Raw genomic sequence first — 72089 nt, 5'->3', positions numbered from 1 at the left:
TAATAGTTCATCAGATGTCTATTTTGATCCATTTTTATTCCAGTTAACCCTTAGTTAAGTTGATTATTTCGTTTCTTTTTTATCAATTGATTGAGATAATCCTTTTCACCTGTACAGGCTGTGAAAATCAAAATTAGCAATAGTTTGCTGTGATGTCATTCATGATAAATACGTGATTTATAAACTATAAATTACAACAATCTGTATTAGCACATCAAATTGTATTAGCACTGTAGAATTTTCTGCCTTGCACTTATTCCTATTGAGCACTGTTTGCCAACAAGTACCTTAAAACATTAGCATCAAATTGATGACACATTGTGAAAAAAAAGATATAACACAGCTTCATTTTCCAATTTGCTATCTGTTAGCTTTTTTTTATTATTATTTTGTAATAAAAAATTTATTGAGAAATTTTGTACATAAGACCTATTACCTATCTTAATCCGCTGCTGTCTAATTTCAAATTTTAGTACGTGTAAAATCTAATACCTATCTCTATACATTACTGTTGAAAATCAAATCTTAATACATGTAAAATTTATTACCTATCTTTATACGTTGCTACCATAACTCTAATGTTAATACATATAAAATCTATTACCTATCTTTATACATTGATGGGATAACTCAATGAGGACCGAAATGATTGGAGACCGCTATAGCAAATCTTAAAACATGTGGGTCTTCACCCCCCCCCCCCCCCCGCCCCCCCCCCCCCGGGCACCTCGGTCCCTCTATATACTACTAATGTTTTTTCAAGTTTCACTTCTGACTTGATTGTTGTGCACGACAATGTAATTTACCAAAAAAAGATAGAAATCGTTGAATACTTTAGTAAAAATTACCACAGAAATCAAGACGGTCTATAAGAGCGTTTAATTGAAGCGGCTGAAAACGACAGAAAAAAAGGTTTTTGAAAATTGAGTTAAAAATGAGAAAACGATCAACCAAAAATAGTTAGTACAAAAAATCTTTTTGTAGACTTTTCTACTCTTCCTAATAATCTGCATTGAAAACTGTTGTTAGAAAAACCCTATGAGACTAAAATGACTACTGTTTCACTAAAGACACAATCAGTGTCCATCATTTATTTTTTTTTCAATTTTATTGCTTTGTACTGGACTACTATTGTATTGGAGAGCCTACTTTTTCTCCTGAGCTAAGACAGGCAAAGGTTATACCAATGTGCAAAAAACGACTATAGGGACCCCAACAAAACAACAAGCATGCAGAAAAATCGCACCAGGCCTCCAAACATTATCAAAAAGACTGGTTTTTTACGTACAAACGTGGAGATTTTTTAAGATAATAGGTGAAGCAATAAAAGTCTAATCGACCGCTCACTAAACTACAATCTTCGAGGCTTAATTTTACTGCTCATAGTTAATCAGAAATAACTTTTCTATAGAATTTATTTTTCCACTGAAACCAAAATTAGTCTAGATAAAGCAAAAAAAAGATTGATGCCAAATTAGAAAAAATTATTTTTAAAAAACGAAATGAAACAGTGAGAACTTCAGTTTATCGAATTTGGACACCAAAGAGTTCAACGAAAAACTCAATGAAGCTTTTGCAAACATCAACTGTGCTGCAAAAATTAACATAGCTTTGGGGTTTCTGTTGCAAAATATAGAGACAAACTATTACCGATATGTTTATCCGCATGAAAATAATTTACAGCTGGATCGAGCTTTTCTGCTCAGCAATAGAAACGATTTATTAAACATCCAGAACGAAATTGAGAAACTTGACTTGATTGAAGCATGTACACAGGAACGCCAAAACTCAAAATGGCGATTCACAGTAATTACAAATGTTACTGTCTTTGCAGCGCTTCTTACGAATATACCTATGGGTTGCACTGATTCGCCTCTTCCAGAGCCATTATTAAGGAACCCTGAAGTAAATTGTCTGCATTCAAATAGACACGATGAACCGTATAACGATAATTTGTGTTTGTTCCGTGCAATTGCTATTCATTTATTTGGATCAGTAGATGTTGAACTACAGGCAATAAAAATTATTCACAATTTTGTGGTTGCGACCCTGAAAACTTCACAGGTGTTTCCTTTGATCAAATTCCAATAATTGAAGAACAAATCAAACAAAACAATTTCATCTATTATTTTGGCATTGAAGATGGTGAAATTATCGGTGAACTTGTACGACTCAGCGTTGAACGATATGATGAAAACATTAAACTGCTTCGATATAACAATCATATCTGTTAGGTTAATGATATCAACAAAGTCTTCAAGAAGTTTCGTTGTCCCAGCTGTGATGTGTTTTTCAACCATTCAGGTCATTTGAAAAATCTAAATCCTTTGGAGAAGAACTTCTGTCAGTTCAAGAAAATGATGGAATCTGGAAATAAGAAATTAGATGTTCTCCGAGAACTGGGTTTGAAAGAGAAACCTTTATCTGGAAAAGAGAATTATGCTCTCCTTGAAAAGTTGTGGAAGATGGAGAAAATGAAAACTTTTCGCGATTTCCTTCGCTGGTATAACAACAAAGATGTTGTACCAACTTTGCAAGCAATGAAGAAAATGATGAAATTTTATCACGATCAAAAAATTGGTATGTTAAAGCTTGGGTGTACACTACACAATTTGGCGAATATCTGTCTTCATAAATCAACTGATAGAAAGTTTTACCCTTTCATCGAAGCTGACAAAGACTTGCATGAGAAAATACGAAGTGAAATGACTGGTGGTCCATCAATAGTGTTTACGAGTAAAACTGTTGTAGACAAAACATTCATCCGGAGGTCAAACAATATCTGTAAAGCAATAGTTGGAATAGATGCTAGCCAATTGTACCCCTTCTCCGTGTGCCAAGCGATGCCAGCTGGACTCTACACTAGATGGGAGTTTGATAGCGATCTTCAAAAGTTCAAAGCTCGTCAAAACAAAATCAGGAAGTTTAAAAACATGGTAACGTCTTTCTATCAAGCAACCAGATCCGAATGCACTATTGAGAGCTTCTATACGACTGGAAAACAGAAAAAACTTGATTCTTTTACTGTGGATGGCTTTTGTGGTCACTGCCAAACAATTTTTGAAGCCCTTGGATTTTACTACCATTTCTGTCCCTGTAGGGAAACTCAACCAAATCTTAGTGAGGGTGAATTTGAATTTGGTATCCGGAAACGTGAATCCGATAAGTTACGAAAGCTTTACCTAGAAAAGAAAGGATATAAAGTTATGGAGATGAGAGGTTGTGAATGGTGGGATCTCGTTCAGGCGAACTCCATGTTGAAGAACCATGTTAGAAAAAATTTCCCCTACAAATTACCCTTGAGTAGTGAAAAACTGTTGGTGAGGATAGAGGAAGATAATTCATTCGGATATGTACAATGTGATTTAGAAGTTACTGAAGAGCTTCGTGAACGATTTGCAAACATTCCTCCAATTTTCAAAAACTTTGATGTTGGAAGAGAGAATATAGGAAAATTCATGCTGGAATATGCTGAAGAAAACGCGTTATTGCTTAAACCACAACGAATGTTAATTTCGAGTTACAAATTAAACAATGGAATTGTTATAACACTATCATTAAAGTTTTATTTGAAGCTGGGTCTACGTTGTATCAAAATCCACAGATTCATTGAGTATACCCCACAAAAATGTTTCAACGGTTTCGTACAATCTGTTGTTGATGCAAGACGAGAAGGTGATGAGAATCCGGACTCTAGCGTTGTTGCTGAAACTATGAAATTACTTGGGAACAACTCGTATGGTTATCAGATTATGGATCGAAGTCGACACACAGAAACTCTTCATCTTAACGATGAAAAGACGCATAAAGCTTAATAACCGTCTTTTTAGAAGATTGAACAACGTTTCGACAGATATATATGAGGTTGAGCTTGTGAAAAGCACTGTTGAGCATCGTGAACCAATAATTGTTGGATTCTTTATCTTACAGTATGCAAAACTTAGAATGTTGGAGCTCTACTACACCTTCTTTGACAAGTTCTGTGATGTTCAGAAATTCGAGGAGCTTGAAATGGACACTGATTCTTTGTATCTGGCGCCGGCTCATAAAAATCTCTATCAATGCATTAAACCAGAAATGAGGAGTATTTGGAATGAGATGAGAAGTAATGACTGTACAGATTTTTTTCATGCTAATAGTACAAGTAATTTTTTTCCAAGAACTTGTTGCGATAAACATATAAAACATGACAAGCGTGAGCCTGGAATATTCAAAGAGGAATTCCGATGTACTGAAATGCTATGTTTATGTAGCAAAACGTACTGTTGCTATAATTCAGTAACGAACAAAACTAAGTTCAGCAGCAAAGGACTCAACAAGAGTGTTCTGGAAGAAAACAGTGATGGACCTTTACAGAAATACAGACGAGTCCTGGACGATGCAGTGAATATAGCCTCAACTAACAGAGGATTCAGAACTATAAATCATCAAATTCTAACCTATGAGCAAACAAAAAAAGGACTCTATCGAAAACAAATTGTGGATGCAGATGAAATTCATACGACACCTTTGATGATCTAAACTTTCTGATTCTTTTTCTTTCATTTTATACATTTAAATCAATTGTACGCTCGTGAACATGTGATGTGATCGTAATAAAATTTTTTCAAGTTGATGAGTCCACTGTTTAAAGTAATCATTCTTGTTGGGAAACCAGAACCGGGTTTTTAAAGTTCAAGCTGAGCATGTAAAAGTTTTCTGACTCATTTCGCAAGGTGTTGACCAGATCTGAGACAACCCTGGATGAAAAAATCGAGCAAGACTTACTCTTCTGAAATAAACAAACATCTGGAAATTCTTAAAGTTCCTTTTGTTCTAGCACCTCTGATGTGTATCAATGTAGACATCCATAAAAGGAGACCAATACAATGTTAGTAGTTCATAAGATGTCTATTTTGATCCATTTTTATTCCAGTAAACCCTTAGTTAAGTTGATTATTTCGTTTCTTTTTTATCAGTTGATTGAGATAATCCTTTTCACCTGTTCAGTCTGTGAAAATCAAAATTAGCAATAGTTTGCTGTGATGTCATTCATGATAAATACGTGATTTATAAACTATAAATTACAACAATCTGTATTAGCACATCAAATTGTATTAGCACTGTAGAATTTTCTGCCTTGCACTTATTCCTACTGAGCACTGTTTGCTACCAAGGACCTTAAAACATTAGCATCAAACTGATGACTCATTGTGAAAGAAAAGATATAACACAGCTTCATTTTCCAATTTGCTATCTGTTAGCTTTTTTTTATTATTATTTTGTAATAAAAAATTTATTGAGAAATTTTGTACATAAGACCTATTACCTATCTTAATCCGCTGCTGTCTAATTTCAAATTTTAGTACGTGTAAAATCTAATACCTATCTTTAAACATTACTGTTGAAAATCAAATCTTAATACATGTAAAATTTATTACCTATCTTTACACGTTGCTACCATAACTCTAATGTTAATACATGTAAAATCTATTACCTATCTTTATACATTGATGGGATAACTCAATGATGACCGAAATGATTGGAAACCGCTATAGCAAATCTTAAAACATGTGGGTCTTCACCCCCCCCCCCCCCCGGGCACCTCGGTCCCTCTATATACTACTAATGTTTTTTCAAGTTTCACTTCTGACTTGATTGTTGCACGACAATGTAATTTACCGAAAAAAGATAGAAATCGTTGAATTATTAGTAAAAATTACCACAGAAATCGAGACGGTCTATAAGAGCGTTTAATTGAAGCGGCTGAAAACGACAGAAAAAAAAGGTTTTTGAAAATTGAGTTAAAAATGAGAAAACGATCAACCAAAAATAGTTAGTACAAAAAATCTCTTCCTTATAATCTGCATTAAAAACTGTTGTTAGAAAAAACCTATGAGACCAAAATGACTATTGTTTCACTAAAGACACAATCAGTGTCCATCATTTATTTTTTTTTTCAATTTTATTGCTTTGTACTGGACTACTATTGTATTGGAGAGCCTACTTTTTCTCATGAGCTAAGACAGGCAAAGGTTATACCAATGTGCAAAAAACGACCATAGGGACCCCAACAAAACAACAAGCATCCACATAAATCGCACCAGGCCTCCAAACATTATCAAAAAGACTGGTTTTTTACGTACAAACGTGGAGATTTTTTAAGATAATAGGTGAAGCAATAAAAGTCTAATCGACCGCTCACTAAACTACAATCTTCGAGGCTTAATTTTACTGCTCATAGTTAATCAGAAATAACTTTTCTATAGATTTTATTTTTCCACTGAAACCAAAATTAGTCTAGATAAAGCAAAAAAAAAGATTGATGCCAAATTAGAAAAAATTATTTTTAAAAAACGAAATGAAACAGTGAGAACTGAAAATAGAAACTTCAGAAATTTTCATCCAGATTTCTGTTCAGAATATGACTCTGAGTTGCGTTAGCAGGATACGTTTTCCCCGACTCACATATTCTTTCTTGTGCTTATTTAGTCCCCGGAAGGCAAAGAAGGCGAAAATTGGGCAGTTTGTCAGTGACATAGTGGTCTCCGAGAGTGGGTGTCAAATGAAGCTACCCTTGAACACTATGTGTTTCATGGACACTTTTCCACAGCCATGCACAGCATCAATGACGCAAGAAGTGAAACTTTTCTTATCACAACGCAAATCAATTATTTTCTTCGATACGCCGCCAAAAATAAACAAGGAGGCTCGGTAATGTGCGTTCGCACAATGTTCCGAAACGGCTCATCCACATTCTTGACTTAACTAATTGGCTGCTAAAAGAGGAAGAGATAGGAAACGTTCAAAAACACACATATCGTTCCACAAACCACTAATGGAAAAATATTGCCACGATAGAGGGCCGATGAAAATTGTTGTTAACAGGACTACTAGATAAGAGGATCGTAAAAATGAAATAACAAACATTAGTTACGACCAAAACTCGATGTCTGTATTTGAAAACTATTAATAACAAAATCAAACCCGTATTAGATAAAGCCTAAACAAAACAACAAATCAACCTACATTTCATCAGAAAATATATGGGACATGTTCTGAATGGCAAGAAAGGGTCGAAGTTCAAAAAAGTTTCTATTATTGAAAACAAATAACTTCAAAGTAAATAAAATCATTAGATATTACCTGAAGTTACCAAAAGGTTCATCTAGATCTCCATAGAAAGCAATTGAGACCTGTCATTACCCAGTGTACTCATACGACTACAAAAAGAAGGACATATACCGGAAAAACAAAGTTCAATTAAACTTTGGGCGAAAATGGCATAGAAGACGTTACACTCCTAACTTTGTCAAAAAAACATTAAAAATGTTCAATTAACAATCTTTCGAAGCCGATGGGACCTGCCATTAATGTTAACAGGTTAAAAGAAAACAACAATCTTTTAAAATAAACAAGTTTACAAAAATTACAAAAACTTTTTGAAATCTCGTAGTAACAAAGCGGAGAAACAAATTGTTGAAACTAAAAATGTTATGAAGATTAAATTATAGCTCACTGGAGACAAAATATTTCAACAAAAAATGATGAATTATCTTGCAGCACCTCAAAAAGCTCCGCCTGCTATTAATGAGACTTACTCACAAGAACACAAAACAACAGCAAATTCAGGGAGAACCCAAAACTTCACAAATAATTTTACACAAATGTTGAATGCACTATAATTTTAGATGTTATCTGCAAGAAATGTAAATCATCGTTTTCTCTTCGTCTGAGCTGAACCTCAAGGGGGCTTCCTGATAAAAACGATTACATAGAAATGACAGCAAAAAACCCAAAAATTGAACAAAATCGAAAAATCGAAAATTTCTTCTGAAATTAAAATACCGAAACAACTTACAACCAACAGAGAAAGTATTTGCTTGAATCAGCAAAATTATTTGTGAAGTCTTATTACTGATGTTCAGCTACATGATGACATAAATGAGAGCAAACAGAAGACTGTTGTGAAAGTTTTTTTCTTTTTTTTTGAAAAGAAGTTCATTTGAAATTGATAAAAACAATTAGCTAAAAACTGAAGCCTTCAATTAGGGTCAATAAAACATTCTGGGGAGTATGGGAGACCTATCATTATTAGTTTTATGCGTACAAAAACAAAAAGAAAGATAAAAATATCCACTAAATTTAGAGAGAAAATGGTCTCGGCCCATTAAAGCATAAACTAATCGACTAAAACGATTAATATTTTCAGTTGCGCCAACTCCAACACTTTGCATTTTTGAGCAATGCATTCTGTAATTGGGACCTATCAGTAATGTAATCATTCGACAAGGAGACAAAATGACCTCTAGCATATGCAGTTATGCTAAAAAAAACATTTCTTTTTGAAAACTCCTTTTATCAAAACCAAGAAATTATTACTTTAAAAATTTCTTACAACTAATAAATTGCAGCTCAGAAGAAATTGGTTGTGACCTGTCTGCAATTAGACTACGCCAGAATTTGAGAGAAAAAAGATAAAATACTGGCAAATTTCAAAACTTCTTCGACATTTTCTTACAACAAATTTGATCAAAGTCAAGAGAGACCTATATAACAACTGAAAGCATTGTTTAGGTTCACAGGTAACGCATATTTGGCCCCATTTTTGACGAATCTTAAGTTTAGCCTTAATTTAGCCAATAAACTTGGATCGAACATTTCAGCAACCCTCCTTTTTTTAATAAAATAAAATCAGCAAAACTACCCCTAACAATGTTATAAATTTTTTTAGCAAAACTGACGAAAATTGGGACGAAAATTAAGGACAATTTGACCGAACGCAAGGTATTTCGACCGAATGTTCACAAATCTCGATAATTTCCTGTAGAAAAACAAAGATAGAAAAACTATTTAATTCTACAATCTACAGTGGCCAGACTTTTTAGTGGTACCACTCACAGCTCTCAACGATGATTACACCGATCGGCCTAAATTGGCTGAACAGAAAAACCCATTTGAATATATAGTCCCCACACTAAAGCGTGTCGGAACAACAAGATAGCAAAGTGACGCTTTTCTCTTGTCCCGAAAACCTTATCATCATACGGCAGTATTTTGAAGAGAGGGTACGCGAGTGATTAAAATTGTCATTCGATACGTTCACACAAAACGATTGAATATATACATATTGTAAAGTTGGTTGACTGGCTTACTTGAGAAATTGGTCTCGGACCATAAAAGCATAAATCAATCGGCTAAAACGATTAAAATTTTCAGTTGCGCCAACTCCAACGCTTTGCATTTTTCAGCTATGCATTCTGTAATTGGGACCTGTTAGTAATGTGATCATTCGACAAGGAGACAAAATGACCTCTAACATATGCAGTTATGCTAAAAAATAAACATTCCTTTTGAAAACTCCTTTTATCAAAACCAAGAAATTATTACTTTAAAAATTTCTTACAACTATTAAATTGCAGCTCAGAGGAAATTGGTTGTGAACTATCTGCAATTAGACTACGCCAGAATTTGAGAGAAAAAAGATAAAATACTGGCAAATTTCAAAACTTCTTTGACATTTTCTTAAAACAAAGTTGTTCAAAGTCAAGAGAGACTTATATAACAACTGAAAGCATTGTTTAGGTTCACATACACATCTAGAAGCCAAATAAATCTCTGGTTCGAGAAACTAAGTCATTCAACCACAAAAAGTGTAACCAACGAAAGCAAAACATAAGAAGTCCGTAAAATTTTACGAAAGCATTTGTTCAAAACCATTAAAACCACGAGCTTACCTCTGAAATATTAATATATGTTTGTTTGTCTTCATTTTGTTGTAGGCAGTATCTGTGAATAGTTGAGCCGTGATTTGAATTTCTTGTCTTTAATTAACATAAAACTATAAATGCAGAAATATTTTGAAAAAAACGCCGCGCCCCAAAAAACCTTAAAAATTGATTGTAATTTCTATTCTGAGAATCCATAGTGAATCAAGATCAGCCCTGATAATTCTAAGCTTCTATGAAAACACTTAATTGTTCAAATGATTTCGAAATAGATCATTTTTTGAACGAAATTTTTCACTGTATATCATAAGGCATTTTAGATAAACAACGATTTTAAATTTGCAAAAAACGGGCAAAATTATATTTCCAGAGGGCTTTTAAAGCCAGCGAGAATACAACTAGCTCTTGGTGAGCTTATAAAGAATATTTCGGCTGATTTTTGGTGCCGGCGTCCATCAAATTGAAAGAAAGTGGGCTAAAACGGCATATTTGGCCCCATTTTTGACGAATCTTAAGTTTAGCCTTAATTCTAGCCAATAAACTTGGAAACGAACATTTCAGCAACCCTCCTTTTTCTTTAAACATAAAACCAGCAAAACTACCCCTAACAATGCTATATATTTTATAGCAAAATTGACGAAAATTGGGACGAAAATTACGGACAATTTGACCAAACGCAACGTAATTCAACCGAATGTTCACAAATCTCGATAATTCCCTGTAGAAAAACAAAAATAAAAAACAAATCAATTCTGCAATCTTCGCTGGCCAGACTTTCTAGTGATACCACTCACAACTCTTAACGATGAGTACACCGATCGGCCAAAATTGACTGAACAGAAAAACCCATTTGAATATATAGTCCCCACACTAAAGTGTGTCCGAACAAAAAGATAGCAAAGTGACGCTTTTCTCTTGTCTCACAAACTATATCATCATACGGCAGTATTTTGAAGAGAGGGTACGCGAGTGATTAAAAAGGTCATTCGACACGTTCACACAAAACGATTGAATATATACATATTGTAATGGTGGTTGACTGGCTGACTTGGAATAATAAGCAAACTTACAATGCTATTAAAAAAAAGGAAACAAACTGAAGACCTATCTGACTTGAACTTTAGCATGGCGCTATTAATGTAAACTTTTTGGTAATTAAGACTTTAATACACAATAAGGTTTAAGAGTTTTGAGTTTATAAATAGACGTTCAGACAAAAGAATGCTTGTTAAATTTGAATATTCCATCTCATCGTCCAAAAATGCTTTCTTTACCTCAGGAGTAATCAGCCATTTCAAGGACCATGTAAAAATTCTACTGGATTTTGCCTCATTTTAATTTTCAAAACAAACGACTGAGACTCCTTTGGAGATTCATCTTTTTCTCTGATGATACTACGATAATTTGAAGCTATTATTTGAAGATAAAATCAATTTAAACCAGTTGTTTGCTTAATGCGTGAGTTGTCATTTCTTTGCTTAAATTTCTTTCAAACTGCTTAGCAATTGAAGGGAAATTTCTGACGGACGAACTTTAGGTACTTCTTTCTGCCGTAGTTTGACGGCTGTTTTCGCTATTTTCTCTTGATTTTTTTTGAGTGAATTTAAAGCTGACAGGCGTGTTCCAATGGCACATTAATGATATAGAATTGATCGATAAACAGCGATAGCTCTTGAAGATTATGATTTCAATGTCGGTTTTTTTTTAAGTTTTACGCGTATATGTTTTCACTTTTAGTTTCTAGTTACTTAGTACAATTAAAAAAGCTTTAATACCGATTTGAAGAAGCATTAATTAACCTGTATATTGTTTTTTGCTTATCCCCTTATTTGTATTTCTTTGAGGTAATGGTTGTAAAAATTTGGCGATTTTTTCTTTTTGTCTGTATTTTTTGTTCTTTTTGAGGTCTGTATCCTAATGCTGATTAATGAGAGGACAATTGTGCAATTTAAGAACGCCTGCAAAAAGTAAAGACTTCAAAAAAAAAACAGATAAAAAACCGTCATACTCGACAGATAAATGGATTACTTTCCGTACAACGGCTACGAGTTTCCAACACGTTCATAATTTGCTTTAAAAACAGATTAGCAAAACTTAGATTACAGAATCAATTCAATTTACTCCACTTGTAGTCAGCTCCCCGATACATTTAAGATCTTAGAATTTAAAAAACTGTAGATGGCATGTCGAGAGTTAGAATCTGCATGTGGACACTTTATGGGCTAACTGGTTACCAATCTAAAAGCTACAGTAAACTTCGAAATGAAGTTAACAAAAATATCAAGAAAAATAGGCAATAGACGCACTAAAACAGTGCAGCTTTTTAATCTCCAAACGCCTAAAGGACGAATATGACAACATAGCCGTCAGATTGCTGGAAAATAGCCGCCGTTGATGCGTTTGATGCACATCGGGATTGAAACAGAAAAAGAAAAAAAGCAGACAAAATGACTGATTTTTGTTTTCTTTTTCAGTGTCAAAAAGTGTTCTAATTTGGCGTGCAGTTTCAGTTAGATTCTAAAACAGTAAGCAATTCAGCTTCTAAACTGAAAGCTAATAAACTTAATACCGATATCAGCTAGCAAACACTCTAATGAACTTTGATAACCTAATTCTCAATGACTTAATGACCGAGTTTTATCGGTTTATCCCCTATTTTGATTTTGCTCTTTTGACTTTGACTGTATTCACTATATTGCGAAATTCAATTCATGAAAGAATTTAAAATCCACTCAGTTGAAACAGCGAGTGAAGTAAGTCAGAAGTCAAACGTGAATATCATGACTTATGTAAAACGAAAAACGTGACCAAAAAGTAAAGCGAATTAAAAAAAACAGCAGGACAAGTCCTGACGTTCAATTCAAAGAAGTTTCAATGACTTAAGAAAAAACTAGACCTAAAACGGACTATGCGTGAATTGGAAAACCATTTCTAAAAAAAATCAAGTAAAAAACAGAAAATTATTTTTGAAATGCCGCATGTGAACAGAAAACCACAAGCGAGAAATAGAAATTTGATTTAAAAAAACTAGGCCCAGAAAGAACTATGAATGAATTGGGAAAACCAGTTAGAAAATATCCATCCAAAAAATTAAAAAACAGTAAAAATCAAACTGAAATTGCCGCACGTGAACAAAAAACAACTAGCGAGAAAGCGAATTTTTCAAACACCGTTTTCACGCCGCAAAACCACTCGCTTTTGCGCGCCACTTCCTGTTTCGGGATTCGTAGATCGGCAGTCTAAAAAAACAGTAAAAAAGACAGACCAAAAAAATTCGTCTTTTCATTGAAGGCTGATATGTTATATTTTGATTAAAAAACTGTATGAAGTTATTGCTGCCTCTACTAGCTGATCTCAAATAACCTTCCTTTAGAGTGACACACACCCATTTGACCTTATCTCTTTGAATTAAAGTAAATAAAAGTCAATTTCAAAGTGAGTAAGTCAAGTGTGACCAAAAATTTAATCACACGCCTGAACAAAAAAACTCGCTCCACTAAGAGCGAAAAATGACGTCACACATGCAATTCAGTTAAAATTGCATGAACGAATGAACAAAAAGTGGCTGTGACGTCATATGGTCGGAACAAAAAGATAGCAAAGTGACGCTTTTCTCTTGTCTCACAAACTATATCATCGTACGGCAGTATTTTGAAGAGAGGGTACGCGAGTGATTAAAAAGGTCATTCGACACGTTCACACAAAACGATTGAATATATACATATTGTAAAGGTGGTTGTCTGGCTGACTTGGAATAATAAGCAAACTTACAATGCTATTAAAAATAGGAAAAAAACTGAAGACCTATCTGACTTGAACTTTAGCATGGCGCTATTTATGTAAACTTTTTGGTAATAAAGACTTTAATACACAATAAGGTTTAAGAGTTTTGAGTTTACAAATAGACGTTCAGACAAAAGAATGCTTGTTAAATTTGAATATTCCATCTCATCGTCCAAAAATGCTTTCTTTACCTCAGGAGTAGTCAGCCATTTCAAGGACCATGTAAAAATTCTACTGGATTTTGCCTCATTTTAGTTTTCAAAACAAACGACTGAGACTCCTTTGGAGATTCATCTTTTTCTCTGATGATACTACGATAATTTGAAGCTATTATTTGAAGATAAAATCAATTTAAACCAGTTGTTTGCTTAATGCGTGAGTTGTCATTTCTTTGCTTAAACTTCTTTCAAACTGCTTAGCAATTGAAGGGAAATTTTTGACTGACGAACTTCTCGAACTTTAGGTACTTCTTTCTGCCGTAGTTTGACGGCTGTTTTCACTATTTTCTCTTGATTTTTTTGAGTGAATTTAAAGCTGACAGGCGTGTTCCAATGGCACATTGATGATATAGAATTGATCGATAAACAGCGATAGCTCTTCAAGATTATGATTTCAATGTCGGTTTTTTTTAAGTTTTACTATATGTATATGTTTTCACTTTTAGTTTCTAGTTACTTAGTACAATTAAAAAAGCTTTAATACCGACTTGAAGAAGCATTAATTAACCTGTATATTGTTTTTTGCTTATCCCCTTATTTGTATTTTTTTGAGGTAATGGTTGTAAAAATTTGGCGATTTTTTCTTTTTGTCTGTATTTTTTGTTCTTTTTGAGGTCTGTTTCCTAATGCTGATTAATGAGAGGACAATTGTGCAATTTAAGAATGCCTGCAAAAAGTAAAGACTTCAAAAAAAACACAGATAAAAAACCGTCATACTCGACCTAAATGGATTACTTTCCGTACAACGGCTACGCGTTTCCAACACGTTCATATTTTGTTTTAAAAACAGATTAGCAAAACTTAGATTACAGAATCAATTCATTTTACTCCACTTGTAGTCAGCTCCCCGATACATTTAAGATCTTGGAATATAAAAAAACTGTAGGTGGCATGTCGAGAGTGAGAATCTGCATGTGGACACTTTATGGGCTAACTGGTTAATAATCTAAAAGCTACAGTAAACTTCGAAATGAAGTTAACAAAAATATCAAGAAAAATAGGTAATAGACGCACTAAAACAGTGCAGCTTTTTAATCTCCAAACGCCTAAAGGACGAATATGACAACATAGCCGTCAGATTGCTGGAAAATAGCCGCCGTTGATGCGTTTGATGCACATCGGGATTGAAACAGAAAAAGATAAAAAGCAGACAAAATGACTGATTTTTGTTTTCTTTTTCAGTGTCAAAAAGTGTTCAAATTTGGCGTGCAGTTTCAGTTAGATTCTAAAATAGTAAGTAATTCAGCTTCTGAACTGAAAGCTAATAAACTTAATACCGATATCAGCTAGCAAACACTCTTATGAACTTTGATAACCTAATTCTCAATGACTTAATGACCGAGTTTTATCGGTTTATCCCCTATTTTGATTTTGCTCTTTTGACTTTGACTGTATTCACTATATTGCGAAATTCAATTCATGAAAAAATTTAAAATCCACTCAGTTGAAACAGCGAGTGAAGTAAGTCACAAGTCAAACGTGAATATCATGACTTATGTGAAACGAAAAACGTGACCAAAAAGTAAAGCGAATTAAAAAAACAGCAGGACAAGTCCTGACGTTCAATTCAAAGAAGTTTCAATGACTTAAGAAAAAACTAGACCTAAAACGGACTATGCGTGAATTGGAAAACCATTTCTAAAAAAAATCAAGTAAAAAACAGCAAATTATTTTTGAAATGCCGCGTGTGAACAGAAAACCACAAGCGAGAAATAGAAATTTGATTTAAAAAAACTAGGCCCAGAAAGAACTATGAATGAATTGGGAAAACCAGTTAGAAAATATCCATCCAAAAAATTAAAAAACAGTTAAAATAAAAGTGAAATTGCCGCACGTGAACAAAAAACCACTAGCGAGAAAGCGAATTTTTCAAACACCGTTTTCACGCCGCAAAACCACTCGCTTTTGCGCGCCACTTCCTGTTTCGGCCTGACCAAACTCCAATTTGACTTCAAAAATCATGACAATGAGTGAACAGATCTTAAACATAGCTGGCAGATTGCCAGAAAATAGCCGCAATAGATTCGTAGATCGGCAGTCTAAAAAAACAGTAAAAAAGACAGACCAAAAAATTCGTCTTTTCATTGAAGGCTGATATGTTATATTTTGATTAAAAATCTGTATGAAGTTATTGCTGCCTCTATTAGCTGATCTCAAATAACCTTCCTTTGGAGTGACACACACCCATTTGACCTTATCTCTTTGAATTAAAGTAAATAAAAGTCAATTTCAAAGTGAGGAAGTCATTTTTGAGAGTGAGTAAGTAAAGTGTGACCAAAAATTTTAATAACACGCCTGAACAAAAAAACTCGCTCCACTAAGAGCGAAAAATGACGTCACACATGCAATTCAGTTAAAATTGCATGAACGAATGAACAAAAAGTGGCTGTGACGTCATATGGTCGTAACAAAAATCATGACGACGAAATAAAAAAACATAGCAGGACAAGTCCTGACGTACAATTCAAAGAATTTTCATTGACTAAACAAAAAACTAGACCTAGAACCGACTAAGCATGAATTGGGAAAACCATTTCTAAAAAAATCAGATAAAAAAACTAAAAAAACAGAAAATCAAAGTAAAAATGCCGCATGTGAACAAAAAAACCATTAGCGAGAAATGGAAATTTAGTTCAAAAAATTAGACCTAGAACGGACTATAAATGGATTTGAAAAATCATTTAGAAAAAAATCCTATCCAAAAAATCGAAAAAACAGTGAAAATCAAAGTGAAATTGCCGCATGTGAACAAAAAATCACTACCGATAAAGCGAATTTTTGTTCAAACACCCTATTCTCACTCTACTTTAAAATTAGAGCGAAAAAATTTCACGCCGCAAAACCGCTCGCTTTTTCGCTCCATTTCCTGTTTCGGCGTGACCAAAATCACTACTCCAATTTGACTTCAAAAATCATGAAAATGTGTGAACAGATCTTAAAAAAAAACATAGCCGGAAGAATTCCGGAAACGACTCGAAGTGAAAATCCATTTAAACGCCATCCAACTACTCATCAAACAAAACGTGCCTTCACTAATTTATGCTTATCTGAAACAAAGTCATGAAACAAAAAAGTAAAAACAAAAAATCAAATCTGTTAAAATATGATAAAAAATCTGATCAAATTTTGTTATAAATTGAGATCCCGAAAAAACTATCTCTGCCAAAATAACTTCATCAAAACAACTAATACTTACAAAAACCACTTATGTGAGTTTTGAAAAAATACTTTCGGCTAAAATTATGAAAAAAAGCTCTTAAAAAACAACTTCCACTGAAGAACTAGAAAAAGTTACTAAATTTTATAATATTTCAAAAACATATAAATCCAAAGAAAAATTCCCTTCAGCCAATAGGGTATCCAGATGCTCGCAAAACAATAGGCAAGTCATAATAGGCAATGAAACTTAGCTAAAAACAGAAAAAAACTAAAAACTGCAAAAAATTAAGAAAAATAGTTCCAATTTTCGCCATTTTTTTGTCATATTTCTCAACAAAAAAATGATTCTTGCCCACAAAACTCTAACCAATTGTCATCATAATAATGCCCAAATAGAAGGGGTTTCTTCAATACCCATTTGAGCCAGTAAAACAAAATAATCGTCAAAAAACGCAAAAATTGGCCCGAAAATCAACAAAATACATTAAAAACATCCGAATTATCATAAAATTCATATGAATTTCCAGAAACCTTCAAACCACTACTGAAACCAGCGTAAAATTAAAACAAAATCATAACCAAACCTCTTAACCAAAATAAATGAAGAAAAACTGCTTTAAAATGCCGCACGTGAACAAAAAAATTTCGCTCGCTTAGAGAAAATTTTTTCAAACATCAATTTCTCGCTCTCTTAAAAACAGCTGTATGAACAAACACCACTCTTTTCGCTCCGCTCTTCACTTTTGTTCAGCACCAAAATCACTCCAAATTTTTTCACGCGTTTCATTTCCCGCTTCAAAAATCACTCCAATAAAATTGATTTAAAAAAAAAGGACTTCTCCAATACTCCTCTTCGAGTCGTAAAAAGACAGCGCCCCAATACAATTCAAATTCTTTGAATTGTAAAAACCAAGAGAAGGCCAATAATAGCCCCAGCTATCGCTGTGCGGCTATTAAAAAAGACAGCGCCCGAATACAATTCAAATTCTTTGAATTGTAAAAAGGAGAGCGCCTAAATAATGGCCGTTTGAGAAGCTGACGGTGGTTATTAATAATTCGAAAACAAATTTATGATGAAAGACCTATCAATTATCCTTTACACCTTGAAATTCCCCATTGGTACGCACAAGTCCAATTGTTGAAAGTAGGGCCTTACCCATCTCGACGTCCCTGTTTTTTTTATCGGTTCATGGTTTCTGAATTGTGACGAGCTCAATAGATCAAGCAAACTAAAGACAATTCAATTAAAATCCTTTGGCCTTTAAAAAAAGCTGTCTCCTAAAAAATAGCCACTTGATTAAATGACTTGGCTAATAGTGATAGATGATATATTACAGTCGGGATAAAACAAAACTTAATTCGTTGATTTTGCCGGCTTTAAATTTTTCGGATTCCAAAACTTATACCCAGATACGTTTCAATATTGGGTAAAAAACAATTTTTAATATTAACAGGATTATAAATATCAGAATACCACAATCACTCACTAAATAGAACGATATACGCATTAATTGGACAAAACAGTCAATGAAGTTGGCTTGAACAAGTTTTCTTGTTCAGTATAATTAATTCTGACAGTACTATTCTGAGAGTCTAAACTGATTCTACCCGCGTGCAGGATTGCAGTCACTTGCAATGTGCTGACTGCACTCGGTAGGAGATTGTTGTAGTCAGAGGCTAGTTTCGTTCCTTCGTTCACCTGAAACAATCTTTTTTGAACAATCTCTTGAAACAACCAGAAACTAGTTATCAAGATTTAAGCCAATCGAAATAATCAACGTTGATTACCACTCGAAATACTAAATAGGTGGGAAAGCTCACAGAGGAGCAGATATCGGCCGATGACCGATGCAATTCAAAGAGCTTTCGTAGAGCCCCTCATTGCAGATCGTACAAAAAATAATAATTTGAGCTGCGACTACATATGCTTATAATGCGACGTAATTATGTAGATAAATGCTAACCGAAATCAAATGCGGTCTGGCCGTGCCGATGGAACTATTTACTTTCGGAACTGTGTTACTTTTCCCCAAAATAGATTCTGGTTATCTGCAGTTAGTTTTTGACATCCCTCTGTCTAACATTCATATATTAATAGCGATTGCTTACTAGTACTTGTAAAGCATGCATAGTGCATTGCTTTATTCAGTCAAGTTTGAGAGGAACAAAAGCATCCATGAGGGGGGGGGGGGTAACCTGATGTGCGGCGAGTACAAATTTCTCGAAGCTCTGATAGCCATAGCCTGACTGTCCATTGTAGTATCCCTCTGCATCTGTGGTATACTTCATGTACAGGGGATTCACTGACTTGTATCCATCTTGGTCTGTACTCACATAGTAGCCTCTGTGCGCCTATACAGCGAGGGACGAGGATAGACAATCAAACAAAGACAACAGAGGTATGGGGGTTTAAGGGCCGATTTTGGTACAATACTACAAAAATGGTACTTTACACCATGGAACGAGCTATTGACAACACCCTAGCAGTTTAGGTGGACCACACACACGTACACACTAGTAGTAAATCTCTCAAACGTAGAAATTGTAGAAAGATGGGGCTGGGGCACGAGGAGTTAGAAACTCGAGGTGGCTATGGGTAGATAAATGGGTCAGGGGCAGTTGACTAGATGCATAGGAGTAGGTGACGTAGGGAGGAAGACTGTCAGTGGTCAACTCTACTCGAGGTTGCAAAACACATTGAAATATAAACATAGCCGGCCGATTGTCGGTTAATCGCCCTCATTAACCCATGACCGATGTTTCTATTGCAGCAATCACGAACATAAGAAAAACTATGAGCCTAAAATTTTTCGAAGTGTCAAAAGAATTTTCCAATGTGAACTGCAATTTCCTTGCAGTTGATAAATATGGAGAAATCAGCCTCAAAATTGAAAAAAAAATCAGACGTGCAAAACAAGTCTATTTTTAGATAGTAAAACTAAAATGAATGCTGTTTTCCTTTAGCAGCCTACAACTTAATAAACTAAGTAGATCATGAAAGGGCGTAAGCTACAGGGCGTAAGCTGCTGCTGAATCAATCCTAAATTTCATACAGTGGAAACAGTTAGTGATATAAGTCATCCGTCAAAGGTGATAATCGTGACTTCTTTAAAGCAAAAAAAGGTACAGCGATTTTTTTTTTAAAAAAAACGGGAAACTAAAATCCGGAGAATTTTCAATCTCTAATCAAAAAATTAGAAACTATCAGCAAACTAAACGTCCCCAAGTTTTAAAGCTCAACATTCTCGAAATGAAGTCAATGATCAAAAAGTCAAAATCCAGTTCACCCAATGCACAGATAGACTGTAGATGAAAAAATAGCCCGAGGACTCCAAACACGAAACAAAGCTTCTTAACAAAGAAACGTGGAAAAGAAAAAAATACGATTTTAGTTTAAAATGATTATTTGTGGAAGCCAAAACAATTAAATTTAACCGACTAACGTCCGGCAATTTCTTTCAAACGACCGGGCGAGCAGTTCGCGTCCGTATCACCCGGCTGGAACTTAGAGATGCTAGCATGGGGGGTGAGAACGGGGGACTGAAGGGTCAAACTTTTAATATTAAGAGCCGCCCTACACACCATCAATTTATTTCCGCAAAATAGAATTGCATTCTTAGAGACTAGTAAGGTTTAAGGCTCCTAGTGGACTTAATACCCTCCGGGCGTTACCTGTTTATTCCATTTTTGAGGAAAAAAATCAGACGGATCAGACAAAAATCGGTCAATCGATAAATCGCATAAAAAGAACACAGCAATAACAATTGCTACAAACTTCGTTTGAGAGCAAGTAAAAACATTCATAGCCAAAAAACCGAATAAAAAGCAATAGGAAATGAAAAACAACGAGAATCAAATCAGTGAAAAATTTGCTCGAAAACTTTTCTGAACGATTGTTCGCGAACACTTGTGCATATATTTTTGATTGATCCGTGATTACCCATAAAACAAAGGCCATACTAACCAACAGCAATAAAACCAGAAAGGCAAAGAGCTGAAACCAAAAAAAACACTATATTTAGCTTATTACCAAAAATATCATCTGGAATACACAAAACGGTTATAAATGACGGAGTTTAATCATTCTTATAAAAACACAAACAACTAAAAACTGATATCGATGAAAACAAATGTCAGCAAAACAGCTAAAAAGAACAACTGCTACCAAAATACACCTCAACCTGTAAAAAATCGAATGTCGAGAAAACCGCAAAAAAGCCTGCAATGGTAAACAAAAAATGCATCATAAAGTCAAATAAAGGCTTAAAATGGTCAAAAGTGATCTGGTCCCAAAATTACTTCTAATTGCGAAAAAAGTGAAAATATCTGGGCCAAAAACTTTGGAATTCAAAACATAGCCGGCAGATTGCCAGAAAATAGCCGCGATAGACAATTGTGGCCTTCCATGAAATAAAACAACTAAAGAAATAAGATAAACAGATTGACCACCAGTCCTTTAATAGACCACTAGACTATTTGATTAGATTCGGACTTTCAATCTTACGAGACACATACGCTCTATAATGAAAAAGCCCTAATGGAGCTTTTTCAAAATTAATATTCGAAACCAAAAACTCAAGACTCTAATAACCAAGAATTAGGTCATATACGTTTGGCACTACTTAGATGTACACTATTGACCTTTAATTAGTAAATGTTCATAAAATTAAAAGTTCACTAAGCGAGTTCAGAAGTCATTTTTTGAGTGAGGTAAGTCACGCAATTGACCTAAAAGCAGAACAAATGACTTCACGCACGCAAATTTTAACAGCAAAGCAGTAGAAATCACTGAAATCGAAAAAGTCAGTTCCAGGAAGTCAGGTCGCAAGACTCATCGATGGAGACGACGAATTAAAAAAACCCCACCATGTCCCCAATAATAGCCGCTATCGCTTCGCGGCTATTAACTAGAAAATAATTTTGAAAAAACGCAACACGAACGTTTTCTTCACTTACATTTTTCCTGCTCTCTTCAAAAATCGAGTTTTTTTTCTTCTCTTGACTTTACTTGGTAGATTGATAGCGTGTCATTGACTTTTTTCTGTTTCACTGACACTCCACATATTAGAAATCTAAGATCAAAAACCGACTAACGTCGGATGAATTCCTCTCGAACGACAGACGGGGGTAATTTAATTTAGATGGGGTGTAGCTAAGAAATGTTTTATGGGTGCAAAAAATGACCCCACAGGGGATCGATCCCAGCATCTTAACAACTCAGCTACAATTACTTTGATTTCCTTAAGCTTACAACCGCTTTTACCAAGAAACTATCGCAAAACGACAGCAAGATCACTCAAAAATGAAGAGCTAAAGTGTAAAAAAGTCACTTCAGAAATCGAAGAATGTTCTAGAACAAAAACGCATAAACGGTCAAGCAAAAATTTTGAATTAAATAGAACATACATGTTTACAATAATTGCTTCAAACTTCGTTCGAGAGCAATTAATCAGCATAACTCCTCTTTGAAAAACCGATAGCAAACCAATAGTAATCTTTGGTTCGTAAAAACTAGCAGAAAGCCAATACTCCTCTTTGAGCCCTGAAAATACCAACAGAGCCCAAATAAAAGCTGCAAATTTTATTTGGCATCAATTGAAAGTAAATTTGCTTGCCATGCCTGATCGGCCTTGAGGAATCCATGATGTGCCTGGCAGTAGAAATGCTGTTGACTGTGCACATCTGAGACAGGGTCAGTCCAGGAAGAGGTGTACACTGCATGGCCCTTCATGCCACTGTTGCAACCATCATCGCCACTGCCAGACTCTAAACAATGCTTTTACGAATGCACACTCCGTCAAAAACGGCAGTATTCCTGTTGCTGTATTATCCTAATTGCGCAGCATATTTTAGTAGGTCGCAATAGAAGACAATTTTTTTCAACTTAGGAATATCTTTTGCATCAATTTGCCTCAAGCAATAATTTTTCAGCTGAGATTATTGTTCCGATACCATTTAGGAACTATAGGCTTCACTGGGTTTTTTGTTCAGTCAGTTTTGGCCGGTCCATAAGTGGTATCAATTGGATGCCCATCCGTAGATTATCGTGGTCTAAACTTTTGTAAATATTCGCATACTTTTTGATATAGTAAAGTTTCATCTAAATTTTTTACAAGTACGATACAATCTTCAGTCCTATTGCATTTCAATGCATTTTGAGCACGTTTCGCTCAAATTTTGTTTATTTTGCTAATAGTAAGTAATAAAATTATGAGCATAAAGATTTTGGTATCATTTATTCAGATGACAGGTGTTCCCAATGACCTTGGGACCTCAAGAAAAGCATGACATTTGCTGATGATTAAAATACCGCCAAAAACCTGAGAGTTACTTTTTCCCAAAACATCTGACAAGAAGTCGCAACCAAATATGAGCAACCAAAAGTCTAGAATATTTGTTTCACTACATAAAATGGAGACCTACCTCCGTGATTAAGAAACATAGTCCACCTTCTGAAACGGATTTTTTTTTTAAGCAAAGAGGGTAACATCACCCCCCCCCAACCAACCAAAGACAAAGAAACCGTACCAAGTGTCCGAACAAAAGGGGCCGCCGAACAAAAGTGTCCGAACAAAAGGTGTCCGAACAAAAGGAGCCGAACAAAAGGGGCCCTTCATCAACAATTAAGACAATCAGCATCAAGAGAAGCCCCCCCCAAGACGATTTTTTGGTCTCAGACGTCACCAAAGACGAGGAGATTTTTTTTTTCAAGGGTTCCAGACGTCACCCAATCAAGAAGGCCTGACTTTTTTTTGGTTGCAGCCGTCGCCAAGAGATGATAGCCCGAGATCCCAGACGTCACCTCAGAAGTCCCTTTCCCGGTTAGACGTATCCAAAAAAAACTTGAATTTTTTTTGCAACAAAAATCTCAAAAACATGAAAATTGCCCCCCCAGCGAGCTTTTGTCGATGCTTTATGAAAGAAATAGCCATGAAAAACCACATGTCAGCATTTAGCAGCAAAAAAAACACATAGATTGTACGAAAAAATGATATAGCTTTTTTTGGATCAGAAAAATTCAAAAACATTTTTCTGAATTTGTCGCAAAAAATCTACATAACAGTAAAATTAGTAGTTGAATAGAACACCTCAGTTGGACCTTATATTGACTTTTTTAAAGTCTAGTTGTTTATGTAAAATTTTTGCACAAAAAACGAAAAAGTCGCTAAAGTGCTTTTTTGAGGGTCAAAAATCAAAAAACGTTATCCCAACATTTTAATGGAAAATTTTTAATAAATCCAAGAAAACCTATTGATTGGGCCCCCTCAGTTTGCTATAATACAAGTTTTAAAGTTAGTTTATGGACTTTGCTTTTTAGCAAAGAGACAACGAGAATTTGGCAAAAATTGCTTCTTTGACTTTAAAAATTCAAAAAACGTTTTCTTGACGTTATGATATAAACTATTAGTAGATCCTAGAAAACCTATTGTTCGGGCCCCCTCAGTTTGCTATAATACAAGTTTTAAAGTTAGTTTATGGACTTTGCTTTTTAGCAAAGCGACAACTAGAATTTGGCAAAAATTGCATCTTTGACTTTAAAAATTCAAAAAACGTTTTCTTGACGTTATGATATAAACTATTAGTAGATCTAAGAAAACCTATTGATTGGGCTCCCTCAGTTTGTTATAATACAAGTTTTAAAGTTAGTTTATGGACTTTGCCTTTTAGCAAAGCGACAACTAGAATTTGGCAAAAATTGCATCTTTGACTTTAAAAATTCAAAAAACGTTTTCTTGACGTTATGATATAAACTATTAGTAGATCTAAGAAAACCTATTGATTGGGCCCCCTCAGTTTGCTATAATTTGAGATTTAAAGTTAGTTTATCAATTTAACATTTTAGAAAAGAAGCAACTTGAATTTAGCAAAATTTCATCTTTGACTTTAAAAATTCAAAAAACGTTTTCTTGACGTTATGATATAAACTATTAGTAGATCTCAGAAAACCTATTGATTGGGCTCCCTCAGTTTGTTATAATACAAGTTTTAAAGTTAGTTTATGGACTTTGCCTTTTAGCAAAGAGACAACGAGAATTTGGCAAAAATTGCTTTTTTGACCTTAAAAATTCAAAAAATGTTTTCTTGACGTTATGATATAAACTATTAGTAGATCCTAGAAAACCTATTGTTCGGGCCCCCTCAGTTTGCTATAATACAAGTTTTAAAGTTAGTTTATGGACTTTGCTTTTTAGCAAAGAGACAACGAGAATTTGGCAAAAATTGCATCTTTGACTTTAAAAATTCAAAAAACGTTTTCTTGACGCTATGATATAAACTATTAGTAGATCCAAGAAAACCTATTGATTGGGCCCCCTCAGTTTGCTATAATACAAGTTTCAAAGTTAGTTTATGGACTTTGCTTTTTAGCAAAGAGACAACGAGAATTTGGCAAAAATTGCTTCTTTAACTTTAAAAATTCAAAAAACGTTTTCTTGACGTTATGATATAAACTATTAGTAGATCCAAGAAAACCTATTGATTGGGCCCCTCAGTTTGCTATAATACAAGTTTTGAAGTTAGTTTATGGACTTTGCCTTTTAGCAAAGAGACAACGAGAATTTGGCAAAAATTTCTTCTTTGACCTTAAAAATTCAAAAAATGTTTTCTTGACGTTATGATATAAACTATTAGTAGATCCAAGAAAATCTATTGATTGGGCCCCCTCAGTTTGCTATAATTTGAGATTTAAAGTTAGTTTATCAATTTAACATTTTAGAAAAGAAGCAACTTGAAATTAGCAAAATTTCATCTTTGACTTTAAAAATTCAAAAAAAAGTTTTCTTGACGTTATGATATAAACTATTAGAAGATCCAAGAAAACCTATTGATTGGGCTCCCTCAGTTTGTTATAATACAAGTTTTAAAGTTAGTTTATGGACTTTGCCTTTTAGCAAAGAGACAACGAGAATTTGGCAAAAATTGCTTTTTTGACCTTAAAAATTCAAAAAATGTTTTCTTGACGTTATGATATAAACTATTAGTAGATCCTAGAAAACCTATTGTTCGGGCCCCCTCAGTTTGCTATAATACAAGTTTTAAAGTTAGTTTATGGACTTTGCTTTTTAGCAAAGAGACAACGAGAATTTGGCAAAAATTGCATCTTTGACTTTAAAAATTCAAAAAACGTTTTCTTGACGCTATGATATAAACTATTAGTAGATCCAAGAAAACCTATTGATTGGGCCCCCTCAGTTTGCTATAATACAAGTTTCAAAGTTAGTTTATGGACTTTGCTTTTTAGCAAAGAGACAACGAGAATTTGGCAAAAATTGCTTCTTTAACTTTAAAAATTCAAAAAACGTTTTCTTGACGTTATGATATAAACTATTAGTAGATCCAAGAAAACCTATTGATTGGGCCCCTCAGTTTGCTATAATACAAGTTTTGAAGTTAGTTTATGGACTTTGCCTTTTAGCAAAGAGACAACGAGAATTTGGCAAAAATTTCTTCTTTGACCTTAAAAATTCAAAAAATGTTTTCTTGACGTTATGATATAAACTATTAGTAGATCCAAGAAAATCTATTGATTGGGCCCCCTCAGTTTGCTATAATTTGAGATTTAAAGTTAGTTTATCAATTTAACATTTTAGAAAAGAAGCAACTTGAAATTAGCAAAATTTCATCTTTGACTTTAAAAATTCAAAAAAAAGTTTTCTTGACGTTATGATATAAACTATTAGAAGATCCAAGAAAACCTATTGATTGGGCCCCCTCAGTTTGCTATGATTCGAGCATTAAAGTTAGTTTATCAATTTAACATTTTAGAAAAGAGGCAACTTGAATTTAGCAAAATTTCGTCTTTGACTTTAAAAATTCAAAAAAAGTTTTCTTGACAGTATGATATAAACAATTAGTAGATCCAAGAAAATCTATTGATTGGGCCCCCTCAGTTTGTAACTTGAATTTAGCAAAATTTCATCTTTGACGTTAAAAAAGTCAAAAAAAACGTTTTCTTGAAATTTTGTTATAAACAATTAGTAGATCCAAGAAAACCTATTCATTGAGCCCCCTCAGTGTGTTACAAAACAAGCTTCAAAGTTAGTTTATCCATTTTGCATTTCAAAAAAGAGGCAACATAAAATTGGCAAATTTGCTTCTTAGACTCAAAAAACTCAAAAAAAAAACTTTTCTTGACGTTTTGATAGATACAATTAGTAGACCTAAGAAAACCTTTTCATTGAACCCCCTCAGTTTGTTATAACACAAGCTTCAAAATTATTATTTCGATTTTACGTTTAGAAAAGGGGCAACATAAAATTGAAAAAATTGCTTCTTTCACTCAAAAAAAATTAAAAACGTTTTCCCAAAGTTTTGGTTAAAACATTTATTAGTCCCAGAAAACCTGTTGATCGCACCCCCTCAGTTTATTTCAAAACAAGCTGATAAATAAATTTTATCACTTTTGCAAAACTTTATTCTTAAGAAAACCAGACAATCACATTTTTGCTTTCAGTTTGTGCATACTACTAGCCGCGCGCTTAGTTAATGGGGTAGTATGCACTGAAAACAACTTCAAGAAAAAAAAACAAAAAAGAGGAAAAATTAAGAACATTTTTCTCATTAGATCAAAAGCAAGAAAATCAAAAGCTCGAAATATTTCCCCACTTAAATTTGCTCACACAAATACTTCCTTGAGGATAACTCAAACGTCTCTTCCTTTTTTGTCCGCGGTCTCAGAAGTTGCCGAAAGAAGTCCCTTTGCCCCTCTTTTTGGTCTCAGTATTCACCAGATAGGAGAGAGTATTTTTGGTGTCAGTAGTTACCATAGTAGATTATCTTCAAAACTTAGTGTCAGCAGTCACAAGGGTGGAAGGAATTCTCAAAGTAAAAATTTCAAAAGTTTTGAAAAGAAAACAAGAAGCAAGCAGTTCAATTTAAAAGGAAAGAATTTCAAACGAGCCCCAGTACAAGTCGAGTTGTCTTGTCTGCTTGTCTGTAGCTCACGTTGCCTATTCTCACCGCAGTAGCAGCCTCTAAGCATTTTATTGTTCCTTTTTCAAAAAAAGGTTTTGTACTTGTAAAAGATTGTAACAAAAAACTATTCAAGAGCCATACACTTATTATACTCATAAGGAAATCTTAATTTCCCCAAGTTTTAGCAATTATTTGGTCGTGTTTATTGAAATAACGAAACAAGCGCGCGCACACGTTTATTTTTCTTTTTTTAGATAAAATTAGCTAGATTTAGCACAAAAAAACAATAGGATTCTATTTTTCAGAAAATTTGCGTCGTATTTTTAACAACAAAAACTGGGGCTGATTAGCCTCACAGTGTCATAATTATTGTTTTTCGACTTTGAAATTTGCGTCGCTCCGGTTTCGAAGCCGTTTTTTACCTGTTAGTACGAAAAAGACCAACAAAAGCAAGATGACAAAGAAGAACAGTCAAAGTTGTCAGTACGCCTTAAACAAATTCAAAATTGCAGAGCTGAGTTTGAAAAGCAAGCTGGACCTCTTACAATCTGCAATTGATCAGCGAAAGAGTTTCAGATCACTCACCCTGCTCATCAATGAAGCAAAATCAAATGTTGACGAGCTGAAAACAACACTTGATGCCGTGTTAAAAGAAAGTCCGAACTCCAGCAGTACTTCATCTGTCATAGAACGATATTCAAACCTTCTGTCACGGCTAGAGAAATTTGAACACGAAATTGACAGTTTAGATGACGATGGACTACTCAGCCAATCTTCAACTAGGATACGCGATGATGTCAGTGTAACAACTCATACGACTGCCTGATATCCAACCTCACGGAGATGCTCACCATCAATGAACGAGATTCCAGAAGCAAGCAACCCAGAACGTTCATCATTCTCCAACAAAACACCACCTCTCCCACCAAGACCGGAGAAACCATCCCTGTTTTTGTCTGAATGCCACAGGACCAAACCAATGTTGTCAAAGTTTTTAAATGGCAACAACGAGAATCCCCCTACTATTGCAATGAGTACAAGTTTATTCAGACCAATTAACATCGATAACACAGTTGATTCCAAAACAGAAGTAAAACACTCGGATAAAAATTTTGCAAAACCTGAGACGACCGTCGCAAAAACTCCCGATCGTTTTGCTCTCAGTGATACAACGTTATCTGCTGTTGATAATTTTACAGTCAACCAGCAGCAGTTTAAAGCAGACAATGATTCAATCCAGCCACTCAGTTTTGTAAGCACGCAAAATAACTTTCAAAACCGTTTTCCTCAGGAAAACCTTAAAAATCAATTACAGTCAAAAAATATGTTATCTGAATTTTCTCGAGATATCGCCGAGGAACGGTTTCAGACGCAAACATTTGAACCAAAGAGCATGGGTTGTTCCCAATTCCAAGGAACACATAATCCCCGCTTGATGAATCCCAGTTCTATCAAATAATACAGTCAAGAAAAAGCACAGAATCTAGATTTTGATCCGCAACAGACAAAACAACCAATTGAACTGAGTAACACAATGACAAACTTTAATCAGTTCTCCGAAAATTCCTGCCAAAACGCAAACAATTTTCAAACATCTAACAAATTTTCTTTACCATTGCATAATAGACAGGAATCGAAAAACACAGAGAATAAAAATTTACCTGGAAACTTCACTCAATTCCAGCCACAGTCACAAGTCAATACCGTAGGCATTGAGCCTGTCAACCCATTCGGTGTTCAACAAACCGCCTGTTCAAAAACAATAACTGAAAGTGTTCCAATTGCTCCTTCAATCTCAACGTTTCCCCCACAAGCACTGCCTTCAGTAGAGAAAAATCCCCAGCCACAATTACCACATTCACATCAATTTTCCAGCGTATTGAATCCAATAGCAAATGAAAGGTTCAAAAACCCTTCATTTGAAATCAATTCTTTACCGTGGACCTCAAACACAGCTCCATATTGCCAGAATTCAACAAGTAAACACTCAAAAAATTACCACCTCTTACAAATCAAAACTTTAATGGCAACCCATTGAAGTACCACGAATGGATAAATAACTTTTTTTGCCTCGTACATAACAACACCAGTATCACCGACACACATCGTATCACCTATTTGCAAAATGCAGTTACTGGCAAAGCAAAAGTTGTAATCCAAGCTTATTCGTGTGATCCTGCTTATTATAGCACAGCTTTAAACGAACTAATGTCATATTTTGGTGATCCTACAATAGTGGTGAACGCCTTCATAAATCAATTGGAAAACTGGAAATCAACTAATGACTATAACAAGCAAAATTTTGTGGCCTTTGCTTTGTTCTTGAAACGTTTAGTGCAAGCTTTCCAATACCTGGGATACACAGCGGACCTACAGAGCTCAACACTTATGAAGAAAGCTAAAGAAAAAGTCCCGCATAACATCCTCCTCAAATGGACAGAGCACACCGTTACATCAATCCAAACACCAGCTACTTTAGTTGAATTTCAGAAATGGTTAGAAGTTCAAGCACATGTGTACGATAAGATAAACCGCGAAAACTTGCAGCAAAATAACCTTCGTAGAAACAACTTTAGTATCTCTGGAAATTTGAACAGCGTTAATCACTCAAGAAATTTAAGTACCCAAAATTTAGGTTTTCCAGCACAGCCGACTAGCCTAAATCAGTCAACAGCAATAAGCAGTAGCGGTAATGTGAAACCACCTAGCGCTCCACCATTTCCACCCCTAAACAACTCAAATCAACCAAAGCGTTCTTGCGAAAAATGTCGAGGAAATCATATACTAGCGACCTGTCCCGATTACCAACAATGCAGCCCAAACCAGCGATTTGACATTGTAAGCAAGAGCAATCTTTGCTCGAACTGTTTGAGCAATAAACACAAGAAGCAAAACTGCCCATCAACAAAACGCTGCCGAACATGCAGCGGATACCACCACACAACACTGCATGACCCTGCTAAAATTATCAAGCGTCCACCAGCTGCTTTTGCCACCAGCAATTCCACGGGTACAAGTGTTACCAACCAAGCAAATCAGCTTGTCAAACAGCAATGTGAACCAGGAAGTAACAACAACGCAAGCGCCTCATCCAAATCACAAAAGAGCCGCTACGGACAGTCTTTTGCAAACAAAAATCAGAATCAATTTCAGCGCGCTAATTTGAACAATGCCAACCAAAGTTTTAGCGTGAATCATCTACAGTCTACACCAAAAGAATGGTTCGAACAACTTCAACTTATCCCAGTATCTTTTCTAAACGGCAAAAAAGCTTTCGATACGTACGCTCTGATCGATCCAGGAAGCCAATTTACTTTCATACTTGACAAAATCACAGAGTTCCTTGCTCTTCCATGCGACGATCAAGAAGCAACTACGCTTCAGTATCTTAACACGGAGCATGATATGCCACTTTCAAAAATTTCTGAACAAGTGACAGTTGCATCCTACGAAAATTTGGATCAAAAGTTTCAAATTACAACCACTTATAGCACTCCTTGTTTAAATGTAGCACCAGCTAATACATTTGAACTCAACCAACTTTGCGATGCATTCAAAGAACTCCGTCACATTCACTTCCCAGAAATAGCTGAAGGCAAAATCGGTGCCCTTTTGGGAATAAACACTTTTGCTTTCACACCTCCAGTTGAAGTCATCCCGGCAACTAAAAACCAGCCTTTCGGCGTAAAGACGAGGCTTGGATGGACCCTAGCTGGAGAGTATGAAAGAGTGCAAAAGCAACCCAAACAACGATCTCACCAGCAGAAACAGTACGTGTACCACGTATCACGAAGAAGCTCCGACGATCAGCCTCTTGATGAATTGCTTGAGCAATTCTGGAAAATTGAAGCTGAAGGAACTCAACCCGAGCCTGAATCTAAAAATCCCGTTGACAAGGAAGCCCTTGATTTATTGAACAAAACAATCAGCTACAATGGTGAGAGGTACGAAATTGAACTGCCTTGGAAAAAACCATTGAGAATTGAAAATAATAATTTTGCAGCTCTCAGCCAGCTGAAAAGTCTTCAGAAGCGACTCAGTAATGACCTCCAATTGAAAGAGTTGTATGAACAAACTCTCACAACAGATCTTCAAAAATTTTATGTCAAGCCAGTTGAAATGCAGCAGCCAGAACCCGAGAAAATTTGGTATTTGCCTCATCACCCAGTGGTTAATCCAAACAAGCCCGGAAAAGTGCGCAGAGTAGCAAATGCTGCGGCCAAGTTTAGAGGACAATCTTTGAACTCCAATTTGATCACAGGACCAGATTTGCTGAACAACTTGGTAGGAATTCTTCTGAGATTTCGTGAAAACCCAGGTGCCATTCTCTCTGATATCGAAGGCATGTTCATGCAGATAGCAATAAGGCATGAGGACCAATCTGCATTACGCTTTCTCTGGCCCAATGAAGAGATGGTTAACCAATACCAGTTCACCAGATTAATTTTTGGAGCAACCTGCTCCCCATTTTGTGCAATTTTCGTTCTGAACCGTTGCGCAGAAGATAATGCAATTGAATTTCCAAAAGCAGTTAATGCAATAAAGAACCATTTTTATATGGACGACTATATCCATTCTTTGCCGTCTATAGAAGAAGCAATTGACACCATTAACCAGACTAAAGATAGCCTTCATAAAGGTGGCTTTCGCTTGACAAAATTTGTGTCAAACAAACATGAAGCCCTAAGGTTAATTGAGCAAGAAGATCGAGATGAACTGAAAGAGATCAATAGAGTCCTCGGTCAGAAATGGAATATCAGAACTGACTGTTTTCTAATGAAGACATTAGAACATTGTCCCCGAAATGCAAGTGAGTATACACAAAGGAAAATGTTCAGCTTAGTATCAACAATTTTCGATCCCCTAGGAATTTTGTCCCCGCTCACAATTAGAATCAAAATGCTTTTACAACAAGTCTGGAAGCTAGGTAAGAAGTGGGATGAACCACTTCCCACAGAACTTCATTCCAACCTACAAAAAGTGCTCGATAGTTACTTTGCAATGCCTGATATCGAAATCCCCAGATGGTTGAACTCCTCAACGAATCAGGAAAATAATCACCAGCTCCATGTCTTTGTTGACGCCTCAACCGTTGCATTGTCAGCAGTTGCTTACATTCGCACCCAAAAACAGGATGAAATCTTTCAAACATATTTTCTGCTTGGAAAATGCAAAGTTGCACCAATAAAACAAATTAGTGTGCCAAAATTAGAACTCGAAGCAGCCGTTTTAGGTACACGCCTCCGCACACTGATACAAACTGAAATGACATTAAAATTTGAAAAAGTCTACTTGTGGACTGATAGTCGTGTTGTCTTAGATTGGATCAGTTCAACTAAGAAACAAAACGATTCCGTCTCAAATCGACTCGAAGAAATTAAGAAAACAACTCAAACTGATGAGTGGAATCATGTCCCAACTAATTTTAATCCAGCCGACCATGGAACGCGTGGCCTTGAGCCATCAGAAATCCCCCCGAAATGGCTTACAGCACCACAATTTTTGCAAAACACTGAAAGTTCTTGGAAAGATATGAAAAAGATTTCAACCGTAGGTGCCGTAACCAGAAAAACAAAAACCCCAATCAAACCTGTTCTAGACCCAAACCGCTTTTCAACATAAGCTACTTTTAACCCTCGCAACTGTCTTCAATTTAATTTACAGAGCTAAGACGAATCGTTCCGACAAAAGCCAATACACAAAAGATGATGTTTGATTATCTCAAAATTTTCTGCTAAAGTTGTCTCAAAACAATGCTTTCTCCTCAACAATCAACGCATTAAAAAGAACACAAAAGTTAGACGCCCAGAGCAAATTGAGAAACTTAAATCCAATAATTGACCAAAACGGACTCCTACGATCTAGTGGCCGTCTCCTATTTGCTCCAACAGAATTGGAGATCGACAAATGTCCAATAATCTTGGACGCAAAGGAAAAGATTGCTAGACTATGCCTTGAACATGCGCACAGAATTTGTGCTCATCAAGCAACAGAACCGGTCAAAGCTTTCGTACAACAACGCTACTACGTCATTGGACTTCGAAAAACTACTTTCAATAAAATACCGATGTTTTCTGTGTCGCCGTTTTCACACACAAAATATACAACCAATAATGGCCCCACTTCCTGCATTCCGCTTCCCCACAGAAGAAACCAAATTTCCGTTTGCCAACACAGGACTGAACTTTTTTGGCCCGTTTTATATTGAGGACAAACAAAGCAAAATCGAGAAACATTATGGACATATTTTTACATGCCTCGCTACGCGAGCAGTCCATTTAGAAACATGTCCAGATTTAAATACAGACACCTTCCTCAATGCATATCGACGATTCACTTGCCGAAGATGCCAACCTATTTTATTGTACAGCGATAACGGAAAAACATTTGTCGGCGCCTCCGAAGAGCTGAAGAAGTCGGTTAAGGCTTTAGACAAAGACAAGATTTATAAAGCCCTAGCTGCAGTCAAAACCACATGGAAATTTAACCCACCATACGGCCCTCATTTCGGTGGCGTGTGGGAGCGATTGATTCAGAGCGCCAAGAGGACACTCTTAATCATTCTAGGATCTAAGCGTCTCTCCTTCGACATCTTTGAGACAATAATGGTTGAAGTCGAAGCAATCCTGAATTCCAGACCCTTGACAAACGTTGCTGATCAGCCTGAAAACGAAGAACCACTCACTCCTAACCATTTTCTCATCCAACGCCCTTACAGTTCCCTGCCACCCGGAAACTTTGGAGATCAACAGCCAGCTAGTTTCAAGAACTGGAAGCACGTGCAGCAGTTGATGAACCACGTGTGGCGGCGTTTGATTAAGGAGTACCTGCCGACGTTACTCAAGAGACGTAAATGGACAGACAACAACCAGCCTCCTGTGAAAGTTGGAGATGTTGTGTGGGTACTCAAGGACTTGACGCCGAGAGGAATCTGGCCCCTCGGAAGAGTTGTGGAAACATCCCCTGGGCGAGACGGTGAAGTACGAGTTGCCAAAGTAAAAACGGCTTACGGCTGTTTCGTGCGTCCGGTCGCCGGCCTCGCACGGGTTTTTTCCCCGTAGTTTTTTAATTCAAATTTTTTGCTTCGGTCTTAGGCAACATGAGCTACATCCACCCCCTTTGATGTTATTGCCCTTACAGTATTTTCATTCCAATTATATAGGTTCAAGGATATCGGATCAAACGACAATCAGGATGATCTCCAACCCCTGCCCTCCTTCTTGGAGCATGTTCCCAATGACCTTGGGAACTCAAGAAAAGCATGACATTTGCTGATGATTAAAATACCGCCAAAAACCTGAGAGTTACTCTTTCCCAAAAACATCTGACAAGAAGTCGCAACCAAATATGAGCAACCAAAAGTCTAGAATATATGTTTCATTACAACAGGGGCTTGGCCTGACTCTGCCAAAATGTCTGCTGATTTTTGGATTATTTATTATTTTACATATTTTTTATAAGAAAGTCTACTAAAAGAGTGCCCAGAGCGCCCCTCCCTTATAGATCGTCGGTCAACTCGGGGGCGGCAAGTCAACTCCTATATACATTTACAAATTCTGACAGTAATCAACATCCAATTAGCATCAAATACAAACTATATAGAGCAGCATGTAGAAAACTGGTAAATACATTCGAGATTTATGAAGGGGTTGATTGAATCGAAAGCACGATAGGCGAGAAGCACTGCGCTCCTAGAGTAACAATCTGCCCACCTCAACATAAATTCCAATCTATGCGTCGACGGTCTCGTGTCGCCTGAGCGTGCGAGATCCACGGATGCATATGATTGAGCTTCACAATAGAGCGAGACTTATCTTGGTTCTTATTTATGTAATGATGTCAGCGTACGAGCCCTCCTTTTTCTCGCTCAGCTTGCCTGCAATGCTTTTTATGCCGTTGGAAGCAGAGGGGCCTGCTCCTCCAGTGCAGTAGAAAATAAGGGATTAAAGGTGGCCTTCGCGACATCTAATTCGCTGTTCATATTTTAGTTTGATTTGCTTGTGATATTTGTAGGCTTCCTCTATCGATTTTGAACAAATTTTTCAATGAGGGTTAAACATCTTAACATTTAAAAAAGTCTGAAAACTTTTTCCCATAGGCCGTTTGCTCTGATGTTTAGTCTTGCATCGTTTTCAGTTGTTGTGCTTTGAATTGCGAGGGATTTGCCTTGCAAAGTCTGAAGACAGGGTTCGAACTCTACATCATCACATACTTCGTCGAGCAGATTGGCCGGGGAACAAGGAATGTCGTTGTGTCTAAAGTGAGTATATCCAGCCTTTTGGCAAAGTAAAGAAAGGGCAACTGTAAACGCCTCTCCACATGCATAGTTTGAAGGAATTTTAGTGGGTTTAGAGAGAGAGAGAGAGAGAAAGAGAGATAGAGAAGAGAGAGAGAGAGAGAGAGAGAGAGAGAGAGAGAGAGAGACAGACAGAAGAGAGAGAGAGAGAGAGAGAGAGAGAGAGAGAGAGCGAGAGAGAGAGAGAGAGAGAGAGAGAGAGAGAGAGGAAATTAAACCAGCATGAAAATCTTTTCTGCGGCAAAATCTATTGCATATGCCTCCAGTTCCGAGATAATTCCTTAGACCTGCGACTTCATGGTTTTTAGTAATTGATTATTTTGGCACAATATGGCACTGAGTAAACAGTCCTGTTCTTCGCTTGCTTCCTTTCAGTTCTATCCAATAGGCGTAGTACACATGATGGATCGTTCGTACTCATCGACTCGATCACTCGGAAAAAAGATGTTGAGATTGCCTTCGCGAACCGGCAGCGAAAAAGGTCTCTGTACTTACTGCTGTATGAAGGATGATTAATCATGGATGGCATTAACTTTTTGCTGAAAATTTTGTCTGTTCTGGGTGTTAATGTCTGCGAAATTGGTGTAGCTCTTGTTATGAAGGTCAGCTTTTGTTGGACCGCATTAGTGAAGGCTTTGTACACGTTTGGTGGCGAGATTTTTGTATGTTTATTCAGTGTTGTCAGCATTTGGTTGAATTTTCCCTCTTTTGTGTTTCACTCACGATTAAGTTGAGCCAATGGCGGAGCCGAGATATTTCTGCCCTTACACTAAAACTTCGTCCTTTTCAAAAAAGTTTCAGGCTCTGTCTATATGCTTTGTTTTTGTGATGAGGAGGCGCTTGAAAACATTGTACGCAAAGTCTCGTCCTATGGCGTGGAGTTTATCAAGGAGACCTTTCAGGGAGTCGATCGAGTCAGCTGCATTTCCATCATGTGCATACCACTTGTTTGTAATGTCCGCTCTGCATACCATCTTTGTGTAATGAGGACAATAGGAGATGCAATTAGAGCCAATTTTACAGCAATGGAATCCCAAAGTAAAGGTAATTGTAGCAACGATTGTTGCCAGAATTTATAGAAGCATTTTTAACATCAATATTTTGTGGAAAATTTTTACTGATTGCTGTCATCAGAATTTTCATGAAGCAGTGTATTAAATTCATCGATTAACTTATTTTTTTCCACGCATTGGTGAACATTCTTCAAAGGGGGATATCTTCACATAGCACAAAGGAATCTGGCTTCAATTGTTGAATATATATGTCAATGAACTGCATGTATTCTCCAAAATTTGCTGGAGTTAGCTACGAATTAGCTACGTTTTAATACATTGTTGGTACCGTCTTGTAAAATTAAAGTTTTTAGTTTCTTTGGCTCGTACACTTGCACTTATTTCAATTTTTCGTTTGTAGTTGGGCCTCTGTATTAATGTATGCCAATATCGATTGAGGTACTGTGCTCTAATTTTCCTATTATGCTGCTTCCAATTACCAATTTTTGGTTTGTCTCATCCAGTTCCATTTTGTGAACAATCTTACTTGTTCTGTGTAGTCAGTTTGGGTTTATGCGTCCCTCATCTGAACTTTGTTCTGTTGTACTGCACTTATCAGACCGCTCTTAAGCACTTTGTTCGCCAGTTTAGTAACAATATTTTGAATAAAATTAATTTTTCTTGTAATTTTGTTGAAATTTCAACAAAAATTTTGTACATTTCTCGCTTATTTTGCGTCAAGGAAGTGCGTTCCCCGAAAATCGCCATGGTTCTGATTTGAGTACTATAGCTGGATGTAATGATGTAGAACTTTTTGGATTAGAATTGTTTTTTAATGAGAACTCTTAAGAAAAAATTGCGTAAGATTAAATTACTTGATGATAAGAGGTCAAAGTTTCAAGGTTTGTTTACGTTGAGATTGAAGTTTTGCGCTAGATGACGTAAGAAAAAAGAAGCGACTGTTTTGAACGAAAGTTTATCTGTCTTCTGAAAGTTTATCTGTTTTTAGCAATTAGGAGGAGTACCTTTATTTTCCCAGTCCACCATAAGTGTAATTGTGTCTTCGCATTTCCTGCCGTCTCCAAACCTTAAACATAAATCACCCAGTGTTTCATTACGTTTCTCCAGACTTCTTCAAAAAATATTCTCACAAACCAGCACTGCTTAAACTTCTTATTCAATATTCAATTTACCGCAATCTAGCAATATACTGACTGAACTACGATAATTTGCAGTGCGTGTGTATTGCCAATCACTGAACAGTTTTGACCAAACAATTATTAATCATCTGCTACGCATCATATCCATGCACAACAGACCCTTATTTTACGTTCATTACATTTAAATATCCCCTTGAATGTCACAGGATGATTAGTTAAACAATACATTTTATTCTGAGTGACGGTCTGTTCACACAGAACAGAATATTGAAGTTACAAATTAACCCAGTATTTTTCGTGAAACGACAAATTTGATCAACTTGCAAATTTCTATAAGTAGCGACTGGTTAATCTTATCAAATCTTACAAGACAAGAGTTTGTACGAGGTGACTATCGACTATCATACCTAATTAGTTCAGGGAACATTTTTCTCCAAAACTTAAGTAGGTGGAATATCTTTCTGTTTAAAATGTAGCAAGTTTTATTACTATGTAAAAAAGAATCTTGCTAAATTCCTGCGTTAGAGTGATTCTTACAAGATATCTACTCTGAAAATTAACCTGAAATTGATAAGCAAATGTGTGATACAACCTCTTTTCAGCCTGGCCAGATGAGCTGGTGGCTCGGACTGAGACTGGCCTGCCTCTTCCAGCCATAGCCCAAACATGCCAGTCCACGTGGTGTGAATTGAGGTAATAGCTGATGTCACTTGAAATGCCTGCCCACGCCTTAACACATAAGAGGACTTCGGATTAGACGCAAAAAAGACTGCATTAGGATTTCTAAAACGCAAGTTAATTTTGTTTCACTATTGCAACGAATCCCGTAAATCTTAGCAAAATCCCGGACCTTATCCCCAAAAACAAGGAAAGAGTTATTCTATAAGGGTTCAAAATCAGCAACAATTTGACAAATTTTTCCGACGCGAATTTTACACGGATTATCTGCTGCATCAGCGAAACTTCGTTTGGTTTGGGATAAAATTTAGATTCCCAGTTTTTGAAATATTAGTTCAACACAGGTCGAACTTTTGACTACATCAACTCGTCATCTATATCGAAAACAGGGAACACTGTTTATAAACAATAAATGAAAAGTTGCAAAAATGAGAGCGCAATTTTCTAAATTAAAAAATTAAGTGGTCTGATTCGTGCTATTAATTTTTTGCTGATAAATAATGTGAAAGAAACTTCTTGGCAGCAGTTGAATGGTCAAAACAAAAATATCTAAATTGTCAGAAAAAAAGAGGAGTCGTCAGAAACTGTTGCACAAAATCACGCGCAAGATTTCAATTGATAATACAATCAATAATCCAATATTTAAAACTCAAAAACATCTTTCCGCATACAATGCAGGGAAGTGATGGTACCCTTTAGGGGTTTTGGTTACCTGGAAAGTGTCAAGCTGGAATTTGGGCTGACTCATATAGGAATAGAAGTATCCAAATGGACCCATCTGTCCACTGTTCAGTCTCTGCCTAGCATCAGAGTAGATCGGGTCAAATCTCTTGTGTACCTAAACTACAATCGATTTACGGCATCCTGATTGGCACAAATACGATTGCAACAATCAAAAGAAGGATAACACTCTGAATTATATCGCAAGACATCTCACGAGTTGCCCATCAAACAATTTTCCTTGATTAACGTCATATATGATTTCCGGGTAATCATAAAAAGCTCATACAAATTATAAAGCGACAAATGAGCTCTTTTTGTAAGTTATTCACAATAATCTCTGAAACATAGACATAGACTGCGCAATCACTGTTTGGATCTTGTTTTCCCCTGTAATCATACAAGGAGGCTCGGTAATGTGCGTTCACAATAATGTTCTGACTCCGCTCATCCACATTTTTGGCTTCATTGTCTACCAAAGGAAGAAAGAAAACTTTTAAAATTTCAAATATTGTTCAAAAATGATTGGCGTATGAATAAAAAAATTGCTTCCAATTCAAATCACATAGAAAGTTAAATAATGTCACATTAGTGGGCCGATGAGAACAGCCATTATTAAGACTACGAGACAAGACAAACAAATCAAATAACAACAAAAATACACATCATCCAAAACTCAAATGTCTATTTTCTTTTTTAAAAAAAAATTACTTACTAACGAAGTAAAAATTATTCAAAACGACCTAAACTCAAAAATTTAATTTGTAAATCACTATAAAAATATGAAACCAGTCAATTATGAGACTCGGTAACAAGTAGACAAAAAAGAACAAAAAGGGGGCAAAGTTTAAAAAAATACGTTTTTGATAACAATTAGTTTTAATTAAAGAAAGCCTTTAGATATCAATTGAAATCTTTAACAGGTTAAAGTTCATTCAAACTTCTAATCACGAACACATTGAGAACTGCCACCATCCAGAATCTGTCGGACGTCTACGAAAACAAACGACAAGTTCAGATGAAAAACAAGGATTCCATTAAATTTTGCAAGAAAACGGCGTCAAAACCGTAATATATTCCGTAAAAATATAATTAATTACACCTAACTTGAACACCAATAATGAGATATGTGGCCTCTGAAAAATGGGACTAGGTAAAAAGTAGTATAGAAAAGAACAAAAATGGAAAAGTAAAGAAAAACATTTTGTTTTTCGAGAACAATTTATTTCAAAGTCATTAAAAAATAATAGCTATCAACTGAACTGATATCAATAAAAAGACACTTTTGTTTTTAAAAAATCGGTTGCAATCGGTCATTGTTCACTCAATAGACAAAAACCTGAAAATAAAATAAAAATTTTAATTAAAATTTTGCGAATAACCGGCATCAAAGCCGTTAGAACAATAAGCAATTCACTAAAAACCTCGTCAATCTTGCTTTTCTTTAACACCAACACTTTTATATGCCACCTGTAATTATTGCAACCAGGTAACAAGTAGACAAGAAAGAACAACAAAGTGAAAAATTAAAAAACACTTCTAAATAACTTTTAAAAACAATTGAATTCAAAGTCATGAGAACTTTAGCTATCAACTGAAATCAGTACATAGATTCCAATTTTCATCTTTAGCCGCTAAGACCTGCATTAATTCAGAAGTCATCATTCTAGTGCAATAAGAACGTCAAATGAGGATAAAAACAAAGTTCAATTTAATTCCGATAGAAGACGGTGTCGAAGCAGCTAAAACGATAATCTATTCAGTAAAAAACTGATATTTTCAAAATTTGCTTATTTTTCAGCTCCCGTGTGGTATCTGACTGGTCAATGTCGTGACAAGACAAGAAAAAGAATAGCAACGATTGAAAACGTCAAAAAACCAAAAAATTTTTGTGAAACTGGTAGAAGCTAAGCAGAAAAACCATTACTTAAAACATAAAACAGCCAAAAATATTAAATTCAGTTCCATTAGAAACATGATGTGATCTATCTTTGTGGACCGTAATAAACATATTGACCAAAAGAAAAGAGTTGCAAAGCTTAGTAAGCCCTTGTTTATTTTGAAAAATACTTTTTTAGAAAATAAAACGACCAAAAACTTTCGGCTAAATGAAACTTCTTTAGAAACCAATAGGATCTCTCATCAGTAAGCCTTGGTTTTTTTTTCAGTAATTATCTATAAAATAATGCAAAACATTTTCAAAAAAAGATTGACTGATTATAATCCGAATATTTTTGAACTTTAAAAAACAATGACTAGACCCAATCTAGCCTTGCGATTGCCGTCCGTCCAGTAGGAACACGTAATTGTTCCCAATATTATGTTCATGTACCATTTGACAAAAAAGTCAATATAACAAGAACAAATGATGCACTTTGCATCATTGTACAGATAAATTAGCAAAAAAAACCGGCAAATTTTTTTAGTTCAAGAACAGTCTCAAAGGAAGCACAAGTTAAACTAGGCTTGTTTGGAATCAACAGAGATTGTATCGTTAGTTTTTAGGTGCGTTTATCCGGCAATATTACACAAAGTGGGCTAAAGAAGCTTTTTTCATGCCATTTTTGATGAAAAACTGCTGAATTTTGAAAACATTAGCAAAAATTCTAGTAAAAAAAATTGGATCAAAAAGATCAGCAACACTTCTAAAATTATAAATAAAACCGACATTAACCTTATCAACTTTTGTTACCAATTTTGACATAATTTCAAGAAAATTGGCAAAAATTGCGTAAATATACGGAAAAAGTGCATAATAATAACACAAATTGTAAACAAACTTTCACAAAACCTTAAACCTACATAACACCGTGGAAAAAACAAAACTCGAGAAATTTTTTTAGTTATATATTCTACGCTGGACTGGTTTTCTAATGATACCACTCAAAACCCTCTACGATGAATATATCGGTCGGCGAAAATGGACTACACCAAAAAAATAAAACAGTTTGAATAGATAGTTCCTCCACCCACTGAAGTGGGTCGGAACAACAAGGCCATATATGATTTGTATGATTTCCCGGTAATCAAACCAGAAACATACATTTTTTTCACGACTCCAAAAATAACCGGAAATGACTATATAGGATATTTTTAAACCACGTGAGATATTACACACCTTTTAAAGAAAGTTTGTAAATTATTATACAGATATCCCGTAATCATACAAGTTCAGATCAAAGCACACGGAGAAGACCGAGAAACAAAAAACAAAACAAAATTTATGGTTCACAAAATTCCCTACAAAATGTTAAATATTGCTTCCCAACCTACAAAAAGCTAAATGCTGATTCACAACAATTATTCTGAGACAAATTTTTTCCTGCTCAATCCGTGACCCAACCAATGCCTCTTAGACACCCGGTAACCAACAATTAAAGAAACAAACAAAAAAACATGAAAAATTACAAAATCGTTTGCTTTATTAAATTATATGAACCGCACTATATAACCTTGACCTGTCAAATCTTAGTATCAGCACCTACATAACAGCTCTCAATTAACAAAGGAAAAACTGCAAAAAGCTCAAAATCAGAGGAGATAGGCAAAATTGCTCAAAAAACAGACGAAAATGAAACAAAATTTGATAAAAAAATTCCCACTTCTTTTTAACAAACACAACTAAAAAGCAATATCAATGAAAAAAATAGATTACCAAATACCCTAAAACAAATAATCGCAACCAAAGAAAGACCCCAATTGCTATGAAACTTGAAGATTGCGAAAAGTGCAAAAATTTCATCTTAAAGTCTAATATTTGCCTCAGATGGTAAACGATGCTTCCAAACTGACTATTGCTAGCCAAAATTATTGAGAAACAATTTTGGCTGGTAAAACTAAAATGAAACTAAAAACCAGTTTGAAAAAGCCGTACGATCAAAAAATATCGCTGTTAGTTAAACAGTATTCCTATATTACTTGAGATTATGTTCATTTAGGTTATGACTTCTAGAAGACTGTGTCGAAGCAGCTAAAACCGTAATCTAATCAATGAAAAACTGGTTCCATGATGGCAGATTTTTAGGCGCCAACAATGTGATATCTGACCTGTCAATATAGTGACAAGACAAGAAAAAGAATCTCAAAGTTTGAAAACTTCCAAAAATCAAAATTTTTAGTGAAAGCTGGTAGCATCTAAGCAGAAAAACCATTAACTAAAAAAAACAGCCATAAAAATTAAATTCTGTTCCATTAGAAAGATGATGTGACCTGTCGTTGTTGACCGTAATAAACATATTGACCAAAAGAAAAGAGTTGCAAAGCTTAGTAAGCCCTTGTTTATTTTGAAAAAAAAATATGTATTTTTAGAAGTTAAAACGACCAAAAGCTTTCGGCTAAATGGAACCCCTTCAAAAACCAATAGGACCTCTTATTAGTAAGCTTTGGTTTGATTCGTTTTCTTCTGTAATTAACGTAAAAAAGAAAAAAAATGCAATTTTTTTCAAATCATTGATTGATTACACTCCGAATTTCTTTGAACTTTAAGTAACAATGATTAGACCTAATTTTCCCAGGGATCAAGACATCAAAACGAAAAAATAATGAAAGTCACCAAGAATTATTATAACGACACCGAAGCTGTTACGAATTGTTTTTTGAAATGTGCGTCATTATCGTTAGATACAGGTTGTATAATTGTGTTCATTTCCCAAAACTTATTCTTTTCTAAAAGAAAAATTGTTCCATATTGTGCTTTCCCATTTTTTCTTTCCACTAAAAACCTCAGGTATGTTCAAACTTGCTTTTCGTTAACACCGATACTTTTATATGCTACCTTTAATTATTGAGACTAGGTAACAAGTAGACAAGAAAGAACAGCAAAATGGAAGTTTAAAAAACACTTCTATATAATTTTTAAAAACATTTGAAATCTTTATATCCCAAACTGAATAGAAATTCAACTTTAGATGACTGCAGAATTTAGTTAAACAGATCATAAAAAAAGTTTCTTTGTGATCTGTGTAACTAAATTCTGCAGTCATCAAGTTGAATTTCTATTCAGTTTGGGATATAAAGAATGTCAATTCAAAAAATTGTTTAAAACAATGTTCCGATTTTACTCATGGTTATGTTTGGTTCTCGTCCGCCTCTTCTTTAAGTCAACAGTTCCCTTTACTGATTTTTTCACCATTGCGTTTTCAATTTTAATCAAGAATTTACAATACTATGAAGTAAATATGATAACAAGATCCCAAGGTTCCCTAATATAACTAACTTCATTAAAATTATTTTCTGAAAAACCTTTCTCATTACATAGCCATAGATGTACGCCTGTGTGCAAACGAGTGACACTAGGCGCTAAATTAGTTCAAATTTGTTTCAATATTGGATACAAGTACTGTCACTTTTCACAAAGCGTGTTTCTGGAAGTAGTGTAAAAAAGGAAAAATTAGACGTCATTCATTTCCACGCTATAAGTCACTTGTTTCCACAATAAAAGTAACTCATTTCCACCTCACCTTTTCCCCATCATAACGGTATATAATCTCCACGATCTCAACGTGACCAATTCTAAAATTTTCAATGATATCCAAGCTTTAAGAAATTAATTTCCGCGAGATTAATACATTTTACATAGATACTCTTGAAAGATAGATACTCGAACGTTGAAAGCATATGGAGTGCGTGAAAGGCCGGGAAAATATTGAGAGTATTATCTGCGTACCATTGTAAGGCCTTGTATTGCGAATCTAGCTATTAATTATCTTTAGTTGTCTTTTCTGTCATAGAGCGAAAATGAAGCTGCAACAAATCAAAGCACAAGAGCTCAATGTTCACAAAAACCGATTCTGATGAAGATCTGATGAAGATCTGATGAAGATCTAACGAAGCACGCAAGAATGTTGAGCTCACTTTTTGTTTAAAAAAGAACTGCAAGTAAAAGTCATACTTTATAAAAGCGTTTTAAGACCAAAGGGAACGACTGTTTGAAAAAGAAAATGAGCGCAAAATCCTGAACCGAAATTCACTCTCCAACACGACAGCAAAATAATTGAATGTTCACAAACCAGCGTTATTGCTAATACCGTCACTGAAAGAGAAATAACTTATGCACATTAGGCACGGTAGATGCAAGAGGCGAAATTAGACTGAATGAAAATTAGACGCAGACCAAAACGGTTCGAACGATTTGACAGCACCTACTGCAGACGGAATTCAAAGCAAACTGGCAGCAGAGGCAAGCACATCGCCGGCAAATCTAAATCCAAAAAAAGTATTGAAGTTCCGTCGTCAAAACCAGCAGCAGAGTGTGAATGAGCATTTCGTATCGTTTAACCAAAAAAAACCAACGATAGTTCAGATAATGAGAGTCAAAGCTTTTGACGGAGCTGTTGTACTCAATCTAATTGAAAACAAAATATGGATCCTCCTCAATGAATAGCACGCAACGAAATGAATAGTGCTGTCAATGAATAGCACGCAACGAAAATCTCCTTAGAGAAAAACCGCTTTCGACACCGACTCCTAGCATTTTTCCAGCAAGGCTCCGAAAGCAGGAGATTATGCTACTGAGGCTCTCGTTCCGCAGTCTTTGGAACCTCTGATAATCAATTCGTTCGATCTAATGAGCTTGAGGACTGTTGATAGAATTTATTTGTTTAGACAATTTATTACTACAACAATTTTTGGCGCTGAAAACTCGTGTATTCTAATAATTCAAAGGCTTTATAAAAAATTTACAAAAACTAACTGCCGGTGAATGGCCAATCCTGATAAAATTTTCAAAGATAGTGTGAGTAATTTTTCCCAACGAAGCGAACAAAGCACTGCGAGAGGCAATCAAAGGTGGCAATCAACATGGCACTGACATGACGACTAACATTGTATTCTACTGATGAGAACAGTTATCCAAATGAATTGAAGGACTATCTGAGCCCTTCTAGTCACTCATTAACTAAGGCGATAGAATTGAGCTTGCTAAAAAATATTTCCTAGTTGTAGATTCTGAAAAATGGTTGCAAAAAATTTGAAGTCATAGCTTTCTCCATAGGAATCTGATTAAACATCTGCAAGAATTTTTTTTAATTTCTACTACGCTTTAGTTACTGTTGCGTCTTTGGCTTGTTAAATGACTTAATTAATAGCCATAATTCGTTGATACAACGCTATGTCGCCATTTGCTTATTGATAATTATATTGGCTGTCATACTGTCATTCGCCTTGATTTGATATAGTTTATTTAAGGCCTGCAAAAAAAATACAGAGCAGACTTTGCTTGGTTCGTCAGTTTGTTTCTCTAACGGTTCTGTTTATATTAATTTGCCAATTCGATCACCCCGTGCCGTTATCGATATTGATGTACTAGGGCACATCTCGTACATGGCCAATTGATTCAGCGCATCAAATATACTCTTTTAATTTGGTAGAAATTGAGCAGAAACTATCCAACGATATCTAATTTATGATTATTTTTTTCACAACAAAAATTACAAAGTTTCTGCTGCCGTTATTAAGGCGTTTCAACACGAGTGAATTGTTTCAAAAAACTATGCATTAGAATCTACGCTCAGAAGAAGCTTCCGAGCAAAATGCCTTGAATCTTTCTGCTGTAAGTTGAAAAAAGATGAACATCTTGAATTTGTAGTTTTTTATGGGGATAACTGTCCGTCATTCATTAGGTCAATTCATCTAGCATAAAGATTCAAATTTTCCCTATAGTTAAGAGATTTTAATCACATACTTGATCTCAAGACAGTTCTAATACTTGGGACGCTTCAATTTCCGTTCTCTGAAGAATCTGGGATATCAAAATTCAATCCAAAACGTCGAGAAACATCAGAAGCCTGATGAAAGTATTTTTTTTCTCAACAGAAGCGAAAAAAAACTGATCATTTTTCATTGCGGGATAGGCAAAAAGACGAGTTGTTCACGCTTTGAGTAACCACTTTCTCTTGTCTTCGTTGACCACTAAAAATTTTAGCAAGTGCGGAATTTCGTATTTCAAATTTACGCCAACAAAATTACTGATTAAAGAAATGAAATAAGTGAGCAAATATTTCAAGCTCACGCTTCTGATGTCACTTGTCAAAACAACTCTCATCTATAATTAGTATTGTTACTTATAGATAGCTGAAAAATAGATAACAGGCATGTGGCGTATTCTGTAGGAATTCTACATAGCTATTGCGCATAGCTCCGCCAAATTATACCCATTTATTCATTTATTATAAAGATTTATTCGCTGACCTCAACTAAGAGCAGTCTGTTTTTCTTCATAGCCAGATCAGCCAGCACTTTGTGTTGTTCAAATTCTAACACCAGAGGTTTGGCCACCATCACGTGACACCCTCTCTCTAGAGCTTCCTTAGTCATCTCAAAGTGGGTGTCATCCGGTGTAAACACTGATACCAAGTCTCCTAAATAAGAAAAACAAACGCTAGCAAACATATAAACACAATTCATAAAAACTGTCTTTTCCCATTTTCAGTGTTATACAAAGAATTGTATCAGAAAATAAAAGCCAAAACTGAAAAAAAGGTTAAAACTTAAAATTTAATTAGCTTGAAATATGGAAAAATAGATTTAAAGCTTAGTTTTGTGATGTGAATTTTGCTATTAAAAGTCTATTTTCTCTGCTATTTCTTACCATTCTAAGAACATTTCAATTCACGATTTACAATTCACAGATGAATCAGCATTAACGTATACAATTTTAAAAACACGGAATTTGGATTCCAAAATATTCTTTATTTGAAAAAATCGCTCATATATGAAACCTAAACAAAACTTAAGCAAATAATCTTTGTTTAGTCATCAAAAATTTCAATGGCGGAATGCTTTATTTTTCATGTTGCAATATTTGGTCTTAGGTGTTATTAGATGCGTTTCATCGTTGATTCTGTCTCCGCTTTTGCCAACGTTTTAAAATTTGAAGATTTTAACTGGATCTCCGAAACAACTACATTATTAAAACTACCAAGCTACCACCATCTTTGTTACCTGTGGGAAGGATGATCGGCTAACATTTTTCTGATGTATTAGACGAAAATAAGATTTTCATCAAAAATATTCAAAATTGAAATTTGTTGCATTTCGCTCCCACGAACCGATAACAAACCTCTTAAAAAAAGCTACCAGTAAGTGGACATGATAACCTTAATGCTTGCTATTCAATTTTAGAAATTTTTAAAACAGAAACCGTCAAAAGTAAACTTTGATAAGTAAGCACATAAGGCATAATGGATAAACAGAGGCAATAGAATAAATTCCCATTCAAAATTAACATTCGTAAAAGCAACTGAATTTTTTAAAAGAAATTTTAAAGTACTTTTGGTAGAAATGACAAAAATGACATCAACTTTTACTTTTTCAGTGTAAAATCGCTTTGGTAGGCTGAACCAGACTTGAACAGCCATTTGGTATAATATTTGGGGAAGATGTTAAGCATCGATAAATGTTAAAAAACACAAGATTTTGCTTTTATGTCGTTGGGTTTCGGACCTACATGGAAAAAAAATCGACAAATAAATTATTTGGGGAAAATTGATAAAATGGAGGGAAAGCTGGAAGACAGTTGTACAGCCCTATTGCTTCCTTTCCTCTACTCTATCAGTATATAAAAACTATGTCATCATTCCTTTAGGATTGTTGTTATGAAGAAATTTTTTTTGAAAACAATTGAAACATTTGAAAAAAAAGTTGAAAATTATTAATGCATGAATAAAGCACGTTCTTTTGAAATTGAGTTGCCGAGTTGACGGAATCTTGAACTTGGATATTGAACATTCCTATTGACGAAAACGCACACACCTTTGCTACAATCTGTTTTTTTTTGTGGATTGCAAGTTGAGTGCAGTTTATTTGGGCCTAAGTGGGCTAGCCGAAGTGCTTAATATCAGTTCTCCAGCGAGATCGTTCCTAATCTTTGTCCACTTTTCCGGGGTGTTCTAACTGTGAAAGCAGCTCAGTCTATCCCCCATGTTTTTGCAAAAATTACTGCATTATCCTAAATTGCAAAAATTATTGCAATAATTGCTTTAAATGCAATTTATGGTTTCACGTTGCATGTGCAGATTTGTCACATGAAAACTTCGTGGCGTTGGACAAGATACAGGGTGCTTTTTGGGTAGAGTAAACGTGCCTGCGTGGCCCGTAGAGTAAACGTCATAGGTCAAATTTGCACGGTAATTGTCAAGAGAGCGTTGCTGGCATATGAGACAACTTGCAAAAAGAGATGATTGAATTTAAAAGCGAAATTTTTAACATAGAAGAAACTAAACTGACGCTTAAAAAATCACGATACGAGAATGAACCTCAGAGGATAAATGAAAATTTAAATACCAACGCTGATCTAACTCGTCAATCAGAGCGAGAACATTAAATGGTTTTTGGAGTACCAGAAAAACGAGTGATACAATGGTAACCGTATTGGACAGAATCAGTCATGACAGAAAATCAGTTGAAAAATTTGCTCAAAAAGTTGGGAAGTCAGACATTAAATATTGAAGATAGATTTCGTTTTGGTAAATTTAGCTCAGCCGAAACTCCTCCGCGACCGCTGGTTTAGAAACTTTCAAACACTTGGAAATGCAGAATCATGATGATGTCAAATTCAAAATTAAAGGCCGACAATATTTTTATCGAATAGTAATTATCGAAAATTGAGTGGGGAAAACAAGCTCTAGAGTATCGATTTAACCTTGCTCAAACCATGAATATCAACCCTTCAGACATTAAAATTATATCAGCTAGGCGGTTTTTCTGGAACAAAATGATTGATACTAATTTAACTATAGAAAAAAAATAATCACCTAGTAACGAAATCTCCGAATTTCAGTTGGTTCAATCAAGAAAAATTTTGCGTGTACTATCATTGAATTTTCGTTCATTATTAAGTATGGATAGATGAGTGAAGTTGAATATCCTCCTGAAAACCATCAATCCCGATATTGTTTGCCTCACGGAAACTTGGTGAAATCCAATTATTGAAAACCAAGAAATCTTAATTGATCAATTTTTTCCATCCGTTCGCACGGGGCGTCCTAATAGCATATATAAACACATTACCATTCAACATGGAAGTTTTGCGAACAAATTCAGAATTCATTTGTTGTTGCTGATACATCTTCAAGGAGGTTACAATCGTTATTATCACCCTATATAATCCCCCAGCTGACAGTAAATAGACTCGGTGCAGATTTGTTCTGCAAAACAATTCAGATTGTTAGAGATTTCGAAGAAAATCAAGCATCCATGTTTCCATCACTTTCTTTTTGAATGGTGACATTAACTTTACTCACATAGATTGGTTAACTTTAAGTAGTAATTGTTCATACGAAAAAGCAGTTTTGAACAAACTCAAAAAATTGAATATGTCGTCACTACAATCTCATGAAGGCTCACTGGATATCTTTCTTGGTAACAATGTTAATTTGTGTAGCAAAATATTAGAGGCCAACTCGTTCTCAGATCAAAAACATTTGTTAGCTGAAATTTCGATTGATTATGCTGCAAGAAGTCCTGTCAAAAATAAAACGATTAAACCTTGGCAAAGCTAATTGTGACGGATTTACTATCAATTTTAATTTTCCAATGTCTTTGTTCTAACTCAGTTGATATTGTCGATTCCTTTTACTGTAAATCAGAACTAGCGTCTTCTATTGCAATTCCACTGAATACATTAAAAGAACCAGTGCGCCTTTTTACATGTCCTCGAACAGAATCGATGTAGAAAATAAACTCAGAACAGCTTTGAAAAACATACCAAACGCAGAGACAATTTCCCGACTCAGTGAACATTTATCCATTTCTCTAAATAAAGACAAAGGAAAATTTCGTTGAAAAAGCAAGGTCTGATCAACAAACGATGCTCAAAAATTGATGAGGCAGATTACATCACAACCAAATTGATGTACATAGAAATCGAAGTTTTTAGGGTAGGGGAGCATCGAAGAATGTTTTAACAATTATCTTGCTTCTGTTTTGTTCAAGACGATTCTGGACTTGTTATTCCATTAAATCAAAGTCCCGAAATATTTCTTGATGACATTCAGTTAAGCAAAACGGCTTTGAGCGAGGAAATCAAATACATACGTAGTGGTGCTAACTCTATTGATGGCATCAGCCCGAAATTTCTGAAGTCTGCATCACCGTATATTTCGAATCAACTTTAGTTTATTTTCCGTTCCGTTCCTGTGTTGGCAAATGTGAGATTCCCAGTTTATGGAAAAAATGCAGCTACGTCCTCATTCCAAAAGCGGTAGCAAGTTAGATATCAAAACAACCGAGCGATTGCCAAGCTCAGCTCTTTTTCACTACTATTTGAGCGTATGATGTACAAACTGTTCTCGATCTCTCTGCAACAAGGCTTTCCGTAAAGCAACATGGAGGTAGGAAAATAGTTCAATCATCACTCAATTGCTTCTCTACTTCAACAGGTTGTATGAGTTACTAGAAGCAACAAAATGCCGATGACAGTGTATCTAGACATAGCACAGGCCTCTGATACCATCAGTTTTAATATCATACTTTTAAAACTATGCCTAATGGAATTTGATAGAGCTTTCCTGAGGTTTTTGAGTCATATTTAACTGATCCACAGCAGAGAGTTGTATTATCTTGTGGAAAATTGTACTTTCGAACAATCAGCAGCGTTGGGCCTCAAGGGTCAATTTTTAAAGTTTCTTTTTTCCGGTTATAAAAATGATCTGCCCGAAATAATTGTCAATGAGTGTTATTTATACGCGGATGACACAAAAATCATCAACACCGTGGACAATAAATTGCAGCTCGAAAAAGATATTGAAAAAACTATTGTTTGGAGTCAGGACAATCGGTTAAACTTCAATTTCGATAAGTTTAAAAACGTGCAATTTTGCTTACGTAAAAAACAAAACAAGCAAATTTTGCGTCTTCCCACCAATGGTACCATCTCACAGGATAGACACCTCAAAGACCCGGGCATAAATCACGTGATTATCAATAAAGTGTTTTTCTACTAAAATCTAAACAGAAGCATGCTTATCTGAAGAGATCAATTCCAAGTGAAACAAAAATATCAGTTAAATGCAATCAAGTCAAAATTTAAAGAATATCGGTCTTGTTTTATGGATCAAATGTTTCGTATGCCAGTAAAACTATCGTCAAGCAAATGGAAAGGCTTCAGAGAAAAAGTTTAAGATGGATAAAGCCAAACAGTCATTTTACTGATAAAGAATACAATGATTGTCTTCGATCAGTAAACTCACTTCCGATCACATATCAACTTGTCTTTTTGAATCTGTTGGTTTTAAACAAAATTTTGACAAAAAACGTCCACTTCAGGCAGAGCAATTTTGGCAAATAAGAAATGGACATGCCAAAACACGATCTGAGAAAATATTTTTATACTCAAATGAATAAAATCGCCAGCGTTGCCGATGTAATTTTTTCTACTGAGTTACAAACTGCAAGAATTCGATGTCACTGGCGCGTGATTTTCCCAATTATAATTCATATTCAAGTGCTCCCAAACTGAAAAGAGAAGTCAAAGAGTATTTATTTGATTTAGCTAAGCAGAAATTTAATTACAAATCATACCAATATGGATGGACAGTGTTTGAGGGAAATCAAATTCAAGCCATGTTAGGTAAAGTTTGGTGAAATTCATGATTATTATTATTATTATTTTATTATTTGAATTTCTTAGGGGCGCCGAATGATTCTCAGTAGTCTCTAGTCTGATTAGTTGGCTTCCTCTCGATTTAATTTTAAAGGCGGCCAAAGTTGCAAAGAATATTCGTTTTTTTGCTCAGGGGAGTAGAGAAAATCCCATTTTTCGCTCATTTTTCAACAGATCGGTTTCCGATGAGTAAAAAAAATTGACTTCAAAGCGATTGGGCGAAAAATTGCAGAGGGCGGGAAAAGTTGGAGGAATTTTACAGCTCTTACGATACGAGCACAATAGATGTAGTTTTACTAGCTTTGAAAATGAGAAAATTTGGAAAGAACTTTCATTACGGAAAGAAACAAAACTCAATGATATTGAGAACCAGAAAAATAGGATGAGAAACTAATAATAAGTCATCTTTCAAAACACTTCATGAATGATCATTAACTGCTGGCGACAGCATACAATTTTACTGTGCCTGCAAAAAGATTTTGAGAGTATTTAAGCACAGCTTCCGAATAGATGATCAAAATCAATGAAGACGGATGGATAAATAACATAAATAATGATGCTTCTTCCTAAAAACACAGCAGATGCTTCTTCTTAAAAACACTTCATATCATCAAACAAAAAGGCAACAGAACAGCTGAAATACTATTTAACGAGTGCTCTACGGCAAGAATGCTACAGAAATCAGAACACTAATTACTAAATTTTCAGAATACCATTTTTATATAAATTTATATATGAACATAAATAAGTGTTACAAAAACAATTTAGAAAAGATTGTTTTTTTGAATGTCAAAAACGTGTGAAAACATACCTCAAGCTCAATAATCGATGAATATGTAGATATAAACTGTGTATGTGTATCATAAAAACAATTTTTATAGGTAACCTAAAACAACTGCGGAAAACAAACGAAGCTGTGACCAGATGTCTGAACACAATCCTTGAGTATTTTAACCAAATCTTTGGGTGCACAAAATGGAAAATAAATCGTTGTCTCCGCCCCGAATGTTTACTGCTGTATTTAGTTTCTCTACTTGAGCTGAAAGTATGGTAATCGGACACTATATTTGAAGTCTTCGCTTGAAAGTTGAGCCTTTGAAGTGCTATCAACAAAAATCGACCTGCATTAGAGACCTTTTTCAGAAATCAAGACTTGGCATAAAGGTTATCCACATAAATGAAGGTGCAAAAATGTCACTTATATCTTCAATATATATTTAAGTATCGAGAATAAGTAGATATTTAAGTATTGTAATGTGACATTCTGGCTAGCTATATTATTGCAATGAATTTGATGAAGTGATGTTTCTCGCTGAATTAATTCAATACTTAGTAACATAGTTTCGTCACTTAAATAATTTGTTTCGCTAATATCAACAGGTCCAGAGCGGCTTGAGTTTTTACTTCGGAGCAGCGCCGACAAATAAAAGAGTTTTCTGGTTAAAGAAAAAGATTTCATACCAAGACTGAATTTACTGGCGGGTGATCTTTACCTTGACGATTTTGGTTTTTTTGTGTTCTTCTGATTAATACGTTTTAAGGCCCGTTTTTACAATTGAGTAATCAATGTACCAATACATCAAGATTAACTCCAGATAATTAAAACTTCTGGCGCGTGCTGGCACGTGCCGGGAAATTGAAGTGAACATTGAGAAGTGCACAATGTAAAAAAATATACCAGTTAGCACTATCACAAATTCCTGCGTTATGAGTAAATCAAATAACTAAAGATAACTAAATGTTTTTCATAGCAAATAAACCTGAGAAAGTTTACAGGATATCCATAAAGTAAATATACATTTTCTCATCTTAATAAGTCAGAAAAATCAGGTCTATATATTGCCTTAACATTATAAAAGATTTAGCACTATGTAAAATGATCAGTAGAAAAGGGGAAAAGATATATCCATTACTATATAAAACGTACTTTAGGACGTTACACTACTCACGTTTAAGAAAAATTGTAAATTTCAAAAGAGTATAAAGTTGAAGATGTTATTAAGGAGCCACCCCTAAGTTTCTGTCGCGTTTTCGTCAGTTTCCATCGAGTCGTTATTAAGTTGAAGAAATTCGGAAATCACTTGGTTGGAGCGCATGGAATATGTCGATTTGGTTCGTCTGATGGGCGGAATGGGGCTTTTGTTTAGTTGCAGAGAGATCGACTTTGTTTTCGGCTGTTGATTTAAGAGCGCCTGTTTCATTGTCAAGGTATTGAATTTCTTCCTCGATTTTCACTAGACGTGCATCTATATTGTTATTAAAATTTGTTTCTGCAACTATAGTCATCAAATTTTTCATTTTGTGGTCAAAGAAATGTATCTTGGTCAACTCACTGTTTGCAAGCGATATTACTGGTTTGAGGGGGATTCTTCTATCGGAAAGTTTTTTAAAATTTGGGGTTATTCGTTCGAAAAATTTGATCTTATGGTAAAGATACATATCTAGAGTGCGAGGAAGGAGATTTCCAATGAATACTGTAATGGTCAAAGTGAGGGAAAGCTTTATTGGAATATAAGATTCAAATTTAACAATCACGGACGGCTTCAGGAGTTGCATTTTATGGACCAAAGTAGATGCTATTTTGTCTAATCGGCTTGTTAAAGAGTATCAGTTGTACTGATCATTTCTACTCCCAGTTGTTGAAACAATTCAATATTAGCATCTGTTTTCGACGTAAATTAAGGAAGTATCACAATTTCAGGAACGATGAAATCAAGTGTTGAAGAGGGTCGGCGAGTTTAACATCGATTCGAGTGGCTGGAATTGTCTGGCAACTCTAGAGGTTCGGTCGGATTTTAATGTTTTGCTTATCAATTGAATTCCACATTGGAGGGTCATTATACAAAGACAGCATCCGTCTTTCTCTTCACTTATCGGCAATGAGGCATCGCTTAAATTGTATTCTCTCCACGTAAATGGTTTTGCCACGATGAAATCAAGTGTTGAAGAGGGTCGGCGAGTTTAACATCGATTCGGGTGGCTGGAATTGTCTGGCTCTTCTAGAGGTCCGGTCGGATTTTAATGTTTTGCTGATCAATTGGATTCCCTATTGGAGGGTTGTTACACAAAGACGACATCCCTCCTTCTCTTCACTTATCGGCAATGAGGCATCGTTTAAATTGTATTCTCTCCACGTAAATGGTTTTGAACTCATGATTAGCCAAATCCCGTAGCAAAGATTTCTGGATGTTTCAGGCTTTGGAAGTAGAACCTTTTCTGTTTGGCACACCGTTTCGCAACGGGCGTGTGGGAATTGAGTGTTGCTAAACAAGATGATTGTGCTAGATGGGTCTCCATTGTTTCGTGATAGTTATACGATAAGTTGAAGAGCGTAGACAGTTATCGAGTGGTTGTTGCGTGAATGTAGTCGTCTCCATGCAAACCTGCAAAATTGCCGAGTATGGACTTTCGATGATCCACTGAAGGGCTTCTTTAGGATCCTGGGGCATTGAGATGAAGTGAGCACTATAGACATGGAATGAAGTTTAACGGGATACAAGAGGGATCGCTAGGTTCAAAAGTAGTCCTTGTGCGAGGGTGGCGAGTTCGTAAACAAGATTGGCATCATAGTATGACATGAGATCCTTCATGGGTGTTGCCAATGAGTAACGATCGGTTGACTGTTTTTGGCTGTCATGAAACGAATCTAAGGCTGCTAATAATGATTCGCGGGGTACTAAAGACATTGGTAATCGTTTATCCAACAAGATGGGTATTGAGTTTAACAAATTTACACTGCAGGCATATAAAACTGAACGGTAACTTTTGTTGTCGGCGTATAAAATTGATAAAAACAAAGCTAAAGTGTCGAAATTAAAATTTAATTGTTGATTTGAGAAAAGCATTTGTGTACAATCTCGTAGAAGGTAGAAAGTTTTCTGGAAAATGTCGAATTGATCTTGGACTAATTTCCAGTTTTATTTTGACTATATTGCATTTCTTGTTGAATTTCTGAGACTTTTGGTATTATCTTCAATATGAAAAAGAATTTTTTATTGCATTCTGACTCGATTTCGAGCAGATAATTAGTAAGAACCGATGCATAATCCTTAAGCCGTGCGTTGTTTTCTGCATTCTTGCGTCCGTAACTTTGACATTTTCCAAACAGTCCGGTTATTCCACATCGTTCTGAGCTGGCCATAGATACTCGCAGTGAGCCAAAGAGCGCTATTCCAGCAACTGAGGCTGCTGATACTGGCGCTGCACGCTTATGTCTATTCCTTCGTCCATTTTCTTCTTCGTGACTTAAAAGTTTTTAAATTTATTGTTACGCATGTGTTTCACTTCATTTTCTGCTGCTTTCGTTAGGCTTTCGTTTCATAAGTGATTTTTGAGAGCATCCAATCTAAGTTAAAAGGTTTATTGGATGAATTGAATGGCTCTGATAAGTTAACTGGGCATAAAAATGACCGTTTTGACAACATAGTTGCTAATTTTTTTCAGCATGTCTTTAATTTGTTTTTTGATAACAAAATCGTATTGTGGGGAAGGAACTAGGAATATTCTACGCTGATAAATTCTTCTGCTAACAAAATTTTTAGTTTAAACAGGCTTTTCCACTCAGATTGTTAAAGTTGCTGCTCGTTCACTCTGTATTTAAATGTTTGCTTTTGTTGCCCTGTCTCAACAGTTTAACGGTTTTGCAATAGTTTATGCATATTTCTTTTTGAGTGTGATGTTTTCAGTTGAACATGAATACTAAAACTGTTATCACTCGAAGATATTTCTTAAATTTTTTACCACGGATGATGAATGGTTAAGAGAATGATGGAAGAAATCGCCGCCGGGAGATTGGTTGAATGAAGCCCTAGAAATCGGAAATCAAGAAGTTTTTGTTATCAATAATGCGATCGAGCGTTTAGGGAACGTTACTGGTAATGGGAAGAAGTGGGCATCGGTTCGTATTATAACTCATGACGAACCGGACTTTCAAGATACAACAGCTAGGAATTTTTCACTAGAACATCTTAGCAGTTTCGAAGTTCCCTCAAGTCTTCGGTATCGTGTATTCGCTGGTATTTTTAACACAGGAAGATGGTTCACATATTTTCATGTTGAAACCCGTGGGGATGACTCCATGGTAACTGTTCTATTTGGAAAGAAGGTCCTTATATACGCTAGAGGAAGACCTGTCACGGTGGCTGACCCGATCAATAGAGAGTTCTCAGAGTTTTGTATCTTGGGCTTGTCGTGGGCATCCCCTGGATGAAAAAACAAGCTTTTCTATTGTTTACAGAAACCAAATAGTCTAACTATTCAGCCTTCAATGTGGGGGGACACTGTTTTACCTTCAAAGGCCCTTCTTTTGTTTCTGTATGGGAAGCGGGTTGCCCTGCTGACGCGGGGCGATTAAGTGTCTTTAGTGCAACATTTTCTACTGGTTTCGGCGCTGACGAATAGAGAATTGTGCGAGAGCTACCTGAGGGGCAGCAGTCAGAAGTTAATAATCAGTTGGGCAATGATTGTGGAGTTAGAGTTAGGCCCGGTAACTTCAAAGGCCTAGGCCTCGAATCATGGACGCAAGCCCAAACGTATAGACAACCTTCGGACAAGTTAAATTGCAAAAAGGAAAAAGGATGAAGCTAAAGAAGGTTGGTTTGCTTTTAATGAGAATTGCCGTGAATTCATTAATCACATTTCATTTTGTTTCACTAATATGCATGTTGTGCATAATACAATGTCTGTACTTCATTGCATGATTGTTTTGCGAGGCATGTATTCACTTTCGTCCACGTGTGCACGTGAGAGGAAGTCAGCTGCATAGTTAGCTTTGCCAGGAATATGGGCAATAACTGTGTTAAACGAAAAAACCCGGTCCAAATAATTCCATAGTGATGGAGAAAAGTGATCAAGAGTGAAGTAGAGCGCTAAAAATTCTTTCGTTTAGCACAGTTAAAACTTTCTTTTCCTTTTACTGTTTTCCTTCAACAGCGTCTTCAATCATGAGAACGAATCCAGCTCCTGGCGTCACAAAGAAGGATGTATTGTAGGCCAGATTTAGGCAATCTGAGCGTCAACTGTGTTGCTAAGAGTAGATCCTTTTTCACAGTTTCTAAGGCATTGTAGTGCGTTTCATCAGCTTTAGAGTCGGCTCCTTTACGTAACAAATTTGAAAATGAGATGATCATTTGGCCTAAGTTTCGAATAGAATTCCTAAAGAACGGGCAAAAGCCAATTAGTCTTTCGACCTGCTGAGTTGTTCTTGGTACTTTAATCTTCTTCAAAAACTTTCGGATATTTCTGTTTTTGGGGATTTTCCCTCATTTGTAATTGTACTGCCCAGAAATTTAATTGACTGTGAAGCTATTTCAAATTTCTCTGTAGACAATTTTAGTCCAGATCTTCGGATGCAATCGAAAATTTTCCTTAGACTAGGAAGCAACTCACTAAAATCTGTTACGGCACTCCAATATCATCCATGAATTGAATGAATATTCCAGCCATCTGTACGCAATGATAAGCTTAAGTGTCGTCCGCCATCTGTACGCAATGATAAGCTTAAGAGCAGTCAAGCTTTGTGAACAATGTTTTCTCTGCGAAATGAATAGTGGCGCCGGCGATCTTCGAGATTGGAAAGTTTGTACTAAGAGTCATTTTTCAGTAATTGATTGAGTCTTCTCAAATCGATTAAAATTCGCAGTTTGCCTGACTCTTTTCTATGAGCAGATAATGGACTACTGTATTTAGACTGACAAAGTTGTAATAAGTCCGTAGTAGTGCATCAATGCTAATTCAAAATGCAGCTCGTACATATACTGTAAGTCGCGCTCTGGAGTTAGCTGAATTTTTAGTTCCGTATTATATCCAACGTCAAATCGTTGTTTGGAAAAAATGTCACAGTACTCAATTAATAAGCTCTCATATTCCTCGATTTGCTCGTGACTTAATGGCAAATTTTCCCCGTTGAATTTGCGGAGCAAGAATTTGAGATCTTCCTAATTACTTCGTGGATCCACCTGCTCCAACTTTTGAAAATTTAAAATTGGGTTCTTGTAACAATGGCAAATTACTTGGGTCCTGACAAGTTTCTGGTGTCGGAAAACATAGTTTACTAAATTTCGGTGCAGGTCTCTTCGTTAGCCTAGTTATTTTTGGGTAAAGTCATAGATAAGCTGGTTCAATTCAACAAAAATAATTGGCTTAATTTCTCGATTTCGCTAATGCTAGCAGTTGTGGTTTAATTTTTATCAATTGGTCAGCTTGTTCGGCTGATAGTAATGCGTAACGGCCTACCTCTGTTCGACTATTGACTGTGATTGGATGCTCAGTCACATTATGGGCAGAGACATACGATGTATTCTTCTTTCCTACAGTATTTAGCGAAGAAGTTAATGCAGTTTCTTTTTGGAGAATTTCAATAGGAGAATTTCAATAGTAGATAGCATTGAATATGGATTTGTTCGTTGGGCAGAATTGTGTGCTTTCTAATTGCATTAAAAAAATCTTATGTCTAACGACTCGTCGTTTTTCGTTTACTGGCTTGATTTCATTAACTTGAACTGTCAGGTCGGGGAATTGAAAGAGGCTTTGTTTCGGACTAATAGAAAAATCATGCATGACGGAGAAAAGACTACCAAGAAGGACTGAGTTGGTTAAGGAGAGGACAAGAAAGTTTCCAACAAACACTCTGTCGGCAAGTTTAAATTTAATTTCAACCAGCTTCTCTATTCTGACTAGTTGTCCTCCAGCCGTTTTGACTCAAGTACAATCTGGTTGCATTAATTTGACTGCGTTCTTGTCGGTTTCTGTGATTTCTTGGAGTAGTCTGTTGCTTATGGCGTTGGCGCAAGCGCCGATGTCAATTAGCGCTCGACGGCTTATTCCATTATTAAATTTAGTTTTGACATAGGGGAGAAAGGATGATCTCGGATTTTGGTTTATAATGTAAGGATTAAATGGTTTACTAGACTGCTCTATAGATGTGGGGGACTGTTTGGGACTTTTGGGCACTAAGGTTGACTTAATTAGTTTTTTGAGTGGTTAAATGGAAATGCTGTTCCTCTAGTAATAGTTCTACCTCTCTGAAAACATTGACTTGATCGGTGGTTTGGGTAACCTCATGTATAACAGAATGTTCCACTAGATCTAGTCACCGGCATACATGAATTGGTGGGCATGCGGACTTGTGACTGTGTAAAGTTTCGAGGGTAAAACACTTGAGCGTTAGTGTTCGGTAATCGCGGTCTCTGGTTTCTGTTGAAGAAATTTTGGCCGATAAAGTTTTCCCCCTGTAGAAGTCGAAATCATTTTGACTCGCAATGTTTTTTCAAGGCGCGTACTGGGCGGCAAGGAGTTGCTCAATTCTATTAAATGACCGGTTGGGGGAATAGGTTACATCTTTGTGTTGTGTTTTCCATCTGTGATGCCGTAATGTGATCACCAATTGATTGAAGTTTTTGGCAAGCTAATATTGCGTCTGGTTCAATTTAGAGAGCGCATTTATTAAGTTCTCGGACACTGCGTTAATGATTTCATTGAATCAACCATCAGGGTAGTCGTCCTTTCTACACATGTCTTTGATTGTCATCTGTTGTCTATCAGTGGTGCAGAGGTCGGTTACTGGCGTGGCTGGTGGTTGTTCCATCAAGTTTGATCTAAGCCATCCAGGCATGGCTTCAATAATAATTTGCTTCACCTGCTCACTTTCGTGTCCATCGCAGCTTGTAATCTAGCAGCTCGTGCGGCTGCTTCTCCATCAAAACCTGCGTGTTCTGCTCAATCACCTTCTCCTCCATCTCCTGGCAGCGCTAATGCTGCAACTGCTGGCAGATTGGGTAGGCCCGTTGTCCTTTTGTTTGTAAATTCACCAGGAAGTTTTCAGGGCTGTCCGTTTTTGGATCGAACCTTAGCTGTTCTAGTTTAAGGACATGGATCTCGTGAAGATCTTGATTGGCAAAGTCGTCTCCGAGTGCTGTGAGGCTTAGTTCAAGATCGTGATTTTCGGCTCCACTTTAGGGTTCTACTGTTATTTGCGCGTCAGCGGCCATCTGAGTTTCTTGTAATTTTAATATTGCACTGAAGAATTTTAAAGGTCATGATCTGAATGGGTTGGGAGTGCAATTATTCTGAAATTACGATGAGGGGAGTTTCAGAGTCATCTAAATCAATATCGTACCCATGGGTCCTGAGATGTATAATTTTAGAAAACTCACAGGCTCTTTGTCGCAAGTTTTTGGGCGGTAAAAATTACTAAGGAACGTTTGTCAATAGCATTTTGAGTTCGAATCACGATTTGTTTTGCTTTATCAGAAACAAAAGCACCTATAGCTGTTGAGTTAATAAGGCTGTTGGTTTGGGGGCCAATGGGTTGTATGTAATTACAGTTAACATATTCAATGCAACGATCAATAGCGGCAGTTCTTAACAGCTGAGTTTTTGGATATTATATAAATCGTGAGAAGGCATTTTAGTTTAGCACCAAATGTTTGTGTACTCTAACTCACAGTTTCCTGGTTGACTCAGTTTTGTTACACATTGATCATTTTCCTTCTCTCTCATTCCGTGTGTATTTGTCTCTGTGTGCTGTCACTTTGTCATTGGGGTTCACTTTCTTTAAGGATCCAATCTCTGATAAATTCCCTATTGATAATTTAAAGGAAACGCTAAAGGCGCTGTCTGTCATGAAGGGGTAGATATAGAGTGCTGTGATCAGATAATAAGCAATGATAAAGAAAACAAAAAATGCTGCAGTAAAATGCAAACAAATTTCTTTGCAAGACATTGATATTGGGTTGTTTTGAATTACTAATTTCGATTAGAATCTCCACTTTCGAATATCAATTTAAATTTCAACCCTTCTAAGTCGAGATGCATTTCCCTTTTAAGGTGCTCAATTACTAATTAAAAATCATACTGATCATAGAATGGTAATATTGCAATAACTCTATCTTTGTAATCTTCGGAAAATCGAACAGTAGAAATAGTGAATAATTTATCTTTATAAAAGATAGAGTACGTTTCTGCGGACGTATTTCCGATGTTGGGACTTTCGCAAGAAAAGAATCTTAAATCAAATTTGTACAACTGTCTGACTTCATCTGAACCATATAAAAGTGTGAATAATGTTTTGAATAACACTGGCATCAAGAAAAACGGGCAAAATTCAAAAGATAAACAATTTTTGAGAAGGAACTAACTGAAAAAGCTGTATACACTCGTGCGACCATGTAAATTGATATTCTGGCTATCTATAATACTGCAATGAATTTGATGAAGTGATGTTTCTCGCTGAATTAATCAAATACTTAGTAACAGAATTTTGTCGTTTACATTGGAAATCGTTCTCAGATCACAAGTATTTGTTAGCTGAAATTTCGATTGAATATGCTGAGCAAGAACCCTTGCCTAAAATGAAACGTTTAAATATTGGCAAAGCTAATTGGAACGAATTTACGATCAATTTTAATTTTCCAATGTCTTCATTTGACTCAGTTGATAAAATTGTCGACTCTTTTTACCATAAATTAGAAGTAGCGTCTTCTATTGCAATTCCACTCAAAACATCTAGAAGAACGAATGCACCATTTTACATGTCCTCTAACAGTATCCATTTAGAAAATAAACTCAGAACAGCTTTAAAAAATACACAAAACGCAGAGAAAATTTCACGACTTAGAGAAGAATTATCCATTTCTCTAAATAATGACAAGAAAAATTTCGTTGAAAAAAGCAAGGTCTGGTCAACAAACGATGCATATAAATTGATGAGACAAATAACAAAACAACCAGCTCTTCCAGAGAAAATGGTGTACATGGAAAAAGAAGTCTTTGGGTACAAGAGCATTGCAGATTGTTTTAACAATTATTTCGCTTCTGTTTTTGTTCAAGACGATACTGAAGTTGTTATTCCATTTAATCAAAGTCCAGAAATATTTCTTGATGACATTCAGTTTAGCAAAGCGGCTATGAGCGAGGAAGTCGAAAACATACGTAGTGGTGCTAACTCTTCTGATGGAATCAGTCCAAAATTTCTGAAATCTGCTTTACCGTACATTTCGAATCAACTTTTGTTTATCTTCAGTTGCTGTGTTAGCAAATGTGATTTTCCCAGTTTGTGGAAAAAAGTGCATGTACGACCCCATTTCAAAAGTGGTAGCAAATTAGATATCAAAAACTACCGACCGATTGCCATGCTTAGCTCCTTGTCACTACTATTTGAGCGTATGGTGTATAAACAGTTCTCAATCTTTCTGCAACAAAAGCTTTGCGTACAGCAACATGGTTTTAGGAAAAATCGTTCAACCATCACTCAATTACTTGTCTACTGCAACAGGTTGTATGAGTTACTTGAAGCCAACAAAATGCCAATGACAGTGTATCTAGACATAGCAAAAGCCTTTGACACCATCAATTATAACATCATACTTGTAAAATTATGTCGAATGGGATTTGATAGTGCTTTCTTGAGGTTTTTTGCGTCATATTTAACAGATCGACAACAGAGAGTTGTAATATCTTGCGGAAAATCGGACTTTCGACCGATCACCAGCGGTGGGCCTCAAGGGTCAATTTTCACTGTGTTTCTTTTTTCCGTTTATATAAATGACCTACCCGAAATAATTGTCAATGAGTGCTTTTTATACGCGGATGACACAAAAATCGTCAGCACTGTAGACAATAAAATGCAGCTGGAAAAAGATATTGAAAATGCTATTGTGTGGAGCAAGGAGAATCGGTTAAACTTCAATTTCGATAAATTTAAAAACGTGCAATTTTCCTTACGTAAAAATCAAAACAAGCAAATTTTGCGTCTTCCCAGCCATAGAAACATCCCACAGGAAATACACTTCAAAGACCTGGGCATATATTTTTCCGAAAATTTGTCATGGGACTATCATTTAAGTTTTGTTCTACGAAAAGCCAATCAGAAGCTTGCTTATCTAAAGAGATCAATTCCAAGTGAAACAAAATTGTCAGTTAAATGCAACCTAGTCAAAACGTACATTATATCAATCTTGTTTTATGGATCAAATGTTTGGTATGCCAGCAAAACTATCGTCAGGCAAATGGAAAGGCTTCAGAGAAAAAGTTTAAAATGGATACAATCAAACAGTCATTTTATTGATAAAGAATACAATGATTGTCTTCGATCAGTAAATTTACTTCCGATCACATATCAACTTGTCTTTTTGGATCTCGTAGTTTTGAACAGAATTTTGACAAGAAAACTTCCACTTGAGGCAGAGCAATTTTGGCAAATAAGGAATGGACATCCGAAAACACGATCAAACGAGAAAATATTTTTATACTCAAACGAATGTAATCGCCAGCGTTGCCGATCAAATTTTTTCCAACGAGTTACAAACTTCAACAATTCGATGTCACTGGCGCGTGATTTTCCCAACTATAACCCATATTCAAGTCCTCACAAATTCAAAAAAGAAGTCAAAGAATATCTATTTGATTTAGCTAAGAAGAATTTTAATTACAAATTGTACCCATATGGATGGACAGTGTTTGAGGGAAACCAAATTCAAGCCCCGTTAGGGACGTACTAAGCTTGGTGCAACCAAGTTTAGTTAAATTCATTATTATTATTATTATTATTATTATTATTCTTTTCGCTAATACTAACCGGGCCAGAGCGGCTTGATTTTTTACATCGGAGCAGGGCCGATAGCTAAAAAAAGTTTTCTGGTCAAAGGAAAAGATTTCAAACCAAATTGAATTTACTTATGGCTGATCTTTCGCTTGACAATTTTAGTTTTTTGTGTTCTTCTGATTAAAACTTTTTAAGGCCCGTTTTTACAATTGAGTAATCATTGTATAAATACATTCCTGCGATATGAATAAATCAAACAAAAGATAACTAAGTGGTTTTTATAGCAAATATACTTGAGAAAGTTTACAGGATATTAATAAAGACAATGTAAATTTTCTCATCTTAATAAGGCAAAAAAATCAAGTCTATATATGGCCTTAAGGTGATAAAAGATTTTGCACTACATAAAATGACCAGTAGAAAAGTGGAAAACATATATCCATTACTATATAAAACGTACTTTAGGACGTTACAAGGACCTTTGGTACGACATTACCAAAGACGCTTTTTCGTTCTTTATTTAATTTTGCCTTCGAGCGACGAACTGTTCAATTAAATCGTCAAAATAAACAAATTATTTCTTACTTCCTAAAATTTGAGCTCAGGTAGGTTCAACTTTCTCCAGAAACATATTTCTAATATACGTTCCCCACATATAAATTTCTATCCAAAGATACAACTCAAATCGATTCCCCAAGAGATCAAAAAGCAACAATTTAACTTTGGAAATTTTTGAGATTGCCAGCTGGAAATTTTGTTTAAATTTTGCTCTAACAGAAATTAATGACAAAATTAAGCTCATTGCGCTTTCTTCAGAGTACCAGGTATGAAGAACGCCAAGGACCCTGATGAGAACTGAAACCCAAAGCCAATGCTACAAAGACAAGTTGTTTTAATGCGTTGGTTTCTTGGTTTAAAAAATTTTCACGGCCCTTTTCTACTAATTACTCTCAAGAAAGCTTAGTGATGTGTGTTTCATAACTTCTGGCTGCACTCTGGAATTCTACCTCTTACACACGATAAACGTCTGTTGTGTTTGACTGAGTTTTAATTAAATACAATATAACCCCGCAATTGATTAGAAAATTACAATCTTACCTTCTTGGAGTTGGTTTAAGGCTTCTTTATACGCATTTGGATCTCTTTTGCAATCATCAGAGGGAAAACTCTCAAAAGAGGAACTCAGATCTCTGTACCGACCATCAATCAGTCTCTTTAGGTGTTCTCTAGCTGGAGGAAATTTTGTCCCATTTGTTCCAGCAATTAAAATCCGCTCTCCAATCAATCCTCGCCTTCTCATGTCAAAGTGAACTAAGCCTACCACACCACAAGACTTCCAAATAGAATTTTATGCTCACAAATTTGATCAATCTATTTCGTCCTATCATTTTTTTTCGAATTTAAACTTAACAAATTAGGAATTGTTTCATTTCAAGTACTTTCCATCGTGTCATATTGATTTTAACACAACACTTATCATCATACATTTTGCTCAAGCATTTTACTCCCGTTTTTCTCGAGAATAAAATATAAAAATCTATAAAATTATAAATTACAAAGAAAAAAAATCTTGATCTATTTTTCTCTAACCTAATTGGGCCAATCCGTATATCAATTCTCGTCTGGAAATGCTGAACCAATTTCTTGAAAATTTTTCAAATCAAAATATTTCTCTTAATTTAGAGCAGATACAGCTGATTCCGTGTCTCCATAAATTTGTTTTTAAAAGTACATACTCTACAAAACAATGAACGTTTTTACACTATCGGTGACTGACATAGCCCAATAAAATATAGAAATACCCATTATAATTACAAGATTTTTACAAAAATGCGAGGCTGGCTTTTTTGGGGGTAACAGATCGCACTGAAATTTAAGATAGAAACAAACGAAAAAAATTGTAGTAAATTCAGTTAGCATAAAAGGAGATTTTAAATTAATAAATTACAGTTTCAAGCCGAAAAAAATCACAAACTAAACTGTATGACAGAAAATTTCCAAAAAAAAGATCATTTGGTTTTTTTCTCAAAATTTAGTGTAAAATTTTTTAAACCATCTCTCTGTGTTCTGTTGGTTGAAAACCATTGCATTTATCTGTATCAAAAAATTGGTCAAAAAATTGAAGACTTCAGGCATTTTAGAGCTCTCAAAACAGAAAAAAAAACACAAAAATCAACTTTTGGAAAAAAAAATTGAAAAATTTAATACAAGCTCAATTTTTTTTTGAAAATGAGGAAATTATTTTTCACTTCTGCATTTTGAAATGGCTTTTTACGCTGATTTTTTCCTGTCTTTCGGCGTTTCTGTAAATCGAAAAATAAAATCCCTAGTTGGTTGCGAAACTCCTGATATGGAAAATAAAAATTTCTTTTGAAAGATAAGGAAGAAAACTTATAATTAAGTTATTATTAAAAAAAATTATCTTTCCTACTTCTTTAAAAATACTTTTTCTTAAAAAAGGTAAAAGTTCAAAACATTAAGTTCAAAGACAACTAATGTTCCTGAATAAAGAAGCTTTACGACCAGATTTCAACGTTCCTTCACATGTTAAAAACAACTAGAGGCAGAGAGCAAAAACTCTCAGGGGTATTAAAAAGTTAGAAAATTACTTAAGTTAGAAAATTTAGCTAATCATTGCGGTTTAAAAAATATTCAGACCCAGGACTGTGTTTATTATATCTAGCTTTTAACACGTCTGCGTTGTTCTTGAAAAAAAGAATGGGCAGCTTATGCTCGTAAAACATTAAAAACGACGAAATAATTCATAAATCAAAAAGTTCATTTCCGATGTTAGTGTCAATTTTGCTATTAAAGATACAAATGCTCCAAGAAGTCCACACATAGTTTTTTCGGAAAACCACAACAATCAAGATAAATGAAGGGTGACGAACATTGTAAATATTAGATGCCAAGATTGAGTGTTCTTAAATCTCGCTGATAACACGTTTGCGAGGTTTTGAAAAATTAATTGTCCCCTTATGCTCATGAAACAAAATAATACAAAAAATTTCAAAGACAATCAAAAAGTTCATTTCAGGTTTTACTGTCATTTTAATTATTATCGATACAATTGCTTGAAGAAGTCCAAACCTAGTTTTTCGGAAGCAACAGTCAGGCCATTAGATGCCAAAAAATTAAAAACATTTTTTTTGGTGGTCGGTTTGCATTTGTTTTTGTGTGAAGGCGCGCTTGTGTGGGTGTAATTATGGGTGCGCGTTTTTTATGTGTGTGCTATGTGTGTATGTATCTGCCAGATTTTGAAATTTTAATTGTCCCGCTGTGCTCATGAATTTTTAAATTGAAAAAAATTCTAAAAACTTTAAAATTCAATTTAATTCTAAAAATGTTCAGTTTGTGAACTGTCAGTAATATTCAACCGGGAGGAGGGTGTTGTTTGCGGCTGTAAAATACATACAGAAATAAAGTGATAAAATGTGAGCATAATTCCTTGTCTGACTTGGAGCCACCTCCAGGCACGTATCCAGTCACATACTCTCCCGTTCCAATTATGACCGAATTTGGGAGCCTCTTTGACATCGTTGACAAACTCACTTGTATTTTGACCACTGACTGATTCCAACAAATTTCAGTAACTGCAGGCAACTGCTCATTTAATTTGAAAACAATAGTGTCATTGATAGCCAAACTATATTGACTGATAACATGATAATGATAAAATAACGAGGCACGTACTTAAAATAATAATCATAACTAGTTTTTGTTTGCGCTCCTTATCAAGAAAGGACTCGCTTATAGTGTTTATAAAATGACCCTGCGCGATATTACTTGACACTCCTTATTTCTATAACAATCTCTTTCTAAGCAACAATTAATGAAGTTCGAAACACTCATGTGCAAGTTAATTTTCCTACATACAGTGCCAGGTTGTAAAACGTGCCAGTGATACATAGCGAGAAGTTGACAAGTTTCGGCATTTTAAAACTGTCAAAAGGCGAGATGCAATTTCTGTTTTATTGGTTTCAATTTATACCCGTAGATTGACAACTGAGCATATTTTTCTCGAGGAAATCGGTTCTAAGGTCAGGGATGAAGTGGTCCAATACCAGCAACATTATGTTAACTCATTTACTCATTTATACTTGTTGTTAGCTTTATTACAATCGCATCGAATACAACCAAATTTAATAATACCGAACTCCCATAGTCGTGACGTCTTAACAAATAGACGTATCAAAATGTAGAAATTTCAACGAATGTGATTGGTTGAGAAATTTAAAACACTGTATTGTTAAGTGTTCAATTAGCCTAAATTGGACATAGCCTAAAGCTAGAATAAAATTTTTACCGCATCTGGCCAAGCCTCAGCGGCCTGTGGGACTTGATATGAATCCATCATAACCGAACGTGAGACCAGTTTCCCCCCCCCCCCAAAGTATAATAGCCAAACTATATTGACTGATAACATGGTAATGATAAAATAACGAGGCACGTACTTAAAATAATAATCATAACTAGTTTTTGTTTGCGCTCCTTATCAAGAAAGGACTCGCTTATAGTGTTTATAAAATGACCCTGCGCGATATTACTTGACACTCCTTATTTCTATAACAATCTCATTCTAAGCAACAATTAATGAAGTTCGAAACACTCATGTGCAAGTTAATTTTCCTACATACAGTGCCAGGTTGTAAAACGTGCCAGTGATACATAGCGAGAAGTTGACAAGTTTCGGCATTTTAAAACTGTCAAAAGGCGAGAAGCAATTTCTGTTTTATTGGTTTCAATTTATACCCGTAGATTGACAACTGAGCATATTTTTCTCGAGGAAATCGGTTCTAAGGTCAGGGATGAAGTGGTCCAATACCAGCAACATTATGTTAACTCATTTACTCATTTATACTTGTTGTTAGCTTTATTACAATCGCATCGAATACAACTAGATTTAATAATACCGAACTCCCATAGTGGTGACGTCTTAACAAAAAGACGTATCAAAATGTAGAAATTTCAACGAATGTGATTGGTTGAGAAATTTAAAACACTGTATTGTTAAGTGTTCAATTAGCCTAAATTGGACATAGCCTAAAGCTAGATTAAAATTTTTACCGCATCTGGCCAAGCCTCAGCGGCCTGTGGGACTTGATATGAATCCATCATAACCGAACGTGAGACCAGTTTCCCCCCCCCAAAGTATAATTTTTCTATTTCGGCTTATCGCAATTTCTGAGCAATTTTACGTTAACGCGCATATCCTATTTTAAAACACGGAGAATTTGTTGAGCAATCAGCCAATCAGAAAACAACATTCCAATTTTCTCGATTGTGATTGGCCAGCAATAAAATTTTGGTACGTCTGCTATTTTCACTAGCGCCTTCCATAGTATTATCGCATGCTGCACTGCAAGCCAGTTATCGCGAAAATCTGAAATGGCGTTGTTACAGCAACCTATAATGAGCTCTTTGATTGCTTTCTTTTTCATCACTATGCTCTGACAATTGCGATGAAGAACCGCTTCATATTTGAACGAGCAATAACATTGTAAGGAACCTAGTTCAGTTTCAAAATCTCCACAGCACAGCAAAATAAATTTTTTAAAAACGCCAGTATTTTGGAAAGGAGCCTAACAGAGCAGCAATAACGAAATTAAAGTTTGTATAACAATGAATATTCGGCTGTTACATTCGAGCTACTACTATCACTATTACTAAAGAGTCACAAAACCATTACTATCGAACTCCTGTAGCTTTCTCACTGCGAGTCAGGAGCGAAAACTACAGGAGTTCGATAGTAATAACTTCGAAATTGTTTTCGAAGTGATCGTAATAAAGCTAAGAGGAAAAATAAACAAGGTGAACCAATAATTATGCTAGCCAACCACATTTCTAAGAAAAACTAAGTTCGAGCAACAAGTCGGTCATTATTTGTGGTGATATGAACTTGGATATTATGAAAAATAATTTGCTGAGTAGAAATTATTTTTAACAGCATTACAGCAAATGATTTCAGTATTTCCTATCCCGAACCAACACGCTCAACTAATGAGTACATATCTTGTTTGCACTATTTCATTTATCAAAATTTGGATAAGCATGTTTCTGTAGAAGTCCTAGAACATCAAAATTTTACTGATCATAATTCCGTTATTTTGTGGCGAACAACTGAAGATATAAGTAAAATTGATTTAATGTTCCGAGATACTAGCTTTGTAAAAAAAGATGCTGTGAGCCGTTATAAAATAGCATTGGAAGCTTATCTTAACAAAAACAGTGACATTATTTACAAAAGGGTCGATCCTTGCAATGCTTTTTCCACTTTTAACCAACTTTTCCTTAAAGTGACAGAAGACTTTGCTCCTTTAA

The 72089-nt window shown here is 35.4% G+C and overlaps 1 protein-coding gene across 1 annotated transcript; it reads right to left on the bottom strand.

The window, feature by feature from the left end:
• Positions 1-18204: 18204 nt before the first annotated feature.
• Positions 18205-69433, bottom strand: LOC142345402 (uncharacterized). The gene is made up of 9 exons (XM_075397449.1): positions 69219-69433; positions 66867-67104; positions 47815-47984; positions 39620-39745; positions 38822-38958; positions 38095-38156; positions 22488-22633; positions 19064-19219; positions 18205-18566 (listed from the first exon to the last, which is right to left on the bottom strand). Exons 1-9 carry the CDS (start codon positions 69303-69305, stop codon positions 18375-18377), a joined length of 1314 nt encoding a protein of 437 aa, XP_075253564.1. The 5' UTR covers positions 69306-69433; the 3' UTR covers positions 18205-18374.
• Between the last annotated feature and the right edge of the window lie 2656 nt (positions 69434-72089).

The sequence above is a fragment of the Convolutriloba macropyga genome, chromosome 9 (assembly GCF_964194025.1).
Source record: "Convolutriloba macropyga chromosome 9, txConMacr16.3, whole genome shotgun sequence".
Taxonomy (NCBI): Eukaryota; Metazoa; Xenacoelomorpha; order Acoela; family Convolutidae; genus Convolutriloba; species Convolutriloba macropyga.
This window is presented reverse-complemented; position numbering and strand designations above follow the sequence as displayed.

Bases quoted from the DNA above. Each gene is read 5' to 3' on its own strand.
- LOC142345402 (XM_075397449.1), bottom strand. From the start codon at position 69,305: ATGTCAAAGAGGCTCCCAAATTCGGTCATAATTGGAACGGGAGAGTAT. The intron at 47,985-66,866 runs GTAAGATTGTAA...TTTCTTATTTAG, and splicing joins CTTAAACCAACTCCAAGAAG to GAGACTTGGTATCAGTGTTT. The intron at 39,746-47,814 runs GTCAGCGAATAA...ATTGTAGTTTAG, and splicing joins ACAGACTGCTCTTAGTTGAG to GTACACAAGAGATTTGACCC.